The 72,089-nt window shown below is 29.8% G+C and overlaps 4 protein-coding genes and 1 long non-coding RNA gene across 6 annotated transcripts; 1 reads left to right on the top strand and 4 right to left on the bottom strand.

The window, feature by feature from the left end:
• Positions 1-7,315: 7,315 nt before the first annotated feature.
• LOC107940864 (uncharacterized) lies at positions 7,316-8,156 on the bottom strand. Its single transcript, XM_016874327.2, has 2 exons — positions 7,636-8,156; positions 7,316-7,524 (listed from the first exon to the last, which is right to left on the bottom strand). The coding sequence occupies exons 1-2, from the start codon at positions 8,090-8,092 to the stop codon at positions 7,472-7,474; spliced, it is 510 nt and encodes a 169-aa protein (XP_016729816.1). The 5' UTR covers positions 8,093-8,156; the 3' UTR covers positions 7,316-7,471.
• Positions 8,157-21,028: 12,872 nt separating this feature from the next.
• On the bottom strand, positions 21,029-22,827 carry LOC107940865 (multiple organellar RNA editing factor 9, chloroplastic). The gene is made up of 3 exons (XM_016874328.2): positions 22,802-22,827; positions 22,408-22,686; positions 21,029-21,191 (listed from the first exon to the last, which is right to left on the bottom strand). The coding sequence occupies exons 1-3, from the start codon at positions 22,825-22,827 to the stop codon at positions 21,029-21,031; spliced, it is 468 nt and encodes a 155-aa protein (XP_016729817.2).
• Positions 22,828-55,188: 32,361 nt separating this feature from the next.
• Positions 55,189-58,633, top strand: LOC107940862 (transcription factor bHLH123). 2 transcript variants are annotated; one of them, XM_016874324.2, is made up of 7 exons: positions 55,189-55,596; positions 56,083-56,557; positions 57,052-57,138; positions 57,257-57,322; positions 57,783-57,848; positions 58,108-58,164; positions 58,326-58,633. In XM_016874324.2, the coding sequence occupies exons 1-7, from the start codon at positions 55,331-55,333 to the stop codon at positions 58,473-58,475; spliced, it is 1,167 nt and encodes a 388-aa protein (XP_016729813.2). In that variant the 5' UTR covers positions 55,189-55,330; the 3' UTR covers positions 58,476-58,633. The 2 variants fall into 2 exon arrangements, with proteins under 2 accessions (XP_016729813.2, XP_016729812.2); XM_016874323.2 differs by having other exon boundaries at positions 55,194-55,596; positions 57,049-57,138.
• A 5,112-nt stretch (positions 58,634-63,745) lies between these two features.
• On the bottom strand, positions 63,746-65,001 carry LOC107940861 (uncharacterized). The gene is made up of 2 exons (XR_001695508.2): positions 64,427-65,001; positions 63,746-64,129 (listed from the first exon to the last, which is right to left on the bottom strand). It is a non-coding gene; the product is annotated as an uncharacterized lncRNA (long non-coding RNA).
• A 2,538-nt stretch (positions 65,002-67,539) lies between these two features.
• Positions 67,540-70,483, bottom strand: LOC107940870 (probable NAD(P)H dehydrogenase (quinone) FQR1-like 1). Its single transcript, NM_001327443.1, is given in 4 exon segments — positions 67,540-67,771; positions 67,848-68,110; positions 68,497-68,590; positions 70,461-70,483. Coding segments are annotated over 4 exon segments (612 nt in total).
• Between the last annotated feature and the right edge of the window lie 1,606 nt (positions 70,484-72,089).

Below are 72,089 nucleotides of genomic sequence, written 5' to 3' on the forward strand. Positions count from 1 at the left end.
TGGCTGATGCCCTAGCCACTTTGGCTTCAATGTTCAAAGCAAGTAGAGAAGCAGAAATAATGCCCCTCAAAATGAGCATATACGAGGTCCCTGCACACTGTTGTAGCATTGAGAAAGAAGTAGACGGACGGCCTTGGTTCCATGATATCTTAGAATATATCAAGAATCAAAGGTATCCCGAACAAGCGAATGAGAACGATAAAAAAACAATTAGAAGAATGGCAGCGGGATTTGTTCTTGATGGGGATATCCTGTATAAAAGAGGAAAGGATCAAATGCTTTTGAGATGTGTGGATGATGTTGAAACCAGAAAATACTTGAAGAGGTCCATGAGGGAATTTGCGGAACGCATGCCAATGGTTTCAATATGGCCAGAAAGATCATGAGACTCGGTTATTATTGGCTGACAATGGAAAGTGACTGCATCAATTTTGCCAGAAAATGCCACAAATGTCAAATCTACGGCGATAAAATTCATGTAGCCCATTCACCCCTTCATGTCATGACTTCTCCGTGGCCTTTTTCTATGTGGGGCATGGATGTCATAGGGCCAATTTCTCCAAAAGCTTCAAATGGACATCGATTCATTTTTGTGGTTATCGATTACTTCACAAAATGGATTGAAACCGCTTCGTTTGCCAATGTGACGAAGACTACAGTGTGCAAGTTTTTGAAAAAGGAAATCATTTGCTGATATGGTTTGCCTGAAAGAATCATCTCAGATAATGCCACGAATCTGAACAATAAGATGATGAAAGAAGTGTGCGAGCAGTTCCAAATAAAGCATCATAATTCCTCGCCCTATCGCCCAAAGATGAACGGGGCTGTTGAAGCAGCTAACAAGAACATTAAGAGGATCATTGGGAAAATGACTGAGACATATAAAGATTGGCACGAGAAACTTCCATTTGCTTTGTTTGCATATCGCACATCTGTGCGAACATCTACGGGAGCAACTCCTTTCTCTCTAGTCTATGGAATGGAAGCTGTGCTACCTATCGAGGTTGAGATCCCCTCTCTGCGAGTATTGATGGAATCAAAGTTAGAAGAAGCAGAATGGGTTCGAGCTCGATATGATCAGTTGAACCTCATTGAAGAAAAATGTCTAAGGGCAATTTGTCATGGGCAAATGTACCAAAAGAGAATGATCGCAGCCCATGACAAGAAGGTACGACCAAGAGAGTTCCATGAAGGAGAACTCGTTCTGAGAAAGATTCTCCCAATACAAAAAGACCTGCGAGGAAAATGGGCACCAAATTGGGAAGGACCATACGTTGTAAAAAAGGCATTCTTAGGAGGAGCTTTAATCCTTACCGAGATGGATGGGAAGGAGTTACCGAATCCGGTGAATTCGGATGCGGTGAAGAAATATTATGCTTAAGATGAAAACCCGAAAAGGGCATCTTAAAAAAAAAGGGCGAAAACCCGAAAAGGGCGTCTTGATTAGTACAAAAAGATTAGGATGAAAACCCGAGAGGGCGTCCTAATGAAACAAACCTGGCGGTCGAACGATAGGTCAAGTAGTGAGACTACAGTATTTGAAGCACTTCTGAAAGCTCGAAATTTTCTACGCAAGAAGCCATGCTCGAAAAGATTATTGATTGAGGAACGTGGAAGAGTTCATGTGTTGAATATCTAGAGCATTTGTATCCGTTGAATACGACCCTTTCTTTCTTTTTGACATTTTTACTCTCATTGGTTAACTTTCTTTGTTTGCCACACTTGAAATAAAGGAATATGAGATATCCTTTGTGTCCCTACCTGACCATTTTCATGCATATCATTATGTGTTTATTTAATGATAAATAGTGAAATGACATACTCTAAACAAAAGAAATGTCAAGCATTACCTGGATAAGAATTTGATAAGTGCAAGATCTTCAAAGCAAGAACAAAGTTTAACCAAGGGCAAAAAGGGTGATATCTGAGAAACGTCGATTACTCGTAAAGCTCGAAGACAAGTATGAGGCCTGAAGAGAAGGTCGAGAATCAAAGCAATGAACGCAGATCCTCAACAATCATGGTGAAAATGACATACGACCAATATGCTTAAGGAGCACTGCATAATCATGTAGGCATAAAGGCATTTAAGACAAACATGTGCATATCATGATGACATCATGCATGGCATATACAGGTAATCCAGTAAAGCAAGAAATCTTAAATGAGAGTCGCACTGAATCAAAGGAAAAGATACCCGAGTTCTACCAAAGGACTGGTTTTGGTATTTTGATGTTTAATATTCATGCTTTCCAAGGAAAATCAACTCATATTACGAGAAATGAGTTGAGCCTCAAGACACGTTGAGGTATTTTTAAATTTTTTAAAAAAAATCAACTCATATTGCGAGAAGTGAGTTGAGCCTCGGGGCACGCCGAGGTATTTTTAGTTTATGTTTTAAATTGACTCATATTGCGAGAGGTGAGTTAAGCCTTTTAATTTTTGTTTTTTAAAATCAACTCATATTGCGAGAAATGAGTTGAGCCTCAAGACACGTTGAGGTATTTTTAAATTTTTTTTAAAAAAATCAACTCATATTGCGAGAAGTGAGTTGAGCCTCGGGGCACGCCGAGGTATTTTTAGTTTATGTTTTAAATTGACTCATATTGCGAGAGGTGAGTTAAGCCTTTTAATTTTTGTTTTTCAAAAATCAACTCATATTGTGAGAAGTGAGTTGAGCCTCGGGGCACGCCGAGGTATTTTTAGTTTATGTTTTAAATTGACTCATATTGCGAGAGGTGAGTTAAGCCTTTTAATTTTTGTTTTTCAAAATCAACTCATATTGCGAGAAATGAGTTGAGCCTCAAGACACGTTGAGGTATTTTTAAATTTAAAAAAAAAATCAACTCATATTGCGAGAAGTGAGTTGAGCCTCGGGGCACGCCGAGGTATTTTTAGTTTATGTTTTAAATTGACTCATATTGCGAGAGGTGAGTTAAGCCTTTTAATTTTTGTTTTTCAAAAATCAACTCATATTGCAAGAGGTGAGTTGAGCCTCGGCTCACATGCTGAGGTATTTTCAATTTATGTTTTTTTCAATCTATGCTTTTCAAAAATCAACTTATATTGCGAGAGGTGAGTTGAGCCTCAAGGCACGCTGAGGTATTTTCAATTTCTGCTTTACTAATTCTACTTTTCAAATCAACTCATATTGCAAGAGGTGAGTTGAGTCTCAGGCCACACGCTGAGGTCTTTTCAAATTCTGTTTTTAATTTCTGTTTTTTTAATTTCTGTGTTTCAAAAAAAAATCAACTCATATTGGAAGAGGTGAGTTGAGCCTCAGGGCACGCTGAGGTATTTTCAATTTCTACTTTTCAATTTCTGTTTTTCAAAAATCAACTCATATTGCGAGAGGTGAGTTGAGCCTTTTAATTTCTATTTTTCAAAAACCAACTCATATTGCGAGAGGTGAGTTGAGCCTTTTTCTATTTTTCAAAAAATCAACTCATATTGCGAGAGGTGAGTTGAGCCTTTTGCAAATTCTGTTTTCAACTCATATTGCGAGAAGTGAGTTGAGCCTTGGCTCACGTGCTGAGCTATTTTCAATTTCTATTTTTAATGTCTAGTTTTAAAGAGTCAATTCATATTGCGAGAAATGAGTTGAGCTCAGGATCACATGCCGAGTAAAGAATAAAGATTGGACAATTGAACAAAATTTAGTGCTTTTAAGTCTTTGCACTATCCTTGTTTCACAATGATGAGCAAAGAGGGGCAGTTGTAAGCACTAAATTTTTGTCCGACTAGAATTTGTGTTTAATTTTCAAAATTTCAAAAAAAAATTTAAAAAAATAAAAATTGCATTTTGACCCCTAAACTTTTCCTAAATTTCATTTTGACCCTTAAACTTTCATTAAATTTCATTTTAATCCTAAATTTTCTAAAAATTACATTTAGCCCCAGAAGTTTTGCTGCATTTGTGATTTGGTCCTTCAGACAGGTTACGTGATTTGGGGCACCCACTTCCCAGATTTTCAGGCCTCCCCTCTCCGCTGCCACCTGAAAACAAAGAGAAAGAAGACAAAAATCAAGAGATTAAAAAGAAAATGAAAAGAGAGAGGGAGGGGGGATTCCACAACCGAAGAAAAAACAGCAAAGAAACCAAAAAAATCAAAATAGCAGCAATCAAAAGTCACCGCCGTTGCACCAACGCCACCGTGCCCACCGCCGCAACACCACCGTCGTCAACACCTACAACTCAAACAAGCAAAGCAACAAGCAAAAAAGGAGAAAATAAAAACAGCAACTGAAAACAAAAAAAAAAAGAGAAAAGAAGAGAAGAAGAAAGAAGAAGAGAAGAGGAGACGCAGGAGACCGTCGCATCGGGCGGAGGAAGCGGCTACGGCGAGGAAGAGCAAGGTCGAAGGGAAGAAGGAAGAAGAAGGAAAGGAAAAAGAGAGGAACAAAGGAAAGAAGAAAGGGAAAGAAAAAAAGAAAAAAATAAAAAATTACAACAGCTGGGCCAACCCGACCCGACAACCCGGGTCCGACCCGAATAGTAGACCCGATCCGTGCTGCCAGCAGGCCACACCAGCAGCAACAGCAGGCCTGCTCCAAGAAAAAAAACCAAAAAAGAAACAGCAAAAAAACAATAGGCCAGCAACTAGAAAAACAAAGCAGGCCCAAACCAAGCCCAGTGCAGCCCAATCCAGCAGCAAATTCAGCCTAACAAGAAGCAGGCCACCCCAAGCTAGCACCAGCAACCCAGGCCCGCGCGCCAACCCAGCAGAGAGAAAAAAAGAAAAAAAAAGAAAAAAGAAAAAACAAGAAAAAAGGGGTTCAATTTTGCGTTACCCGTTCGGCGAAGCTCGTGTCCCAAGATTTTTCGGTAATTTCGTTTTTTAATTTTAATTTAATGCTTGTATTTTTTTCGTTTTAATATTATTAGTATTTTATGCATTTTTTATACTTTGGCATTTATATTTTTAATTTAATTTAATTTAATTTAATTTAATTTAATTCAATTTTTATTTTATTTTAAATACTTTTAATAAATAAGGCAACGAATCGATTTAACATGAACTCGTTGATTTCATCGCGTGAATATCACCGGTTCGCGTTAAAATCGATACGCCCTTTTAAAAATCGAAAATATTCAAAAAAATTCGTATTTTTAGAAAAAAGATCCTCGCGTTTCGAAATTTTCGTGTCTTCAAAAAAATTTCTCGTGTTTTCAAAAATAAGGTAACGAATCGATTTGACACTAATTCGTTGATTTCATTGCTATATTGAGTGAATATCACCGATTAGTGTTAAATGCGATACGTGCTTAATGAAAAATCAGAAAATTTTTCGTGTTTTCAAAAATTCTCGTGTTTTCAAAAAATTTTATTTTTCAAAATTTTTCGTGTTTTCTAAAAATTTCCATATTTCTAAAATTTTCGTGTCTAAAAAATTTCGTATTTTCAAAAATTTTTTATTTTTTTCAACAATTCTCGAGTTTCACAAATTCTCGTGTTTTAAAATTTTTTATGTTTTAAAAAAATAAATTTCTCGTGTTTCAAAAAAATTGTCATGTTTTAAAAATTTTCATGTTTCTAAAATGTTTGTATTTCAAAAAATCCTCGTGTTTTCAAAAATTCTAATGTTTAAAAAATCTTCGTGTTTTCAAAATTCTAGTGTTTCAAAAATTTTCATGTTTTCAAAAATTTCCCCTGTTTTCAAAAATTCTCGTATTTTGAAAATTTTCTTGTTTTCAAAAAAAAAACTTTCGTGTTTTATAAATGTCCGTGTTTTCAAAAAAATTCTCGTCTTTCAAAAATTTTCGTGTTTTCAAAAAATTGACCTTGTTTCATAAATTTCCGCGTTTCAAAAAAAAATCTTCGTGTTTCATAATTTATCAAAATTTTTGTGTTTTCAAAATAAAATTTTGTGTTTTAAAAAAATTCTAATGTTTCAAAAACTGTCGTGTTTTCAAAAATTCCCGTGTTAAAAAAATTTTGTGTTTTCGTGTTTTCAAAAAATTTTTGTGTTTCAAAAATCTTCGTGTTTTCAAAAATTATTATTTTGTTTCAAAGTTCTCGTGTTTAAAAACAAAAAAGGGTTTTCTCAAGTTTCAATCGGATCACAATTAAATATTAAATTGAACTTGTATTTTTGAAAATCAAGACAACGCGCGTTTTACGAGATACCAATTTTGGGCGTCGCGAGGGTGCTAATACCTTCCTCGCACGTAACCGACTCCCGAACCCTAATTTTCTCTGGATTTTTACGTGGACCTAAAATTGCCTCTTTTTTAGAAAAGTTTAAAAATAAATTTTTCTTCTGAAAAGAGAATTTTGTAGGTGTCCGATCACACCTGAAAAAAAGATCGGTGGCGACTCCTTTTCAAATAAAGTCGAGATTCAATTTTCAAATTTTTAATAATCACTTCAATTAGCGCCCGTACTCCAAATTTTTAGGTCGCTACATTTGTACTTTAACTTTCCAAAAATTTATGATCCATTTTTGGTCCCTAAATAACTTTCTAACTTCATCTCTACCTCGTTGATTATATAAGACGCATTGTTTCAACTTCGAAGAAGTTATCAATATAAACTTAATAAATTCAAAAAAGTTCACGACAATTCTAATGGTAAATTTTACGAAATTGAAAACAAATAAGGCAATTCAAAAGAACAAAAAATCTCTCTAAAAAAAATTATATATTGACCTAACTTAATAAAAAAAATTAAGGAAACTTTCATGATAACTCTTTAGACAATTTTCACGAAATTGAAGTAGTAGGGCAATAGGGAAAACAAAGTTCCAAATCCCTAAGAAAAGGATAAAAGGATCCCAAAGAAGGGTGTAAAGCCAAAAAACAATGAAAATTGGTGTAGGAAAAATGCTTAATGTACCCTACATTTAGGTGCTAGTGGGTCCATTTAATAATAAAAAAACATTAACATTTTTACTTTTCTCTCTTAAAATAAGGATATGATTGGTGGGAAATATATAAATCTTCATTATGAAATAAGTTTTTTTAACAATAATTTCAGCTTAAAATTACTCATATACAGTCTTTAATTTATAAATAGAATGATAATATATTTCAACGCATTTGAACTCACTTCCTCATATATTAACAACAATGTCGATGTCAATTAAATTAAGACTCAATCTACTGAAATAAGTATTTAACTCTTAACAACCTTTTTCTTATTTTAGCGTAATAAAATATAACTTAATTACTTGAGATAAATCTATGGTTTATGAATTTCTTAAAACTTGAATAATTTTGATTATTTGGTCGTTGGAAAATATTTTTATGACAAAATCATGAAATTAAAATTTTACTATGAATAATTACGAATTTAGATTATTTAAAAAAATTAAATCTTTTAATGTGATTAGAGATTAGATTTCAACAAATCACACTTCTTTACATCTCCTAAACATTACTTATATTTAATTATATATAATTATATATATAACCTACTTAATTATTACATTTTCAAAAAAAAAAAAACATAGTTGAGACAGCTTGGTGTCTTTATCTCAAAGCCTCAAACCCTTTCTGCTTCCTCACTTGATTCCTCAATATTCCTGCAAAAATCCAATAAAATGTAATTAAATTCTTAATATAAGGATTTTTATGGTATTTTTACAGATAAATTTATATATTTTTATAAGAGAAAAGAAACGCCATTGATGTACCTTGAGGTTTACAGTTAGGAGGTTCTTCAAAGAGAGACAAAGAAAGCTGTTTATAAGCAAGACCAATGTCAAACAAAATGAGACCAGATTTAGGGTCATCAACGATGATGTCTTTGACAGGCAACCAAAGGAATAACTCTTCTTGGCTTAAACCAACCACACCAATGAGACTACCATAGCTAAGGTTAGCCCTCACAACACTGTCGAAAAAAACCCTATTCTCATACTTGGTCAAGCAAGGCTCGTCGAGGAACACCTCGAGTGTTCCATTATCGGAAAGTGTGTACGATTTCACTTCCTTTGGGAGTAACCCTTTGGGCAAGCCTCTAGAAAGGAGGAGATCATGGATTGAAGGCGGTGGCGGTGAAGACGAAAGTAAGGGTGAAATCAAAGAAACTAAGGTGAGGAAAACATGAAGGAATTTTATGGGTTTTTGGGTGGTAATGAAATGTGCCATGGATGATGTTAATCTTGTTTCAAATGCATAGAAAAGATGTGAACAAAAATGAAATTAAAAGGAAAAGGAAAGGTTTTAAGAGGAAAATTGGGTGTTTTAAGAAAAAAAAAGTTTAGAAAATGGGAAATGACTAATTTGTCCTCGTTTGGTGAATGGGGTCCAATTTACAAATAAAGGGTGTGTGGTTTGATTAAGGTTTAATTAATTTTCTTGTAATTTATCACCTAATGAACATTAATTGAATATCTTACTTTTGGTTTATTTTTATATATACATACATTATATTTTTTTCCCTAATTTGGGTTTACTTTTATATTATGAATTTACAAGTGTAATGAAAAATTATTAATCCGTATATATTAAATCAAAAAATAAACTGATCCTTTTTATTAAAAATTGACGTAACTAATAGAATAATTAGACAGTTACACATAGTGTGCCACATGTACCTCATTCTGATGTATAAGGCCTAGTTTTTAATAGTAAAAATAGATAGAATTTTTAATAAAAAGAATAATTTACTTGTTAATCAAATATATAAATACTAATTTATCTAGTTTTAAGTAAAAGAAACAAAATACAATCTAAAATCTTAATACAAAAATTTTCATAGTATTTTTACCTCAAAATTTCAATTAACCATTGTTGTAGAGGTCAATGACTTGTGTTGCTCAACATTAGGTCCCACATTCAGACGTCAGTGACTGCTTTTCCTTCTCCATTGATAAAAAAAATTCAAGTATATAATGTATAAAAAATGAAAATCAAACCTTGATAAACTTTTAAAGATGACCGTTCATTTGAGTATGATGCAACCTTAAACTATTTTGCATTATGTTATCTTGTTGTTATGTGCATGATTATTGAGTGTTTCGCCGTAATAAAATTGATTTGTTTGTTAAGGTTATAAAAAAAATTATATCAAGATATTTTTTATATCTATAGAGAGTTTAAAATTATCCAAAATCCCTCATTGACTTATAAATAAGAGGATAATATGCTTCAGCGTATTCGAATCTACGTCTTCCTGTATTAACAATAATCTACATACCAATGAAATTAAAGACTTATTTAACGATTTAGGCCAAGATTTAATAGTCTCTAAAAATTTTTCTTACTATTATGAATCTTATACAAGCTTAAAGAATGAATCCCAATTTACCATTGCAATTTGCAGACTTGAGATAGATCATTAAAAAATTTTAAAAAATACTTTTTTTCATAAATGAAAAAAAATAATTTAATTATTATCATATCACAAGTAAAAGATTTAATTATAATCATAAAATGATATAATATTTTTCCCCAAAATCTTAATACAAAATTTATTCATTATAAGAAAATCTCTACTATTTTGGAATTATAACTTTTCTTTTCTCACAAGCAAAACTCAAATAATTAAAAAAAAAAGGTCCCCTACCAAATTGTTTTCAATCTCAATCTTTTCTTGTTGAGATCTTCAAGGCAAGCAAAAATTATTATTTTAAAAAAATCCCTAACCCTAATTATAATTATAATTATTATCATGAATTAAGGTTAATTAGCTCATGAAAGGGTAGTTTCGTCAAATCACATTAAACAGGTAAGCATGATATGTCTGGAACTCTCTTACAGTCCCCATTTGTCAGTTTTGTAAATGAAGGACAAAAACGTCATTTCAGTCTCAAAAGATCAGATTTTTATTTTTATCATATTTTATTGTAATAGGCTTCAGATTCAGGTTTGTAATAAGTGGGAATATTTTTTTTTTGACATATATTATATGGAATAAATTGTCAGAGGAAAAATGAAGAAAAATTGTTTCTGACAAAAAGGACAAAATAGATTCTTTATTTACCTTTTTACCACTTTCGGAAAGGACATAATAAATTATATTAATATGAAGAGGTTTTTATATTAAATTAATAAAATAAATTTTTTAATTAAATTAATATAACGAGTTAATTAAAAATTTAATAAATATTTTTTTCATTTATATCACGAGTGTGCTATAATATTATTATATTATAAATTTATTTAAAATATTTATATTAAATAATTTTTTATAAATTGATAATTTAGGTTAAAACTAATTGAAGGAAGATATTTTATATTTTTGTTTGAAATTTTTATTGTTGTTTGAGGTGGGTAATGAGTGCGTTACGGCTAGGGGACCTAGGGTAGGTGACCCAGCCAAAGTGATTTGACACACGTGGACCAAGGGTGACTGGCAGCTTGGCAATCTGATTGGTCAGATTGGTCACGAGCGTTGGATTGTGTTGGGGGATGGGAGAGGGCAAAAGCAGGTTTCCGGTTATCAATTGGCCCACGTGTGGGTCATGCATGTCCCAAAGGCGTGATATTTGCTTTGGAATCTACTGTCCAAAAGATCCATCACTTTTTTCTTTTAATAATTTAATTTCAGTTTTTATTTTCCCATATTTTAAAAAATATATAATTTAATTACTTGTATGTTAAATTTGATTTTCTTACTAATTAATGTGAGCTACTTACTAATTCCGATTTGAGTTTTTTTTAAGTCTTAATTGGGAAAACTATATTCATGGTCATTCTAAAATAGAGTTTATGTCATTTTGGTAGAGGTGTGCATGGGCTGGACCGGGCCGGGTTCGGGCCCACCAAAAATTTCAGGCCCATTTTCTAGGCCCAGTCCTAGGCCCGGCCCGAAATATGGGCCTAAAAATTTATTCAAGCCCGGCCCAAAATAAAATTGTTAAGCCCGAGCCCGGCCCGGCCCATATTAAATTTTTTTAACTTATTTTATTAAATAAAAAATTTTAAAATATATTAAATAATCAAATACATTTAAAACAAATATTAAAACAAGAAACAAATAAAAAATATATTAAAACAATTCTTAAAACAATACACAAATTGAAAATATATAATAAAAATTGATTATATTAAAATTAAAATTAAAATATAAATATAATTAAAAATAAAAAATATATATATTTATTATATAATTCGGGCCGGGCCGGGTCGGGTCCGGGCCAAAAAAATTTTACTCGAGCCTGGCCCATTTTCTAAACGGGCCTCATTTTTGTGCCCAAACCCATATTTCGGGCCTATATTTTTACCCAAACCCTCCCATTTTTCGGGCGGGCTTTCGGGCCGGGCCAGGTAGCCCGGCCCATGCACACCTCTACATTTTGGTCACTTCAAATTTTTTTCTCAATTTAATTACTCTAATTAAAATAATTGTACAAATTAGATTGCCATTAAATTTTCCGTTTTCCTCTAACAGATTGTCGACATAGCATATTATCCTATTGAATGAGTGACTGACAAGTGGTAAATTTTTTTTTGTTAACTTTTGATTGAAGCTTAGTAACCTCTTTATAATTAGTCCAAAATATTTTCCCCTTCTTTATAATTAGTTCAATCATGATACTTTAGTGGAATGACTCCATGATTAAATAATGTTGTAATTAATAGGTGAAGAGTCAAAACTTAATTATTTGAGCACTAATTATATTGTCCAATTAATCTCTTTGGTAGCTCGAAATACCCCAAAATGGATTGCATGTAGAATCGATAATATGGAATGAATGGATGAAAATGACTAAGAAAACTAGAACACATGTATCACTATCTGTAGTGAATATGGTTTCTTGCTAAGTACAAAAGGTGACTTAGAAATTAAATTAATTTCTTTAGATTACTATTTAATTAATTATAATTAAATAATGAAAGTTCAAAGTGAGAATTAAATTAATTAGTCATTGTAATTTTATTGAATGGAAAAATTTAATATATTTTCCCATAGATTCTAATACATTAAAATTGTCATTACTTTAGCGAAATTAGAATTGGGTTGAGAAAAATATTTAATTGCATTAATTTAATTAATAATATTTTGGGAAAATAAATAAAATAGCTATCAATTGGATAAATTATAAGTGCTGAATGAAAGTCTAGATAACACATATAATTGTACCCAATCCATGAGATGGGCTCGAGAACCCATCCTATATAATGAGAGGCAACAAACCTTAATCTCCCTTAGGGTTGTCGCAGCCCTTTCCATTCCACTGTAATTTTCTATTAAATTACTATTATCTGATTAGCCCTTATTCACGTAAAACTCTTATACTATTTTCTTATAAAAGAAGTGACCTAATTACATAAGTAATTGAGTGTCGTTACTGTGTAAGAAAATAGTGGTAATTTATTTACAAGAATAAATTATATTTTCTGGAAAGCTTAAAGTTTTCAATTCCCATAGAAAGAACTTAACTTTCCCATTGAAGGTTAATAAAAATTTATAATTTGTGCATTTAGTTTGTTTTGTTTAAGTCTACACTCAAATTAATTTGGGGTTCGAGGATAACAGAAAAGATTGTTTGGTAGAAAGTTGGAAAATGACTTAGACCACCTCACACAAAGCATAGGTAATAATTTAGTTTAGAGTTTATTACTATACCACAAGCCTTGATTTTAAGAAAAAATTTAAACTTTATTATGCCTAAAAAATATTGTTTTCTAAATCGATTTTTCCAACATCACCTTCATACTGGTAAAGCTTGTGATATCCTTCCTAAGCTTTGCGGTCTTTGTCAGAGGAAAGTATTTCTAAAACCTACTAGCCAACTCATCTCAAGTAGTGATAGAATCGGAGGGCTATGCATCTTACCACAATATAGTTCAACCACTAAGTGAAAAAAAGAAAAGATGAAGCTTAACTACCTCATCCAAAACACTAGTGAACTTAAAAGTATCACACATCTCTAAAACTTTCTTGAAATGATAGTTTAGGTCCTCAGATAGTGTACCTTTAAATTGGTTAGTTGATTGGATCATTTGACCACCTCACACAAAGCATAGGTAATAATTTAGTTTAGAGTTTATGACTATACCACAAGCCTTAATTTTAAGAAAAAATTTAAACTTCTTGTAACACTCCAAACCCAGCCTGGACGTTATTGCCAAGTTTGAAGGAGTTGCATATGTTTGTTTAAGAAAACCCAAAAGTTTAATCCTAGCTTTCAGAATCGTGCAATCTGAAAACATCATATTTAACAAAAACACTCGTTATTTTGGAAATTACATACATAACTTATATATTTCACAGAGAAAATCTTTAGTTTGAACTCGTTTAAAAACTTTTGCTTCCAGAATGTGTTTTGAAAACATAAGTGTGGCAAAACCCTTACGTATTTTGGTCAAATATTTTGCTCAAAAACACGTAACTTACAATAAAATCACTTAATAACTTATTTCGTTTCGAAATGAGAATTTCAAAGATTTAATTGATAAAAAAAATGATCTCGATAACTGAAAACATATAGTTCACCAATTGACATATTTTGAAACATTCGTTAGAGATTTTCATAAAACCATTTCGAATTTGCAACAAAAATCCTTAGATTATTTTTTTTTGAAAATCGAAATCAATTTTGATTTGGTGGTTTTATGTAAAAAAACCCAAAAACCGACGAACAAAACAAAAACCAAAAATAAATTTTAAAAACAAATTATAGTCCCAAAAGTCCAGAAAGATTAATAACGTAACTATCATACTTAGTTAACCGAGAAACCAATCCGAGCTCTTGTAAACAAAATTTTCTTATGAGTTTTACAAATACAATAATCAGATTGAAATTTCATATCATATTACATATTAGAGTATATCTTGTAATGTATCGGAGCTTATCATATCACATAATTTCAGAAACATATATCTAAACGAAATTTTTATAATGTCATATTTCAGAAACACGTATATCATATCAGAATGTCATGTCAGACCGGAACAAATGCAGACACAAATCCTACCCCTATCCGCTGCAAGCCAACTCCGACTAGCCACTTACACCAAATAAGACTACAAGAGTCCATCCATGCAATCGTACCAACATGTGGCGATGTCCCACTCATAAATATGTAGCTGAGCTGCCATATAGAAATTTGCGTCTAACCGCCATATATTTGCAGTAAAAACTGCCATATAATACTTCCTCCATCATATTATAATTTATCCTAATGCACATGCAAAATAAGAATAACATATGTTCATATTACAAAGTTAAATTGGAAAGCTTATCAAAACAGATAGCAGATTACGTATAACACACATGGTTTACAAGATAGTCATGTTTAATTCACGTACCTACTTATAGCAAATCATAACGCATTATTATACTTATCAGAACTTATTTAACATACCTACTACACTTACCCATGTTTGTTTACTGAATCTTACCTTTTTTAGGGCCCATATAATACCCATGGATCCAATTTTTGAGTCCCTCAATCTTCCCCTAATTGGGTTTCAAAATTGCCTAAAAGGCCAACACAGCCTAAAAATCTAGCCTTGTAGTCCACACGGCCTACTCACACGGGCTACAAAATCACAAGTCGTGTGCCCCAAACAGCCTACCCAAATGGTCGTGTGGCACACACAGTTTACCACACGGTATTATGGTGCTGGATAGTTTTAAAAATAACCCTTGTTTCGCATTTTTCTCCAGTTTCAAGTGATAAATCGGGCTAGTTTCACACACCATATGGCAGATTTGATCAACCACACTACAGGATCACATGAATCTTACAATCGTTCATCAAACCACACTAATTAATCCTCAAAAACCCATCCAAAATAACATACTTTTACCAAAGTTCAAATCGATTATTCTCTGCAAAAGTTAGCAAACTTATACATCTCTGAGATAGTGAGACTCCATGGAGTTCTTGTGTCAATTATCTCAGGTCGAAACCCTTGATTTATATCTTGGTTCTGGAAGAAACTGCATGAGGCTTTGGATACTCGGTTGGACTTCAGTACTACATTCCATCCACAAACAGATAGACGGCTCGAGAGGGTGATTCAGGTATTGGATGATATGTTACGGAGTTGCATTATTAACTTCCGTTGTAGTTGGGATTAGTTTCTGTCACTGGCTGAATTTGCTTATAATAAGAGCTTTCAGTCCAGTATTCAAATGACACCATATGATGCTCTATATGGTCGTAAGTGTTGTACTCTGTTATGTTGGACCACGTTGGGTGAGAGGAGGATTATGGGTCCAGGCATGGTTTCTGAGATTGAGAGTAAGGTCAGATTGATTTGGGATCATCTTAAAGCAGCTTCTGATAGATAGAAGTCTTATACAGGTATGAAGAGGGAAGATAGAGAGTTCGTTATGGGAGATAAGATTTTCCTTAAGGTATCTTTGTGGAAGAAAGTTCGTAGGTTTGGTCATAAAGACGAGTTGGGCCCTAGGTTCATTGGGCCTTATCGAATTCTAAAATGAGTAGGGCCAATCACCTATCAATTAAAGTTACCTCCGGAATTAGACTGTATACATAATATTTTCCATGTCTCTATGTTAAAACTGTACCGATTTGATCTATCCTATATTGTGCCTGTAAAAGAGATTGATGTGAGGCTTGATATAACTTTTGAGGAGGAGTCAATACAGATTCTTGATTGAGAGGTTAAGGTCTTGAGAAAGAAAACTATTTTGTTAGTTAAGGTTCTCTAGCGGAATCATGTACAAGGGAAGCCACATGGGAGCCAGAGGACTCGATTCGATAATAATACCCACATCTATTTGAGTCAAGTAAATTTTGAAGCCGAAATTTATTTAAGGTGGGGAGAGTTGTAACGCCCCAAAATTATAGTTTTTGAATTGTTAAAACTTGTCAAATGAATTGATCTGATCTAGTGGTTATGTGTTGTGCTTGTGTGTAAAAGGTTCTGGGTTCAAATCATCTCCCTTTAATTTTTGCTATTTTTGTCTCAACCTCTATCTTTGAACATCTGACTTAAATTTAATTTTTTTCAGTTGATGAAAAGAATGAGCCTGCTAGTTTAGTAGTAAGGCTTCAGCTTACCCAGAAGTTACGTGTTCGAGTCCCTGAGTGTACAAAGTGGAAAATATTTTTGCTAATTCCCTAGTTTGTATTACCCATGTGGTAGAGTTTGGGTTAAGTTTGAATTCGAGAAATCTGGTGGGCGGTTAGCTAGTGGGATTGTATTTTTGAAAATTATCCCAAAAAATCTCTCCTACTCTTTCACTCTCTCTCCTGTCACAATTCCTCTCTTTCTTCCACTTTTCCAAAAATTTTCTCCTTGTTCCAATTGTCATCCTTCCTCATTCCTTCCTCTTTTCTATTGAATTTGTTTCCTTGTTTACAACTTTTCTTCTTTATTTTTTTATTGTTTTCAAATCCTGTGCTAGTATGGCGGGATTTCCATTGTTCCAGTTTTTTTTTAGCCGTTCCAGTTTTTGTATTGTTGTGTGCATGATTGTGTTGTTGGGTAAGATTAAGAATTCCTGTGGGTGATGTAGTATTTTTGGTTATTAAAGTTTTATGTTGACGAAGTAGTCATTCAAGTGTTTCTTCGTATTTAATTTAATTGTTTGATGTGCTATTAGGAAAAGATCTTGAGGCGTTCGATGTTCCTCCAGCGAATTAGGTGCTTTATGCTGCTCTTTCCTTCAAGGGTAAGTGATTAATGCCATCGATTTGGGGGTTCTTTCGTTTTGTTAAGGTTAATTGTTAATGGTTGTGGCCGAGTTTGTGGCTTATGTTTAGTGAATTGTCCCTAAATTATTCATTATGAATGTCGTCTTTAGGTTCTAAAACCTAGCTGTAGTGTTAGCATCAAAATGACAAGGTGTGTAACGAAAATCTTGAAAAATAGCGAAAGACGCTATACCAAAAAGCCCACTGTTGACATCACGTGGGCGTGTGTTAGGCTGTTTGGGCAACACGAGCTGGGCTAGTTAGACCGTGTGGGCCACACAAATGTGTGGTCCCATTTTCCATAAGACTTCGTTAGGGTTATATTTGAAGTGTGATTCGAAATTAGTCACTTCATAGGTTCTAAAATGTGATATTTATGTGTTAAGAATATGAAATCTGGCAATCTACCTTCGTTTATGTAATATCTAAAAGCATGATATTATTATTTGATGTGTATAGCATATATGACATATGTGCATTTGATATTTATTTAGTACTGCATGTGCATTGAGGTGGGATAATGATATGACGAAGGAAGTGTTGTCAGTTTAATGGTTTGTTTTACCTGGTGGTGTAAACCACATATCTATTCTAATGGCATTGCCACACTTATCTGATTCTGGCAGACTACCGCATTATTTCTAGCAGCTTGATTGCACTATTCTAAAAAGTGAAATATGCTCACTTATAAGTGTGTAGGGTTGGATGGATATTTATTACCCTAATTGATATATAAGGATGAACAGAGATGGTGTGTAGCGAATAAGGGTAGGATTTGAACATGAATCTGAAATTAGATTTGATTTTATATTTGAACCGTAATTGAATACATATTTGTGTTTTTATATATGTTTGATCTGTCTGTATGGGTTGAGTTATACACTGGGCTCGTAAGCCTATCATTTGTTTTATCTTCTCTGGTAATCAACAAACCTAGGATTGGACGGTGTGCGGGAACTCAGAATTAGATTCTTTCATTAAAATGATTTAAATGAATTTTATGTTTAATTTGGACTTTTCGAACTTTTGGACTTTAAATTATTTTGGACTTACTTTTCATTTTGATTTGCTTTTCCGGATTAAGTAGTATTATAATTCTATATGCAAAATGATTTGTTGCAAATTAAACCTCGATTTTCAAACCTTAGAACTTAGTAAATTCCGCTGCAAAACGATATTTTATCAAAGTTAACAATAGTTTTACCACACAATTTCAAAGTCAATTTTTGAGCTTTTAAACAAGTTAGTGTAATTCCTCGAGATTCAGCCGTAACGTCCAAGCCGGATGTGAGGTGTTAAATCTATATTTTACCCTATGGTCATTGAGAAAAAATGCCAAGCTCAATGGTAATGTTCCACTGTGGTGACTTTCTCCACTATTTTGCAACACTTCATCTCCTTGGCATGTATCTGAACATCAAAAGTCAATAGGCAACTTCGTGGCGTCCTCCCTTGAAAGTTACAGCGCTCACTGCTGCCATGTCCTCCAACGTTGCTTTCAAGCCTTCTTCAACCTATACAATAAGATCCAAACATGTTAAATGACAAAAAAACATATAATAATCATATACCTATCAATCGGCCGACTTTTCGGGTTGGTGATGATGTTGGGCAAGTTGGGCGAGATAGGTGGGAGTGGGGAAGGGTGGTGGTTGATTCTACCTTTGCAAAACATATTTTGCAAATCTTGGGGGCCAAATGGACTTGCCATATTTAGACCCAAATTTTGATACAAACTCAAATTTGAAAGCCCTTAATTGACCCAATATATTTGAAGAAACCACAATGATATAATAAAAATTAAAAATGGCTTGAATATTTTTCTTTTAAATCGAGCCACAGCACAACTTAATCTCACTTGCAACAAAATATTTATTTCTTTAAAGACAATAATTTCAATTAATTTCAACCTACTTTTTTAACTTCCAAATCAAGTAAATTGAAATAAATACTAATAAATCCATCTGTATGGATGTTTCCAACAAAATTCTAGATTAAAAGGAATGAAACTTAGAAGTATTGAGATGTCTTTTCTAAGCAACTTGAATTTTATTTACACAAGCATTATTTCATTACTTATAAGTTACAAATACCCACAATTATTAATAACCTATAAATGAAGGCTCTCTTCATGGAGCTTCTTAGTAGCAGTGATATCCATGCTGAAATCTACTTGGTTTAGATTGGATCTATGAATGGTATAAAATTCAAAAGTTACTATGATTTTCAGTCCATAAACTTTTTAATAATTAGGTCTATTTTGATAGCTAAATTTAGCAAATATAAAAGTTTGATGATGTAACACTCTAAATACTTTAAAATAGCACAACATCACTAGAAAGTTTTAAAAATAAAATCCAAAGTACCACGTCATCAGAATTCGATGAAATCCAAGTTTTAAGATCAAATTGGACCAAAAAAGTAGAGATATCAAAATAAATATAATTACTAAGTTCAAGTACTAAAAGTTATATTAAGTCAAAATTATACATCATTATCTAAATTAACTCTGCCCAAAATATAAATTTCAAATATTGTTCGGATCTATCTATATTTATAAAATGACTAGTTCCTAAGGCACAAACATTGCATGTAATTTCAAGTATTTAATTCTTAATTAGTTTTTAAATAATGTATTTTTAATTAGTCACCTATCATTGATCATTATAATTAATTGGGAACAGTGGCGAATCTAGATGGGGGCTGGCATGGGCCTCGGCCCCCCTAAAATGTAAAATTGTTATTTAAACCCTTAAATTTTTTAAAAATTTTAAATTAGTAAATGTAAAATTATACTTTGCCCCTCTAAAATTATAAAAATTTGATTTAATCAATTAAAAATTATAAAAATATAGACTATAAAAATTTAAAATTTCATTTGACTCCCCTAAAATATTGTTCTGACTTCGCTCTTGATTGGAAATCATTATATCTATATTTAATTGTTGATACACAGTATTAACATAGATTTAGGAGGAGGGACGTTGTCATGATCAAGGAGTAGAAAGAAGCATATAATTATAAGTTAAAAAAACTCCTATTTTGAGTGGGATTTCTCGTGTTTTCATTTATTTTTCTTTTTTCATGCAAATTAACTCCCTATTTATAATGCAAAACTTAAGAATCTTACATTAATCTAACACAATGATTTCATCAATTTACAAGATAAAAATTGAAAAATAAATAAATAAAAACTATTTATCTAAAATTAATCTAAATTATCCTAATAAAATATAATTTATGTAAATAAATAATATTAATTCATCTAACTCCTAATTATCATAATTGATTAATAATATTAATAAAAACTATAAGTAATCATCCTATTCTAATAATTATTGTAAGAAAATTTAATAACATAAAATCTTGTTCTAAATAAACTATAATATTAACATAAGAAAATAAATCACCAACACAATTTTTTTATTATAATATGTTTCTTTTTCCAAATAATAAATTTAAATCTATTATGATTATCACAACATTTATTTTAATAAAATTACTATGATATATTTTTTCAATTTTTTAAATTAGTTATAATTATTTTTAAATATTAATTTAATAATATTATAAAAAAATAAAAAATATTTTTATGGGTCCAAAAGTTTTTCAAACTCGTACTTTCATATATATTATAGATTAACTAAACGTGTCTAAAACCATGTGTATTCTTATTCAACATTTCATAATTTTATATATTATTCTTTTGTTAAAATTTTTAATATGATCAAAGTAACATAATTTTTTTAATCTTTTACAATATAATATTAAATATTAATTTTTATAATATATTATAAAAATGGAAAACAAATCAAACCAAATTGTTTGTAGGCCTCAATGTTGGCCTAATACTCATATAGACAAAGTTCCAAAAGGACCAAAACTAGAGTAAGCACATGTATAAGCCAAAATCTATCTCATTGCTGAAAGTTCAACCACATCCATAGTGTTCCAATTAAGAGGATTCATAGTGACTTTCTCAGGAACAAGTGTTCCGATAACATGTCGACATTAGTTAGCCGCGGTACCGTCGGTGAACTCTCAACAAAAGACAATAAGTTGTGTGATGAAAATTGAACTTTAGACGGCATTTTCTTGTACCTTGTTAAGATGATGATTCCGATGTACTCGCTGCTTGCTTTGGTCTGTATTGTCCAGCAGGTGGACCGTCTTTTCGTCTCTCGTATCGTTTGCTCACGGATCTTGATTCTTTTCTAGGTTTTGGTTGGTAAGTAGGGTATTTGCAGGGAATTATTTCTCCGTTGATATATTGATCACCTACAAAAACACGAAACCAAAGCCGAAATCAGAAGCAAGATCATAATCTAGCTGTCTCGTGAGAAACAAAGATATTTGTATGCATGGCAAACCAACCTCCGTAATCTTTATTTTTGACGTCTATGTAGGAATCCGGCAGCACCCAAAGAACTACGGGAAATCCTACGTGTGGAAGAACAAAGTTCATCCCAAAGTCATGGATAAGTAACAACAAAGTTTAAACAAACAGGGTCGATGATAAATCTTCTTACCTTTGAACTTTTCCGAGGTTTCTTCCAATACCGTGCATTGGAATCCAGTATATGTAGTGGTGCTAAACGCGTTCATGTTCTTCGCTTCTTCCATGCTGAATAACAAGAAAATAAAGTCCAGCTAGCATTTATTCATTACAATAACTAGATACACAATACTCATCGGAACAATGATTACCGTATTAGTAACAATGACTAAATACACGCATAATGACCTCCATAGTCATCTCAACTAAGTTTTAACATATTACGTCGCAATGAGCATCAACTTAACATTAGATTCGGAACCTCGTGAGAAGAAGTCAGATTCGACAACCGGCTGCCATCACGAAAGTTCCTTCTAAACCATCTAATAGTAGAGACCTAAACACGGAGAAGCAAAAACACAATGCTAAGAAGACCTTTTCTTCTTCTTTTCATTTATATATAAAAGATTAGCCATTGAAAACTCATTCTCCAGATAGTAGACACTGATAACTTGATGACCGAATTTCCGACCATGGGTCTCATGTTGATAACTAAGAAAGGCTCATTTAAGATACATGTCCTTGGAAAGACTGCAAATGACCTAAAAGAAAGCTTACTATAAAGCTATAAGTGACATATGAGTTGCAAGCTTCACTTATGTGAACCTATCGAGATCAAAGTAAATAGTTAAGATCTTAAGGAGTTCTTCCCGATAACTTATGATCGAGCTATGTTCAAGTATCTTAATACTCAATTTAGTTAGTTCAAAAGCTAATTGAGTTTTTTTTATTATAAATGTATTTTTAATATATTGAAATCAAATTACTACGTTATCACAAAAGAAAGTTTGACTCGAGCTTTTGAGTACATAAATTGTGTAAATAAGCTCCATCAATCTAAATTCGAGTAGTTGAATATTATTTCAAGCAAAGTTTAAAATATTTGATTAAGCTTGAGTCGAGCAGCGAGCAATAAATTTCTATTTGAGTTCAATTTTAATTTTTTCATCATTTGAAGAGCAACTCAATTATGTAAGTATCATATATGAATATGCATAAAATATTATTATAATTAAATTTTTTCAAAAATTTTAAATGTGTTAGAATGTGAGGAATAAAAAATAATAATCTATATATATATATAAAAGAAGAAGAAGCAAAACCAACAAAAAAAATCTCATCAAAACTTGACATTACCCAGCAAGGCAGCAAAAGAAAACAACCCCTTTCATAAAAAAACCAAGAAATATCCCGAAGAGAAAAAAGAAACATACAAAAAAACTCCATATTCTTTCATATTTTCAACTAAAGAAAAGAAAACCCGGAAAGCTTCAAGTCATCTCACCTGCCAAGAACAGTGGCAAGAGTGTTGAGGTAATTGTCAATCATTTGTTCTCTAGTAGGAGCAGGGTCTTTAGGGAACTCCATAACAATAAGCCAATGATTATAATCACAGCCGGATAACATTATCGTTTCCCTGGGTTCATTCCTGCTGCTTCTCTTGGGTGAATAGTCACTGTCAAGTACTGCAGCTTTGATAGTACGAGGAGGAGGAGGAGGAGGAGTTGGTGCAGTCAGTGAGTTGAGTCCCAGAGTAGAAGGGGGAGTGAGTTGGAAGAAAGGGCTTTGTGGGTAAAAGGAAAGAGGGAGGGTTTAACAGAATTGCCATTGGAAATTTGTGTAAGGGTCTAAGAGATTAGATGAATTGAAGTGAAATTATTATGGTTATTTTCGGTTACTTTGAAGATGGTGTTGGCAATGGCATGCTGATATTTTTGATATTTTGGGTTTTCTTAATAAATTTGGGACATTGGGCTGAAAGCCCCAAATTAATGGATCTGAGTTTTTTTTTACAAAAAAATTATTACGATTTCGTAACTATCCTCTCAATAATATCGTTTTTAGATTCGATTGTGTGCTTTGTGTTTTCCAATAATGTTGTTTGTAATGTTCGACTTTATGTTCTTTTTTTAAGTAGAGACATTATTGAGGAAAATCGGATCTATGATTGATATCATTAGTATACATGTTAATTAACTCTAGTCCGAGCTAAAATATTAGTTTAAAATTTTACTTAAATTTATATATAGATTATTTTTTATTTAAGCATGAATTTTTAAATTTATACCTAAAAATAGATTTATGTTTTAAAATTTTAAATTTATTTTGACAAAACGAGATTTGTTTTATTATTTTTTAACATTATTTGATATAGTTTCAAAGTCTTTTTTATACATATTTCTAAAACATAATAATTTTTCAAGTAAATAAAAATATTTAATAACACTTATACTGTATTTTTTAAAAAAATTTACATAAAAATTTTAAGTTATTCTCACTATTTTAAACATAAAATATTTGTTTTTACATCATATTATACTTGTCTCTTCAAAAAAAAAAGGTGTCTTGACTTGTATGGAACAGTGGCTAAAGTTTTTATCAAATACCCATTTGGCACAAAGTTTGAGTCGTATTAACCTTGTTTCCCACCTTAATATTGTATAAAAAAAATAGGTGAATACACTTGAGAGATCTCTCTATTTTTGGGACCTAACCAAATTAGTCCCTTTACAATAAAACGGATCAATTTAATCTTTATACTATTTAAAAGAATTAACTAAGGCCAAATTGAAATAGAGTTAACATTTACTATTAAAAACATATCAATTACTATTTAGCGAGATTGAAAGTTTAGGACATTATTTATACAATAAATGTTAACTTTGTTACAATTCAAACTTGATTCTTTTTAATAATATAAAGATTAAATTGAGAGGGATTAATTTGACCTCATCCCTATAGTATAGGGATCTATTAGGAATTTAACCAAAACAATTATGTTATTTCAATTTTGTGAAAAATTCATTTGTAATTTTTGTGAAGTTGACACTATCCCTATAAACGAGTATTCATAAATGGGCCTAAAATTGCAACCATTGTGGGCCATTTACCATACACAAATGGGCCTAAGGGTGGTGATTTCAACTCCATAGCATTGCTAAAGGAACCTATAATTGTGGATTTGTAGGCATATGTTCTATATTATTTATCTTTCCCTACCAAAAAGGGTTTGGTTGAAAATTTACAATATAATTTTTGGAAAATGAAAATATAAATATGTGAAAATTTAAAAAAAAATTCTTTACAAAATTAAAAATAATAAAAATGATTTTTAATTTTAAATAACTTGGTCGTAATTTAAATTCATATAAATGCATAAAAATGTTCCTCTTTTAAAATATTAAATCTGAGATCTTAATTTAAATTTCTAGAAAAATAGTAACCGATTGTGTTTTCATTTTTTTATTGAAAATATTGTTTTCAATTTTTTTTGGTTCAAGAAATTTTATTTATCAAACTTGTCTTTCAATTTTTAAAAAATAGAAAATATTTTCAAAAATTATTATTTTTATCTCAACAAACATGAAAATCGAACGAGTTATTAGTATAATTAAGTAACGTTGAGAAAACCTTAATTCATTTTTCTTTCTTGTATAATCACAGATATCCTCATTTATTTTACGGACTGAATATTGGTTTTTTTGAATTATTTTTTTTTAATAAAATATGAATTGGTGATGGCTCTCAACATAAATGATGACAAAGGAAGAAAAATGTAGGAAGTAGGTTCTACCAATTACTCTTCATATTTCCATCATGAAACCCTTTAAAATAAATCCTAACTTTTCCAAGGCCCCCCCATGGTCATACTATCTTAAAACTCTCCATATATATATAACTGTAATAATGTTAGCAGCCTCTTTATTATATATAAAGAAAAAATAGAAAAAATTAAATAGAGATATCCTCTTATTATTGATGCAAAAATGTGTCAAGCTATTGGCCTAGGAACTGACCCATGTGCCTTAACCCCACAAAATACCTTCTAGGACTTGATATTCTTTCAAGCAATTTTGCATATAAATAAGTGGCCAATGATGGAGTTTTGGTTAAGGTATTCAAAGTTTGGAGTATTGTGTTTGGAGAAGACAATCTCAATAATTGAATACTTTTTTTTCATTTTAGTAAACTGGATGTGAAAGATGTTTACAAACAAATTGGATGTGAGAGATAAATTAAGAAAATAATATAATACTGAAGGTAAAAAATAAGGTGATAGTATTTGAATCTGTGTTAAATAAGTGTCTAATAAAAATTTAATCACCGCTTTATATACCCTCAATGTTTTAAAAAAATTAAATATTTTATTTGAAAATATATTTGTCCAAGGATTGTATTGTTCAAATTTGAAAAAATTTAAACAAAAATATTAGACTTGAAATACAAAAACTATAAAAAACCCCATTTTTAAAAATGAAAATTGCAAGCGTGAGTCTAATTTAATTCAGAATTGAATAAAAATACAAATTTAATATTATTATATTTTTTACATTTTTAAAAAAATGCTTAAACCTTAAACTTAAATATCAACTTTTGAAGTCATTTAGAATATATAATAATTATTTATTTAACCACTAAAAGATTTTATCTTCTAACTGAAAAAAATGGGCAAATTAAACTAACTTGATAAAAAAATTAAACACGTATTAAAAATCAAGACTTGAGTAGCAACAGAAACTATTAATTTTTTTAATTAAACACCTCATAATTTTTTTTAAAATTAATACACTTCCTATTATTAATTATAATTTTTAAAGTCTTAAATCAGAGAAAAATATACACTTAAATGCGTTCCAATATCATGAATTTTCAAGTAAACTAAAGCTTAATTAGGACATTTAAAGTCAAAGGATTACAACTATTCCCAAAAACATTATAACCTCAAGGAAACGAAGCACAATGAGGAAAAAAAAAAGGAAATCGACCAAGAATAATGATTATATGTATACATATAAGAAGGTTTGTGATAGGTGGAGGACAATGTTATTGACTAAAACAAAATTCAATTCCCTCAAAACAAAGTAATTATTTAATAGAGGAATGTTGAATAAAAGAGGGTCAAGATTCATGTCAAACCCCATTAAGGTGGGATGGCTAATAAGGTGACAAGACACATGTCCACTAGTCAATTTGTTTATTTACTCATCATCTTTGTATTCATCATCATTGAGACCTTAAATATTTTAATATTTTCAATGGTTGAAATTGGAGCTTCAATTTTCCCCATGGGAATGAGTTTCTAACAGAGTCAATGAAAAGAGAGAGATGGTCATTTAAGGCACACCTCTCTTTTCATCTTATTATTATTTTTCATTAAAATGAGATTTTTTTAATATATAATTTTTTAAGTGATTATTAGTAAAAATTAAGTATATTTTTATAATAATAAATCTTATATATTTTAATCCTATTAACCTAATATCTTATATATTTTGTATAGTTTTAAATAAAAGTTAAATACAATAATTTGAATATTTCATAATTTTAAAGTGAATTTATTTCAAATGTAAAGTTTTTAAAAATAAAATTCACTTAACATTCTCCAGATACTTATTCACTTAAAATTTTTTAAAGAAAAACTTTATATTAAGTTAAAAATTAATATAATTATAAAAAAAATAATGAAAATTTTCAATATTTTATTAAACATACCCTTAATACTTTTTCAAAAGTAAACTATGAGGAGTAGTTTTGTGGTAACTGATATTCTATAAATATCTGAAATTAATAGTGTGGTGTGATAAGTGATATAAATACACTTATTGGTACTGTACTCCTTATAAACCATTACAACCTCACTAGTGCATCATCTAGTGAACTCACCAAAGGAACATCGATACACTTACTGGTACACTACTCCTTATTAACCGTTACAACCTCACTATTGCATCATCTAGTAAACTCACTAAAGAAACATCCACTTTACCTAATGAAGGTATAAGAATATCACACAAAGGTGAAAGATAAAAGGCACATAAAATGTTTCTAAAATGATCTCAGTTGTGCTGTAAAAATCTCTACTATTCCATCAGTACAATTCTTATTTATAGGCTTACAAAACTTGAGGTTTAAGCAAAATTATCAACTTTAACTTGTTGATGTTCACCAAGTCTCATTATAAACAAGAATGATCTCTAATTATCTTCAATTTTTCTTTGGTGAATTACAAGAGGAGAATAAAGCATTAACTACAACGTAATTAGCATGACTCGAACTCAGGTAACACTTGAGACGGTGAACACCTTAACCATCAGACCAACACAGGGTTCCCAATTATCTTCAATTAAACTTCAAATGAAAAATCTTACTCTTAGTCAACCATACTATTTCCTTAGTTATTTCAAAGTCTAATTTTATTCTATTTAATGTCTGAGGATTATTAATGTAATTTTTCTGGCGAATTAAAACAAATCAAAACTACCAATGTTACAAAGCATGCAATATTTGTTTCACAAAAATTCGAATTTTATTTATCCGATAAATTTCATATTCTAGCTATTGATTGTATTCTCATTGAAAACATTTAGGTTTGGTGATCATTTTAATATTCGAAGAATACTTTGATCCTTGAATAACTATTTGCATTTTTATAAATTTGATTATTGTGACTAAACAATGAGATTATAGCTTTAGGGAGTTGGTGAGGATTCTTAGAATTTGGACGTGTTACAAAGGTGGGATTTACACATACACATGTGGTTATTAAACAATATGTTTGCTTCTAACTTATAATATATATATTTATATCAAAACCCTAATTTTTATATTAAAATTATCTTCTATAAGAATGTGCTACTTAATAATATAATAAACTATGTTTCCATTAATTTAAATACAAATTAATACATATTACTAGGGAAAAAGGCTTGGGATCTTCTTCATGTACTTTTTTCCATGATAATATATAGTCAAATTGGTTGAATTATTTTGTAATTTTTAAACTATGTTTCTTTCCATAATTCCTCTTTATGTTTTTTTTTTGGTTTGGAGAGAGACAGAGCCAATAATAACTTGATAAAGTTGGCAAATGGTATTTTGGCTATTGTATAAAAAAATGGTGCAATCCTGACGTTTATCAAAGTGGAAATATGATTCATGAGTCGGTTGTAATGGCGATATTTTAAAATTTTATAACAATCCCAATGCCTAAGTTATTAAGGTTAAGGAATAGTGATTGAATTTTGGTTTAATTGATATTGATATTGTTGTTAATATAATAAGAAGTATATTTAACTTTGTATTTAAGTGTTGAGCGAGGTTATGGGTATTTTAGGCTTTGTTTATATATATATAATTCACTCATAATATTTACGTATTATAAAATTTGAATCTAAGATATCAAAATTTTCAATACCTCAATTTTCTCAGTTCAACCAAGACCTTGTTGATGCATTCATATATATATATATATATATAACATTTTGGTTATAATCAAATTAATAACCTTACTATAATTTCAAATTAATCGATTACAAATTTTGGCACTAAATATTTATAAATTATTATGATAAGAAAGATGACAAAGGGAGGGGTAATGTCACACCTTGATATAGATAAGGTTAGTTGAGGTAATTAAATAAGAAATGAATTATAGGTTTGATGGTTACAAGTTAGTGCCCCTCCCTAAGAGGTTTTAGGTTTGAGTTCTCTCATTCCCCTCTCATTTTTATTATTTTCAACAATCCTAGGGTAAATTGCATGTGACGCCCCTAGGGTTTACAAACCCTAGTTATTTAATCATTCTTTTTCTATTTTGATTGGGATTGCCTCCTTTCAAAATTCTAGTAAAATTGCTCTCTACTTTTCTTTTCTTTTTCTCTTCTTTTCTCTCATTCTTGCACCATATTTTTCAGTCTTTGGGTTGTTAGTTATTTTTATATCAAATCGTTCCCCGTTCGTTGATTTTATCCGTGCTTCTATTTTTCGTAGTTATAATCCATTATCTTTACTAAAGGTTGGTAAGTACACCTCATCCCAATGGTTAGATTTTTGTATTTTCGTTCAAAAATCCGATTAATCAATTTTTTTTCGAATCTTGTCAATCTTTGACGATCTTGCCCAAATCTTGATACCAATCTTTAATTGTGTGTATTTTTCGTTAAAAGACTGGATTTACATTAATCAAATCAAAATCGATCATGAGGAACGCCAATGGACCCATGGTGAATGGTGTGTGTCTTTTTCAAGAGAATTGGTGGTGACGGTGTGTAAGATTACGGCCACACGGTCTCTCACACGGGCGGGTAAACCACATAGGTGGACCACACGACCAAGTGCACATGTAAATTGTAGGGTAGTTCATCTTCCACACGGCCTTAGCCTACCACATAGGCTGCTACACGGTTGTCTCCTTCCTGTAAGTTAATTCATCGTTTTCCACATGGTCTCAGGCTGTTACAAGACCGTGTAACCCTTTCACACGGCTTCAAGACCCTCACACGGTCGTGTGACCCTTATTTTATAGTTTTACTCCAAATTCTGTGAATTGTTCAGTTTAGTCCTTATATAGTTTCTGAATTGTTTTTAAAGTTTTTATTCACTAATTGAGTCCCTCATATTATGTCATTATGGAATCTATGATTTAATAACTGAATTGATGCTGTCATATTGAATTATATATGAATTTTACATGTCTACTTTCACAGTAATTTTGATAAACTGTTACTGTTATTATTGCCTTTGCCCTACTGAGTTCAAGTTAAGCAGGCCCACTACTACTGTTGAACTAGATACGTGTTAAGCATATCTATTGTTTTTGCACTGTTTTGTTACAAGTATGTTATATTGAATTGCATGGGGTAGTACGATATGAATGGAGGAAGTACTGGCAGTTTAATAATTTGTAAACACTAGTGGCTCATTAACAACTTACTGCTAGTTTATCTACAAACTTTTTATTTGAAAATACTGGCAGTTTACCCATAGTTTTTACTAGCAGTTTATCTGTAAATCAATTGTGGTTTATTGACAACACAGTGTGTAGGGATGGATGAGTTCTGGGGAACTATTATTTTAGCGTATAACGAATTTAGGTAGGATATTTTCTGATAAACTGAAATTGCATTGTCATTCATAAGTATGTACATGCAAAACTATGAATTCTAAAATATTATACTGATATGTTGATCTGAAAAACTGATACTCTGAATTGCTATACGATTGTGATTATTCTAAGAAGTGTTATTTCGTATGTCTCGTCTACTGTATGACACTGATTTTCTTATGATTGGACTCACACTTAGCTCTTTAAGTTCACCCCCGTTTTTTATTTCCATCTTCACAGATAATCCCTCAAGGTTAGGATGCAGACTTGACATTTGGAGGGCTCAACTCGGATAGTTTTTTTAAATAAAAGTATTTTAGAATTATTATTTTCAATTTCTTTTACTTGGAAAAATTGTATTGTTTTATTTGAATTGTGGCATGAGATTTATATTTTGGGTTATTTTGGCATGCATGGCATTGTAGTTGTTTAGATTTTTGAAACTTGGATAATAAATTTAGGATGCATGAAATTTGGTTTTTAATTAGAACTATGTTAAATATCACTTTCTGCTGCATTGTTATGTAAATAAGATCTGAAAAACATGTAAATTTGGTAATCAACTTTTGTAAAGTAATAATTAAAACCAACTGATTTTTGAAAGAAACTATGCCTTTTGGAAACACACTAAGTTTTTCTATTAAAGTAAGCAATTTTAAAAAAAAACTGTTTTATGAATCCCGATAGTTGTACTAGGCCATTTTTGTGACCAATGTAATCTTCCAAATCCAGTCATAACCCCCATGTGAACCCATGTATGTGAACCCTATGTATATGAACCCTCATATATATGAGAACCCTTTATATGCAAACCCCTATGTGTGAACCTTGTATGTGCGAACACCCTATATATGCAAACCCTACATGTAAACTTGTTATGTATGTGTCAGCCGAACTAAGCATGTTAATATCCCAATGTTAATTCACATGAAGAAACTATATATGTGAAATTGATTTAGTTCGCATAAAGTAATTGTATATGTGAATTTGATATGAATTAATTGCATAAATACATGCCAATGATTTTTAGTATGAAATTCATACACCGTATTGAAAGGTAAATGTGCTTGATAAGCATAGTAATCGATTATTGACTGATAAATAGCATGACATGTTGAATATATGTGCACAATTACATAAAATCGAGAATAAAAGATGGAGGAGTTTCGTAGGATAAAGTGTCAATTTACCAAAAGTCTGTACTGTACGAAGTAGGCAACAATGTCATCAAAATTGAGCAAACCAGGGTGATAATTTAAAAGCCATCAAAATCAAACAACTGGGATGGTAAGTTATTGTAGTAAAAGTGTAACACCCCGAATTTTGGGGTTAGAAGTTTTGAGCTTTATGGTTAGGGTTAATGAATAAAATGAGCTATTGTATGTAGTTGTGCGTTTTGATGTTAGAATGGGCTTGCTGGTCTGGTGGTTAGTTGTGTTTTAATGTATCTCTGGGTCATGTGTTCGAGCCCTTTATTTTTTTTCCTTTTTCCTTTTCTTTTTTTCTTCTTTTGGAAAATAATTTTATTTGTGGTTTTCAGAGAGTTTCAGTTTCTTTATCGTTGAGTTGGTGTCTAGATGTCTTTGATCGCGAATTAGGTGTAGGTTCAAACTCTTCAACTCTATTTGCGATTTGTTGTTTCGATTATATGGAATTTGATATATTATAAGTGGTTTGGTGAATGTGTAGAAGGTTTCTCACTTAAGTTGCATAAAACTTGGTTTTCTATGACATGTTTCTGAACTGTTAGAGTTTAGAAGGCATTTGGTGTATAAATTCACGATTTGCAAGATGTTTCGAGGTGGTTTCAGGACCACATGAGTGGCCACATGGGCGTGTGTCTGTTCACACGGCCGTATAGAATTAAAAATTAAGGGTTTCGGGCAGGATTAGGTGCCACACGGCTTGGCCACACAGCCATATGGCTGATTTGGGGAAATTAGTCGATTTTCACATGGCCGTGTCCTTTGGACACAATGGCGTGTGCGTTTGGGAACTAGGGTTGGCTGATTTGGTGCTATACGGTTGTGTGGCCAATTTGGGGATTTAGGGATCCTACACGGGCATGTGCTTTGGATACACAACTGTGTCTGGTGGGCACACGGACGTGTGAGATCCTCACACGATCATGTCTGCCCTGTACCCTATTTTAGCACAAACAAACAGATAGTTACATTGCCGGATCACACAGCCATAACCCTAGGTCACACGGGTGTGTGCCTCCTTCCACACAGACGTGTGCCTCTCCACATAGGCATGTTGACTCCCTACACGGCCTAGGCATTTCCACATGGCTATGTGGCCCTTTTTCACCGATTTTTTATCTGTGTCAATTTCAAGCTTGATTGTGTGTCTATATGGTCCGACTCTTAGCTAAGTCTTAGTAAGGGTGGTCGAAACTTATGTTTCGGCTTAGACTTGTGTATTTTTCATAATTATAGCTTTATGTAGGTAACTCGTTTGAGTGTTATTCAATGTTATTATAAAATTGATTCTGAATCCGAGTCAGTGAGTGTACGCATTTATGATTCTGTTTGATTAGTGTGGGGGTGTTTGTATGTGGTGCGCATTTAGTGACTGCACGAGAATTTTGTGATTAATTGACTGGATGTGAGCTTCTCTATCCGTATGACTATTTGGAAGTTGTGTATTTTGATTTTGTACGCCTGTCTGCACATGTACATTTGCATAAAATATTTGGGGTTTGGTTGTGAAGAGAAAAAAGACTGATTCTGATATGATATGGTAGTTTAATTGCAACATATTTGTACAAGCAGTTTACCGTAATGCATTATACTGCATATATGTCAGCTTTGCTGCGTATTATTATCTGAGTAGCCTAGTCCACACACATGGTGTGTAAGGATGGATGGGCCTTTTGAGGTCCTATATGGTGTGTTTGGTTGGGTTAGCTTAATTAGCTCTTTTGGGGTGTGATTGGGGGATGGAAAGGCATTTGGCTAGATGGGTGTTTACATTGATGCATTTTTTCCCACATTCTGTCTGATTGTGGGATTAATTGTTTATAGGCCATTGTGTTTCAGTACTGATACGTTTGATTTTTTTGTGATGATAAGTGTTTTGGTATCAATCCGTTGACGGGTTTACTGATTAAATGTTCTGGTAGTATGATATGGTGTGCTTGATTGTTATATAATTAAGAGGTTGATACTATTTTTACCTTCTGGTTCTGTATTTCTCTGTAAGTGCATTTCGCTTTTGAACTGCTATATGGATTTCTATTCTATAACTCTGATGTTGTCATGTTTCGAACTCACACTGAGCTCGTGTAGCTCACTCTCTTAGTGTTTTCCCTTTCAGGTAAACTTCCATTTTCTGTAGTTGGACTTGGTATGCGGAGGTCTCGGATAGTTACGGTCAAAAACAGGCTTTAATAGTATTTTTTATAATTTTCGAGCTTCTAATTAAACAGTTTTGAATTTTAAATACTGTTTTGAAAACTGTGTTACGAAATTCGGTGTTTTACACACGTAAGTGACATTGGGATTAATATTTTTTTGAAATATCAGGATTTTATAACTGAGAGTTTTATGTAACTTAAATACTGTTTTGTTTCTAGCTTGTTAAACTAAAATTTTCCTATAATCACTTCGGTGATCAATGTGACCTCCGGGATTCGGTCTAAACTTTTAGGCAGAGTTTTGGGGCGTTACAAAAAGTTATCGTCATAGATGACAAGTGAATGACCATTATCACCGGGAAAATCAGGACGGTTAGTTTTTGACATGTGTTTTGGTGTGTCAAGCAATGCTCGAGGGTGGATAGGATGGATGGGTGAGAATTTAAAATTCATAATTGCATTACATCATTAACATAATTTATACATGCATTGATTTACTGAATGTTCCTTTCATTATGCTTAATTTGCTAATATGCTATAAATTGAATGTTTTACTGTTTGAACAATTATATATATAATGGTTTAAAAATTAGCCTCACACTAAGCTGTTATAAGCTCACTCCCTTTTTTTCCTTACCTCTCACGTAATATAGAAAACTAGGACTCGAAATGGCATCGGAAGAACTCCGGACTAACAGCTCGTTTATTATTATTATAAAGTTCCATTAAATTTTTCTTTAATTGTTTTTAGGGTTGTAATTATTAATTATTTATTGCTTTTATATCTTAGGTTTGGGATTGTTTTAACTTATTAATTTTAAGCGTGATAATTAGTTAATACTATGATGATTGCATGTTATTTGGTTTAAAAAACAACTATTCTTAATATTGTTTTCCTCTGCTTTACAAAAACTTTAAGTTTTGAAAAGTCTTACTAACTTTAAGCGTTTTTCAAAACTTCGCATCATTAATATTGTAATTGAATTGCTAAGTAAAGTCGGTTTAATTAATGGATGTTTTCCCTAAAAACAGAAGAACGATTTTTATACAACCGAACTTAAAGCAAAAGAATGGCTTTACAGGATCACTTCAGTGATCAATGTAATGCCTTCGACTTAGCCAAAACTCTTAAGCTGGGTCGGGGGTGTTACAAACTTGTATAATGGCTTTACAGGATCACTTTAGTGATCAATGTAATGCCTTTAACTTAGCCAAAACTCCTAAGCTGGGTCGGGGGTGTTACAAACCTGCATAGGTCGGTACACGCTGATATTGACCAGAACACATTGAAATTTGACTGGAACAAAACCTAGATTACCTGATATTAGTTGAAGACCAAAGCGGTACGACTAGTATCAGTACAATACCAACTACTATGATTATTTAGGGTTGTCGATCAAGAATTTATTAAAATATTTTAATATTTTATTTTATTTTGTGCATTAATAATACTTTATATTTTATATATTAAATTAATAAAACTTTATTTTATTAACTAAATAATAATTAAAATTGAATAAACTAATTTAAAAATACATGAAAATTTTAGTTTATATAGGCTTATGAAAAGATCTAATTTACTTTTGGTTTTATAGCTTTGTGTATAATCACACTTTTAAAAATGAAAATAATAATAATCACACTTTAAATACGAGTGATTAATAAGATTAAGACCCCCACTAAATGACACCATTGTAGGTCAAACTCTTAATTTAGGCTTTTATTTCTCTCTCTTGCAAGGGATCACTACTTTTATATGTCAAATTTATAGGTCAAAAATCTTTTCATTTTGTCTCTTATCACAACCTCATCTTTCACCTATATGACATCATATTAGTCAATTATATTTTGTTAAATTATGTTCCAGACATTGTATTCTTTCTACATTTGAAATTTAGTCCATTTACTTTTATTTCTAGAAATTTAGTCCCTCTACTTTTAGGATTTAAAATTTCAAGTCCACTTGCTAATACCACTAAATTTCTTCTGTTATATCTATTGGTCTGACATTTTAAATTTAAACTGTGTAATAATAAATAGGGGTGAGAAAATTTTGATTCGATTCAAAAAAATGTGAAATTCAAATAATTCAAATCGAGTTAATCGAGTCAACTCAACTTTTTTTTTGAATTTCGAGTTTGAATCGAGTTGAGTTTTCGAATTCGAATAACTCAAATAAGCTGAATTGAGTTGAGTTGCTTTTATTTGTTCACTTCAATTTTTCTTTGTATAGTCATGTTTAAAAACTTAAAAAAAAAGATTACATAAAAATAAAAAAACACCAAAATTATTTTTTAATCTAACTCGAACAAATATATTTGATTCTATTTGATTCGAATTTCATCTCACTTTACTCGATTCAAGAAAATTTTAAATCGAGTTAGGATGATAAAATATGATTCGTCAACTGGAAAATTTTTCTTTCAATTCGATCGAACACTCACCCCTAATAATAAAGATTAGTACAAGATTATAATATTTTAAATTTGTTTGTTTTGTTGATTTTATTTTATTTTCCATAATTAGATTTTAAAAAATACCATCATTAAATTAATTCATTGAACTTAATTAATATTATAAAATTTATATCTATATAAAAATATATTTATATGTTTGGTATATAATATATTTTTTTTATTACATTTAACACATTGGTATCACTTGATTAAAAGAAAATGGGTGTATATAAATATATAATAAATTTCAAAGTAATTAGTTCAACTTTCTTTTATCATAGAAATGTAATTACATATATATTATTTTGTTAATATTCTCAGCATATCCTCTTTTCTTTGTAGTTGGTAAAATCGCATTAAAAAAAGGGGGGGGGAGGGGAGTGTGAAAGCAACAGCATCCAAAAAAAAAACCAAGATTGAGGTATGAAATTTAGTCAAATTTGACACATTGTGCAATTTAATGGCAAACACAAACTGAGTATTTGAAAATGACCGTTTTCGTATGGATGTTGAAATATTGCATTTACTCCCATTATTATGAATATAGATTATATGTTAAAATGTGTTATAGATCTCCATAGTTTTTATACATTTGTAATTTAGTTCCTATATTTTTATTTCTAGAGATTTAGTCCCTCTATTTTTTAGATTTCAAAATTTAAGTCCAATTGTTAGCATTGTTATTTTTGTTAATTTGTTGGTGTGACATATTGAAATAAATAATAATAATTCACTTGGTCGCAATTAGACCTGTCCATAGGTCAGGCTGTGAAGGCCCACTCGAAATGTGGGAGGGTTTAATATAGGCTCAAAAAATGGGTTTAAGATTAAGAGTGAGGCTCGTTTAAAAACGAGTAGGGTTTGGGCAAGATTATTTTAGCTCGAGCCTGAGCTAATTTTATTAACCTAAATTTTTTACCCCTATTCCCAGCAAACCTAGTCCCTCATATTGTCATTCCTGTTCTTGATCCTCAATCCCTAATTCCTCTTCCTCTTCCCCTTCCCTTTCCCAATCCCTAATTCCCCTTCCGTATCAGTTCGTAAAAAAGAAAACCCCTAGCCCTAAGTGTCGCTCACCACTTCCACCAATGCCCGTCCATCCGTCTGCCCGTCAGTATTGCTTTTTACGTCGTCCATCTTCCTGTTGCTTCATTTGTCATCTTATCCACTTCAGCCTTCAGCCTTCAGTCATCATCGTCGCCATCCCACTGGTTTGCTCGATATAATTGTACCGTACTTCCACTGCTGCTTCCATACTTCATTTTGTATTTTCTTGTCAACTTTGGCATCTAAAATTGACAATTATTTCTTTCCTTCCATTATTACTCTCTACTTACTTCAACTTTATATGGTTTATCCCCATTTTTTAATCATAAATAAACATTACTATTTATATTTTTTTCATCGTTAATAAAGTGTAATTAGAAAGGTTTTAAGCAGCAATGGAGTATAAAAAATTAGTAATATTAACGATGAAATAATAAGATAGTGAACTTGAAATGAGATAATGAAAAAAACAAAGTTGAAAAAAGTCACACTCCAAATATAGGGTTAGAGGAAATAAATAACCAAGAAATGACATTGGTCTAGTGATTAAGTAGTTAGCACACTCCCTAGAGGTCCTAGGTTTTGTCCACTCCACTTCTATTTCCTTTTATTTTTAAATTTTTAGTAAATTAGAATGAAAATCACTCTAGAAGATATATTAATTGGTGTCAAACCTTACTAAGTATGGGCAACATCCCAATGGTTAAGCACTCTTTCTCCCTTACTTGTAAATCACCCCATCCTCACCACTATTTCTTTATTCCTCCCCTCAACTTCAGCCCAAATGTTGGGTTAATTGCCAAACCGATCATAGGGTTTCAAACTCTAACTATTTAATCAATTTATCAACTAATTTTTTTATAAATAATCATGAAATTAAATTTAAAACAATTGTTTAAGGTTAGCCATGAATCTTAAATGGATTGGTGAGTAAAAATATAAACACATCAATGTGCAAGTAAATAAGTAAGCATTTTTGAATACATAATTTAAAACTAAACAAAAAATTTTATAAAATAACATACGAACGAATATATCAAAATTTTTAAAAAAAGCATTTATAAAATAATTTACAAATTGAACTACTTAAATTTAATTTAAAATTAAATTAAGAATTGAATCGTATAAGGAAATACCCATTGAATGATTAAAAATGGGTCAACAAATGGTAATCATCCTAAATAAGTGAAATGAATAAATTAAAATGAATCATAGTTGAGTGTTTGAGTCTTAGTGAAGAATTATTAAGTGGTCTAATTGAAACTAGACTTTATGTTTATAAAATACGCTAATTTGGGAAAAGGTAAGGTAGGAAATCATAGTGTATTTACTAAGCTCTTTGAGCTTAACCCATTTGTTGTTTAAATGCATATCTTGGGAGGATTACATCACTGTACAAGGCTTGAAGAGTGTAGAGTGTAAAACCTTTGATATTGTATTAACTTATGATAGTGTATTGGCATGTACATAAACGTTTAGGTTAGCATATGTGTTTGTAAATTCATTGGCTAGTGTTGTCTTGTGTTAATTGAGATTATTTCAATACTTTAAAATTGATTTTTGATGCTTAAAGTGATTTGAACATGAACATGAGCATGACTTGAACTTGTGTTTAAGTGAGTTTTGAAGTGATTTTAAAAGGATTTGGAACTTATTGGTTCAATATGATGATGTTTGGGGATGATATGAAGTTTTTTTTGTCACAACCCAAAAATCGGGTTAGAAGAAATTAGGTTCGTGAAACTAGAGTAGTTAAACCTTGATTTTTGAGTTAAGATTGTGAAAATTTTATCAAGTGGATTGATTTAGTTCAATGGTTAAGAGATGTGAGTACTGTGTGAGAGGTTTCGAGTTTGAATCTTTTTCCTTGATTTTTTGTATCTTTGAACTTGTAGCTTATATATTATTTTTGCTCAAGTGATGTCAAGAATGAGTCTGCTGATTCTGTGGTAAGGCTTCAGCTTACCTAGAGGTTTCGTGTTTGAATTTTGTGTGTGTAAAGTGAAAATTATTTTTAGGTTTTAAACTGTGAGGGAAGTCTGATAGTAAACTAATCAGTTTTTAGTGGGGGTTGTGGGTAGTTTTTAAATTAATTAAAATATTTTTTTAATTCTCCTAAAAAATCTTCCCATTCCTCAAGTCCATTACTTCACTCTCTCTCTACTCTTCCAATTGGGTATCATGTGAGACTATTGTAAAACGTTCTTCCGGGATTCTTTTATTTTTGTTTCCTTTTTCTGAAAATTTTCCTTTTCTTTCTACTATTGTTTCTATTTGTTTATCCTTTGCCATCTCTGTTTTGGTATTGTATTTTCAGGTTTTTGTTCCTATTTTGACTGCTTGTTAATCTATTGTTATCCGTTTGGATCATGGGCATTTGGAAGTTTCACTACTGCAATATCAAATTTTGAAGTAAGTGAAATCTATTTGTGTGGTTTTTAAGGGTGAGTGCAAACTTTCGTTTTGTGGTGTGGATGGATTTTTGTGGGGTTTATTTCTTTTGTGTTTTGTTAGGTGTGTATCAAGAGATGCAAAACTATTCTCCAACGATTTGGATTTGGTTGGAAATTGTTTTTCATTCGGGGGTAAGTAATCGAACACCAAACTGGGGGCAGTTGTAGTTGTAAGGGTTGAATGTTCTATTGTTTTGACAAAGAATCTTAAGAAAAAAGGACATTTCCTCTTATTGGATATTCATTTCGTTTGCTAATTCATTTAATGAAATGTCGTTTTAGGTTTGGAACTGTGTCGTGGTGTCGCGTATTAGAAACAACCAAATGTGTAATAGAAAACTCGAAAAACAGCAAACAACGCAAAGTTGAAAACTGCACAGTCGGTGTCATATGGCCGTGTGCCAAACCATGTGAGTCACATGGCCGTGTGTGTCATAGAGGCTAGGATATTTGGGTCGTGTGGGTCAGGCCCATTTGACTTTGAAATTTGTAATTAGACCTTTCGTAGGTTCCGTTTGGCTTAAAAATGACTCTGAAATGTGAAATCTGATATTTTCCTATTGTATGTGATAGGGATATTGTTTGCATTTCAATTACAAGAATGTCTAAAATGTGAAATTCGTATATGGCCTATGATTTAATAATTTTGTTAGCATGTTCTGATATGAAAAATATGTATGGCATATGTGCACCTAATGTCTGATAATATTTGCATGTGCATTGGGGTGGGATAATATATGTGATGGAGGAAGTGTGATTCTGGCAGTATTACTATGCCTTCTGGCGGTGTATCCTCAATTTTTGTTCTGGAACTTGACTGCAATTATAGTGACTCAACCACATATATATGATTCTGGCGGTTTACCGCAACATTTCTGTTTGGCAACTCAGCTGCACTTATATGAGTGACATACCACCATGACCAAGTGTGATGGGATGGATGGACTTTTGTAGTCCTAATTGATGTGATTGGTTAGAAAGAGTTGGTGTGTAGCGAATGGCGGTAGGATCTGTGTTCGCATCTATATCTGAATTTGTATATGCATCTGCATTTGATTATGAGAATACATCTGATTCCGTATTTGAGAATATGTCTAAATCTGTAATCTGTATATGAAAATGTATTTGTTTGTGTATGTGTTTCTATTTTGTTGCTTAGATGTGTTACATACTGGGCTTCTAGCTCACTCGTTTGTTTAATACGTTTCAGGTGGCCTATAAACTTAGGACTAGACGACGTGTGAAAGCTCGAATTCATTTTCTGGTTAAGTAAATAAATCGGTTTATGATTAGTTTATTTCTGATATTTTGGTTTGTAAATTTGTTTTATGGTTTCTGTTCATGTCTGTCGAATTTTGGTATTTTTAACGTAAAACGACGATAACGTACGATTTATCAGATTCAAAATTGCTTTTCAAAATTAAAATTGTTAAAAAGAAAAATCTACTGGTACATGACTTGATGGTTTTACTGTGATAGAAAAGTATTTAAGTATAAGTTTTCCTAAAATATGTAAGAGCTGCCATATTTATATTTTCGAAACACGCAATGAAATCAAGAGTTTTCAAACGAGATCAGGTTAGGAGTTTTTTTGTAAAATAAATATGTTCTGTGTGTAATTTCCAAAAAAATAATGTATAAGTGTTTTGCTTAAAGTTAATATTTTCAGAACTTATGGTTTCTAAAGTTGGGATTAAAACTTCTAAGATTTTAAGCAAACTAATGTAATTTCTCCATATTCGACTGTAACGTCTAGGCTAGGTTTGGGGTGTTACATTTTTAATCAATTTTGAAGTCCCTTGCATCAAGTCTTGAGTCTAGAGGTATTGAGATTTGCAAATCAGTAGCTAAAATGCTACAGTTAAATACCTAAGTGTCAAGACTTATGGCCTAGGTATTGAGACGTACAAGCCTAGTCTCGAGACTGGCCATTCAAGTTTCTAGACTTATTCCACTGCATTTGCTCAACATGTATTTTTTATCGTTTTAAGTTCCCAGGATCTCGATTTATGTTTTGGGCATGTCCAAATACCTAGGAAATGATTCAAAAATGATTTTAAAAATGTGTTCAAAGCTTTGTAAAGATTTAAACTTTTATTAAATGATGAAATTGATGTTTTATGAAAAGAAATTTTTGTAAAAACAAAGAAAGTGTTAGCACGATATCACTTATCCGTGTCAATTTTCGAATCAAGTAAGGGATTTTACATGGTTGCTTAGGGTTCTAGTATATTGCTATAATTGTAAATTGACTCATTGCTCTATTCTATTAAAGTTAATCCCAATCTATTCAATCTAGACCTAAACCTTAATGTTCTTTTCTAAGGCTATCAAATTAATGCAACTCGATGATTAAACAAATACATTAAATAAACAAAACACAACATAAATAATTAAATATAGAATAAAATAATTGAAGAGAAAATGATCAATTGAAAATAAATAAGATCAATCATCATTCTAAGAACAATAAAGTTAACTTCTTTCTAAGTTTAGGAAACAATATCAATACCTTTGAATAATCTTACATCAAATACAAATTAAAGAAAAAAAAAAGAGATAAAAACAAAAATGATTTTAAGACTCTCTTCCAATGAGTTCTTCCTTTTTTGTATTCTGTTAATTACTAATGTTTAAGGTTTTATTTATGGTAAAACTCTCATCCAAATGTGTAAAGATCAAGTTGTCCTTAGTGAAATGACATAGTTTCAACAATTGCAGATCAATGAATTAGCACTAAGGCGCTAGACCCAGCACGCCGAAGGAAATTGCCTCCTTCTATTCTTTCATTTCTTCATTCATTTTTGGCTCAAAAATTCAATCATTAATCCTAATTATTCATTGTAAAGCTCATAACATCTATAAAAAGAACTCAAATCACAATGCAAATGTATCTTTTGCTTAAGGGAAAATGAGTATAATTGTGTGGTTTGATGGTAAAACTTAATGAGTATAATAAAACCCAAACCTTCAATTTTTCAAACTTTACCAAATGATATTATTCCATATAAGGAATACAAAAAAAGAAAAAAATAAAGAAAAGAGGGGAAAAGACTCATGTCCAACGTGGCAAGTTAATTGGTCATATCAGTTAATTAACTAACCACGTCAGCTAACCCATTAGGCATGTAACCGAAAATGTTAATGGATGACTTATTTGTCACTTTTCGATAATGTTAGTGATTGATTTTTTATTTTTTGAAAGTTGAGTAACTGAATTGAAAGTTGAGTGATTGTTTTGTCATTGAGATCAAAGTTGAGTGACTGTTGGTGTAATTTACTCATAAATGAAATAGGATCTAAATTAACATGATTATGAGCATGACTTGAAATTGTGTATAAGTGAGCTTTGAAATGGTTTTAAAATGATTTGGAACTTATTGGTACAATATGATGATGTTAGGAGATGATTTGAAGTATTTTTTTAACCAATTTTGAGATTCCTTGCATCAAGTCTTGAGACTAGAGGTATTTAGATTTGCAAGTCGGTAGCTAAAATGCTACAGTGAACCACCTAAGTTTCGAGACATATGGCCTAGGTATCAAGACTTACAGGCAGAGTCTCAAGACTTGCCATTCAAGTCTCCAGACTTGATCCACTACACCTGCTCAACCTGTATTTTTGGTCGTTTTAAGTTTTCAAGACCTCGATTTATGTTTTGGACATGTTCAAATACCTAGAAAATTATTCAAAAATGATTTTAAAAATGTGTTCAAAGCTCTGTAAAGATTCAAAATTTTATTAAAGGATTTTAGCAAGTGATGAAAGTAATGTTTTATGAAAATAAATTTTTGTAAAAGCAAAGAAAGTGTCAACACGATATCATTTAAACACGATATCATTTATCCGTGTCAATTTTCGGACCGGATAAAGAGTGTTACATGATTGAATGAATTAGCGCTAAGGTGCTAGACCCAGCGCGCCAGAAGAAATTGCCTCCTCCTATTCTTTCTTTTCTTCATTCTTTTTTGGCTGTGCAATTCAGTCCTTAATCCAAATTTTTCATTATAAAACTCATAACCTCTATAAAAAGACCTCCAATCACATTTGATTAATTAAAAACATGCAAATGTCATAATCTATTAACTAAAATGAGAAAATGCAATATTCTAAAACTTAACAATAGCTCTTAACTTACTCAAAGAATTATTCCAAAATAAATGAAATAGGATCTAAATTAACATGATTACGATGACTCATTAATATAAATATATTTATATCTATGCGATTGAGATATATTAATATATATGTTATATATGAAAGTTATTTTAAGAATATAATAAATAAAATATATATAACAAAATACATCAATACCAATATTGAGATGTATTAATATCAAAACAAAATTAATATATATCTCTTATACTATACGTCAATAATGGCAGTAGGAATAATCGCAAAATAATAAGAAAGAAAAATAAGAACACACAAATTTTACATGGAAAACCTTATCGGGAAAAACCACGAGCAGAGGAGGAGAAATTCACTAACGTTGAAAAACAAAAATACAAGAAGTTTTCGGTTATACGCAATTTTAAGGGTTAAAACGACCTTTTTTTAATCAATGTCTAATACAAGAAGTATAATCTTATACGAATTCAACTTGTGTGACAAGATCCATACCGCGAGGACTTTTGGCCCTCGGACCTTCGCCCTCATAGATCACCAATTTTACTTCTCTATTTTATTTCTTTAACAAATGAGTTGCATCTCAAAATTTTCAAACTGAATCAAAAAAGATTTACGTCACACAACTTTAACATTATCTGGATGATATTAACTGCAACTAAATTGATGATTTTGAATATTGTATACAGGGGCGAAGCTAGAACAATTTTTTAGGTGGGCAGAATGAAATTTTAATTTTTTATAGTCTATATCTTTATAATTTTTAAAGTATTAAATTAAATTTTTATAATTTTAGGAGGCCAAAGTATAATTTTACTATTACTAATTTAAAATTTAAAAAAAATAGAATGCCTAAATGACAATTTTTCATTTTAGGAAGGCCGGGGCCATGCTAGCCGCCTAGAACCGCCTCTTATTGTTTATGTGTTTTGACTAAGATTAATGAAGAAAAAAATAACAAGTGCTAATGGAAACCACTTGATATTTTTTGAGTGTTGAAATTGGTTTCTACATATTAATAATTTCTTAAAATATTTTTATTATACTTTCAACAATATAACAAGTTTTCAAATCCAATCCAATTCCAATTCAATTTGAACTTTAACTTAGCACATTTTTTATTTCTTAAAAGTAAGTATAATGAGTGAAATTTATTAAGAAAAATAAGTATTTAGTGCACCAACTTGCAAATATTGTGGGACCTATTAGGAATATTATAAATACTAGGTATGGCACATGCACAATATGGACCAAAAAAAATTATTATTAAATTTTAAAAAATTAAATATGATTTTAGATAAAATAATAAAAATTAAAGAATAAACAGAGTAAAGTCTGAATAATCAAAGCGATTAACACACCTTGAACCTAGACTACATCTAAAATAGTGAACACCCTTAATCATCGTGCTATCTCATAAGGTTCATTATAATTATTATTATCTTTTAATTTATTTATTTAGTGAATTTTATTCATATAAATCAAAAGAATATCCACCATTGGTTTTAAATTTTAAACCAAACTAGTATTGAATCCCCACTACACTGGGGGTTTCAAGGTTTTTTTTTTATGATTCATTTATTTAATTGATAATAAATTAAATTTATCAAATAATTTTTTTTTGTTAATCATGAAATTAAATTTAAAGTAAACTATTAAAATAGTCACTTTTATTTACCTCAAGTTATATTTTAGTTACTTGCGTTATTGTGTTGTAATATTTTAGTTACTAAGCCATTAATTGCCCGTCAATAGTGTAACGGTAAGTTGACGTGGCACGTTAAATCATCATTTCAAATAAAAAAATTTAGATTAATTTATACAATTAGTCCCCATATTTTTTCATTTTAAGCAATTTAATTTTTTTCTTTATTTTCTATTCTCTTTTGCTTCTCTTTATGTTTCTCTCCATTCTCCATTTCTTTTAATGTAGTTTTTCTATATTTGTCATTTGTTAAAACTAGTCCCAATATTTTTATTTTTTAATAAATTAATTGTTAAAACTACATGGATAAGTACATCTATAGTACAACCTATAATTTATCTTTAACTCTTAAATAAAATAATAAACGCGCTTCAATATACTTGAAACTATATCCTCTTACATTGATAACAATGTTAATATCAACCGAGTTAAGACATAATCAGTAAAAAAAATATTATAATAATATGATTATATATTTAATATAAAATCTTGAAATAAAAAAAATACTTTAAATAAACCAAAAATCACTTCACCTAAAATTTTACTAATTTTAATATGTTTTACCGAAATAATGAATGTGACATAAATTAGGTAATGGGTACGTGCAATGTAAAGGAGGAGACAAAGGGGCAAAGGTGGTGGAAATCATTAAGGAGGAGAACAGGAAATAATAGAAATAAAAAAAATGGTAATTTTTGGGGCTCTGAATTTGAGACTGTGGGGTCCAACTGTCTTTGCACGCTCGCACGCCGCGTGGACCCCACTCGTTGACTTTTCCTAAATTTCAAAGGCTTTTCCAAAATGGAATTACTAGTTGAGTTTGTATTTAGTCTTGTCTTTGTTGCCGCCACTCACCTACCCCTTTTGTTTTTATGGAAATTTTGACTTTTTAAATCACACACTCTCTCTAGTTTAAAGTCAAAATCCTTTTTTCTTGTTCTTTAAATAAAAAAACAAAATCACCTCTCATTTTTTTTTACTCTCTCTCTAAATTATATAAATATTATTTTGGTATTATTCATCTCTGTTTTAACTTAGTACTCCTCTCAACAATATCGTCTTTAATGTTTAAATTTACGTTCTATCTTTTGAAGTATAATGTATCTTATTACTATACCCAACACTTATTAGTTGATGAGAAGATTAAATTTATATTTTTAAATATAATAAATTAATAACTAAACTATAATGATTTTTTATTATTTTAATATCAAATATTTTGTAATTACATTAACTTTTTCAATTCATTAATAATTTAAAAAAAATTAATTTTATAAAAAATATTATCAATGATCGATCTGTGCATCATACGAGAATATAAACTAATTATATGTATTAGCATTTCATTAGATAAAATGAGTTATTACCGATATATGTGATAATAACAAAGTTAATATAATTGTGCATGTAAATATCTACTTTTATGTTTTCTTGCAAACAAATATAATAAAAATTAGGTTTAATGGTAAAAATGCCCTTAGAAAAAAATTTAAAAAATAATTAATTTTTCATGAAAAATTTACACTCAATTGAACCCTTGCAGCTAAAAAATTAATCAATCAAGTCCCTGACTAACACTAACCATGTTTGACATCAAATTTTGCTAACGTGGTTAACGACCCAACCAGATAGTGACAAGTGCCATGCACCATGTACCTAATACTAGTGTGGTAAATTTTTGTTGACGTTATCAAATATTTAAAAATTTTAAAAAGATAAATAATTTTTAATAATTATTTAGAAAACTACATCTAAAATGAACATGGACAAATGATTGTTCAGATGTATTTGAACCTGGACAAGAAGTTGTCTAGGTTCATCCTAGAATGGTCTTTTAGATAATTATAAAAAAAATTATAGAAAATTACTTAAATAATTATTAAGAATTATAAAAATTATAAAAAATATTAATTTTATTAAAAATAAATTTTAAAATGTTTTAAATGATTAAAAACTACGTCCTATGTAAACTTGGGCAAATGGTTATTCAACTGCATTTGAACTTAGAAAACCGTTAGTCTAAGTTCATTCTAGACTTTGTTTTTAGATCATTATTAAATAGCTAAACATGTGGCTACATTTTTTATTTTAAACAATTATTAGAAATTTTTTAATGACTATTTAAAAACCCACATTCAGAATGAATTTAGACAAATAGTTGTTCGGGTTCATTCAAGACATGATTTTTAATATTTTTTGAAACAATTTATTAATTTATTCTTTTTTTCATAGTTTTTAAGAGAGCATTCAACTCAATCAGCTTTTAATCCTATATCTATTACTAAACCATTAAACTATGAACCTCCCAATCACACAATCAATTTAGTTCTTTGTAGATTTGCAAGCAACATAAATTATATGAAAATAAAGCATAACGAAAGAGAAATAAATAAAAATAAGTAAGACTTAATATTAAATACATCTCCAACAAGTTGCTGCAATTCATCAAAAATTGGTAAGCAACTCATTGTTTTACTATATACGATGGAAGCAGAGTTTGTGGCATGTTTTGAGGTTATAGTTGCAAAACTTTATAAGGACTTGGGGGTAGCCGACAATATTATCAAACTGCTAAAAATTCCTTGTGATAATGCCATAACAATATTTTTCTCCAAGAATGACAAACATCCCAAAGGTGCAAAACATATGGGATAAAATATTTTTTTGTTAAGGAAAAAGTTTAAAAACAAAGAGTATCTTTAGAGCACATTAAAATTAATCTTATCATTGTAAATTTGTCAACTGAAGGCCTACAATCAAATATATTCAAAAAGCATGTACATAAAAAGGCTCTTTATATATTAATGGATAATATTTGATAATAATGTGATATTTTGAACCCAATTACCATGTTTCTGATTTGCACATAATTTATTTGAAATTATGTGCAAAATAAAAAGATATTTCTAAGATATTGTTGTGACCATGATGTGTTATAGATATTAATCAAGGATTTATTATATTGAGCTGTAATGTTGTCATATGTGAAAGAGATTATGAAACTTAAACTATATACAACTATTGTAACTTACATTTGTAATTCTCTACAATATGATAATAATGATGGATATTATATTTTGTTATATACGCTCAACATTTGTGCTATTAAAGTTTATTTTTATCATCTTGGACCAAGTGAAAAAAACATAAGATTTTAACCCATATTGTGTACCAATTAAGGCTAAAATTAAGTGTCCTAGTTTAAGATGATTGATGTTATTTACTTAAAATTAAGTGCCCTAGTTTAAGTGCTCTAGGGACACACAAGAGACAAAAAAACATATAGAGATTAGAGAATAAAAGAAGAGAAAGGGAAACACTTTCTTAAAATTTGATAGCAACAAGTAGGCAAAACTTGAGAGCATTTTAGATAATAGTGATGCCTAGGAAAGGAGGAGAGCCATCGTGAGAAGCAAGCAAAAAATAGTTGTCACACCATACCTCCCATTTCTTTTCTTTTAATTTTCAGCAACCTAGCATAAAGGCCACAATAAAACAAATAATATTTGAAGTAAAAACTAAATAAGAAGTAGGCTTTAGACCTAATGGTTAAACATGCTTGTTCCTACCTTTTTTACCCAAGTTTGAGCACCCTCTTTCCCTTTTTATTTTGAGATTTTAGCAAAAACAAGATATATACTATTGAGATTGGAAACTAGATAAGAAATGGGCAATAGCGTAATGGTTAAGAGTTAACGTTCTTTCCTTGTGTTCCTAAGTTCTAATTATGTTCTTCCTTACCATTTTCTTTTGAAAATTTGGCCAAAAATAAGGAAATTTGAAAATTGCCCCCCTTTGCTCCTAATTTGGGGAAATTTACATGTGCAGGCCCTAAGGTTTACAAACCCTAGGATTGACCCAACTCTTTCCTAACTAGATTTCATGTCTTGCCCTTCCTCAAAATCCCAATAGAATTAGAATTCCACCATCCTTTTCCTAATTGGATTTTTATATTGCCCTTTTTTAAAGCCTAAAAGAATTTGCTCTTCATCCTTCTATTTATTCTCTTTGTATTTTTTCCTTTTTCTTTACACTATATTTTCATCCTAATTGTTATTAATTAATTTGCTTTCCCGAATCAAATAATCCACCATACAACCATTATTTTTCTACATGTTTCGTAATTGTCATCAATAATGTTCTAATCTTTGCCACGAAATAGTAAATACATCTCAATTTGATCAAACGATCCATTTAAAATCTTGATAAATCTTTTACAAATCTTGTCGAATCTTGAATTCAACCATTAATTCTTGTGTAAATTCCATTTGAAGGACCTAATTTAGGTGCGTCGAACCTGAATCAATCGTAAGGAACATCAATTATACTCTCGACGAAAGGTGTGTATTCTTTTACAATTGAATCGGGACAAACCGTGCTTAGGATTAGGGGCACACGGTTTGCCACGAAGGCATGTAAACCACATGGGTAGACCACATAGCCTTTCACACGACCCATGCACCCTAGAAACCCTAGTGTAGTTCGTGAACTACACGGCCTACACCCTTCCACACAGCTTACCACATGATCGCAACCTATTACACGGCCTGGCCATATGACTATGTAACCCCTCTACATGGCCTATAGCTTCCCACACGGCCAAGTGTCCCTTATTGTACAATTTTACCCAAGATTTTATGATTTATTCAATTTAGTCCCTAAATGGTTCTCGAGCTATTTTAGTGTTTTATTTTATTTAACTAAGTCCCGGTTAATATGAATAATATTCAAATATATGATCTGATTGACTAAATTATTATTACTTATGCTTGATATGAGAATATTATTGGTTTACGATCACTATGATTTTGATGAACTAATAATGTTTTCTATGATTACTTATGTTCAATTGTGTTACTGATTGTATGACATACTTGCCTTCTACTATCGTTAAACTAAATACACGTTAAGCAAATTTATCACTACTGTTATGATCTATTATAAGCATGATAATCGCTATTGTATATACTTGTTGTAGGCATGCTAATGCTACCGTACTAATCTGTTATAGCATGTCATGTTGCATTGCATGGGTTGGACGGTGTGAACAGAGGAAGTATTAGCAGCTTGTTTGCACCAATTAGTGGTTTATCCACACCATACTATCAAACTTAATATGCAAGTATGTTGTGCACCCACAACCTACTAGCAGTTTGTCTACAAAAACTTTTTATCAAAAACTCTGATGATTCATTCACCCTATTTATTTCAAGTGGTTCATCCACAACAACGAGTGAGTTATCCACATAGCATTAACAGTTTTTTCTATACCAAATAGTGGTTTATCCATACTATACTAGCAATTCATCTACAACGTTTAGTGGTTCATCCACACGATGGTGTAAAGGTAGAGGAGTTATGAGGAACTCCTATTGTGGAGTGTAGTGGAGTTGGGTAGGACGTTTTTTGTTAGATTGAAACTGCATTGCATTCATCAGCATGTACAAATAAAGTTAAGAATTTTGTGATGATATTGTGTTCAATTTATCTGAAATAACCATACTTTGAATTATTTCTCGATGATGATTAATTTATGCCTTATTATTCAGTATATAATATCTGTTGTTTGCACTGTTTTTATTGTGATTGAACTTACACTGAGCTTCATAGCTCACTCTCCTTGTATTTCCATCTCTACAGATAACCCATTAGGTTAGGATGTGGTCTCGTCATCCGGGGGGTCTCATTTCGGTTTTGTTTATTAAAATATTTTAAAATTATTATTTGGTATTTTTATTATTCAAAGACTGTATTACTTTATCCTAAACTGTGGCATGGGACTTAGGATTTGTTTTCTTTTAGCATGTATGACATTTAATTTGATTTTAGGACATTAACATATGATTAATGAACTTCGGTTTTGATTAAAAATATAAACTAGTATCACTTTTTCGCTGCTAAATTTTATTTAAGATTTTGAGTAACAAATAAATAGGAAATTAACTAAGTTTTCTTAAAAGAAAAGTAGACATCGTTACATAGTTAATCTAAACTGGTTCCTTGATAACTCGTGAGCTTTTATAAAAATAGACTACGCTTTCTTTTGAAAATAAACTCCAATAGCTTACCAGGTCATCTTGGTAGCTAATCTAATATCCCGAATTCGGGTCTAACGTCTAGGCCAGGTTGGGTAGATTACAACAGTTGCAAAACACCACTCCATTCGGTTGTTATCTCTTCTTATTGTGCATTGGCCATGGATAACTCCCTCAACATTTCTACTTTCTTCTCTCTTATTTATTCTTTTGTTATTGTGTTGATAAACATGAAAACAAATTATTTTTATGTTCTTAATTTAATGATTATGGCTTAAGTCTATTTTTGCTAGAATAATTATGCATCTTTGACATGTGATTCTTGATTTATTATTTAGAATGTTCTGTGCAAATGTTTATTCATTCATTCAAGTAGAATTTATGTTAACACTTAAAAATGTATGGCCAACATTGGTAAGTAATTGAGTTAACTATTTAATCTAAAAAGAGGTAATAGTTAACGAACAAAAGACTTAAATGATGCATGTCATGTCGATTTCAAAAGATGATTACTGCTTGCATAAACTATTTGTTAGGCCTAAGAAGGTGGTCTTAAGGATAGTTTGACATAGATATATGCAAAATAACTAAAAGACATAAGTAAGACTTTGAGAAAAGCCTATGAATTAAAGAGTTGGTTTAATGAATTTGCATATTGCCACGATATATCGTAATATTCTATAACATAATTGTCGATAATTTGTTAAAGAAAGTAATTGCTTAGCATATTCATATCATTATTGTTAAATCTTGTGTTAAAATTTATTGTTGCTATCTTCTTTTGCATTGTGTTTAATTTACTTTATTTGCACACTTAGGATAACTAGTTACATTTTATTTTATCTTACACCAATATTTTTTTATTGTCACACACTAAGTTGTTAATAATTAATTTTGCAAATAATTCATATTACAATCTCTGTGGATATGATAACTCATATGCTTACTACTTATTACTTGTCGTGATTGTGTACACTTGCACATAATTCGAAAATTGCTTTACATTTACCCTAAATTACATAATTATCAGAAATCATTTCAGTTGAAAATAACTAAGAAGTCATTATGTGTACAAAGTATATTATATTATTATGAGAGTGTTATTGTCTTTTTATATTTTTATATAGAATAAAAACTTTCATGTAGTGGAATTTCAACCTATAAAATATTATAATTTTTTAAAAATTTAACCTTATCATTTCAATTAATTTTTTTTTAAAAATGCATTTTAAAAACACATATATATATACACACAGATATATAAGGTAAAAATCACTTATCCCTTTTGGTTTAGTATAAAATACACTTTCCCCTATGATTTTAAGAATACCCAATAGCCCCATAAGTTTGGAGAAAATCTCATAAGCAACTATTTACTAAACAACAATTAAATAAAAAGACAACTATTCTCTTATTATTTATCTATGTATTATTTATTTATTTTATTCATTTCTTCATTTTTAATTACAAAATAATAACAATTTCATTACATATTTAAATAATATAAATTTAAATATATTTTATTTTAATTAAAATTAAGTGTTTTAAATTTAAATTTAATTTAATTGCATATTAATCTTGACATCAATTTTTTAATTATTTTTATGAAAAATTAATTCATTGCCATTTTTATAAGATTTTAATGAAAAATTTGATTAAAAATTATATAAAAGTGAAAACATAAATGAAAAAAAAGGGTGAATTCATCTCAAAGTTAATATATAACTAAATTAAAATTAAGCTTGAAATATTTTACATTTTGTTTAAAAATTGTTAAGAGGGAAGAAAAATACAAATCCAAACTATAATTCTTGGCTTGATGCTCACATTGGCCCCTAAACTATACCTATTTTCTCACTTTGGTACTTAAATTTTTTTTCATGTGAGTATTTAAACTATCCTCTATTATCTAAATTGGCCCACGACGTTAAAAAAGAAGACTGGCATGTAGCACTATTAGAGTGCACCACCTCAGTCTTATTTTAAAATTTAATATTATCTATAGAATAATTCAAAAAATAATAAAAAATTATTAAAAGTAAAACTCTAAAATCTATAAATATATCTTTTAAAAGCTAGAATAATATATAAAAATGAAAAATTTTATAAAAAAATTAAATTTTAAAAAATTGAAAAAAGAATTTTTCAAAAATATACATTCTAAAAAAATTTTCATATTTTTTTAAATTCTAAAATTCAAAACAATGAATTAAAAATTTTAAAAATAGAAATAAATTAATTAAAAAAATATAAAGTCTAGGAATTGAAAATTTGAAAAAGGTTAACTTAAAAATTGGAATTTTTAAAAAATATATATATAAATATAAATTTTAAAAATTGCAATAAATTATATGTTTTTAAAATAATTATAAAATAATTTGAAATATTTAAATTTAAAGGAAATGCTAGTCACCGATGAACTGATGATTAATGACTGGCCAAATCAAAGGTATTTTAAAAGTATTTAATTTTCTAATTTTTTTTCCATTTTTGAATTTAAGTTTAAAATTTTTTTTAATTTTAATACATAATATCACATTACACACTCTAATTGGTTGGATGCGTCATGTGGCACTTTAATTGGCGTCACATGTCAACCAATTTTTTTAACGTCATTATAAAAATAAGATTAAATTGAATAACAAAAAGATAGTTTAAGTATGAAAGTGAGACGAAAAAATATTTAAATATCAAAATTAAAAACATATATAATTTAGGAGTCAAAGTGAGCATTAAGCCATAACCTTTTAAAAATAAATTCACAAAGCCAACGAGGCCTTAACTTAATTCACGACCTTAAAAATTTTAAGATACCAAATTTGAGTCTCAAACATATATATAAATCATGTCTTGTGATTTATAATAATTAATTATGAGTATAGTTTTTACATTTACAATTATGATTATACTTACAATTTTTCAAAAAAAAACTTACATATATTAATTGAAAAATATATTATATTTACTATATGAGTTTATTATAATATAATACAATTTTTTTCTAAAAATTAAATTTTTATTATTTTTAATTAAAAATTATTATTGGATGTGAGTTCGAATGTGCTGAAGTGTATTATCCTTCAATTTACATATTAGAGAGGGACTATAAATAAATCTATACATTGTGTTACAACTAATTTGACGAAAATAGACTCTAAATATATATTTTTTCAATAATAGTTATAAATTTATATTCCTAAATCAAAAGATTATATAGATTAACGAAATACATATTAAGAAAAAGAAAACCAAAAATTATATTAAAAATAGAAGACTGAAATATATATATATAAATTTAAATATATATATATTATTTTAAATTTAACATAAATTTAAAAAGCATCTAAAATATCAAAATCCAAAACTAAAATAGAAAGAGAAAAAGAAATTCAATTTCAATATGATTTTTCCACTTGTCTTTATCACCCCCTGAAATGTCAAACCATGTTCCGCTTACTTCTTCTCCTTACCATTTTCATTAATCCAATCTTATTTTATTTGTGTATTATTAAAAAATATTTTTATTAATATTAAAAATATTTTTGCTTTTTAATATAAAATTAAAAAAAAACTTACATATGATAAAATTTAAACACAAAATATTACAATATAAAGATGATATCAGTTCGGCCGGTCGAGCTTTTTTTTTATTTTTTTAAACCTTTTATCATAATTCGATTCGGTTTAATTCAATTCTCAATTTTTTAACTTTTTCATATTATTTTTTTTAAAAAAATAAATTTTCAAAAACGTTTAAATTATTTTTACTAATTTAAATTTATAATATATTTTTTATATAAATAAATAATCAAAATTAATTATATTTGAAAAAAAAAAGAATTTGAATCGTTTTCGAATAATCGTGATTCCCAAACTTACATTCTATTAACTGTCCAAATATATTGATTCGAGTAAATATTTTACTTTTCAATTTTTCTTAATTAAACTTAATATATATATATATATGAGAGATGCAGCAACTCGATTTCCATCATTTGATGCAACCATAAAAACCCAACAAACAAACCTTCCCCAAACACCCAAAAAGAAAAACCTCAAAATCAAAATCCATATCAAACAAGTAGCATTCACAGTCATCATATCAAACTTTCTAAGGCAGAATCAAGGTGTTTCAGCCATGGCAGATGAATTCAATCCAGGACCAAACTGGTGGGATAGAACAGCTGCACCTTCTTCTTCTTCTTCTTCTTCTTCCTCATCTTCTGTTCTAAACAATAGCTTAGGAACCTTTGGTGGTTGGAACCCAGAAATGGCTGATATCAAAGCAAGATCTCCCATGGATTCCATCTCATCATCATCATCGTCATCAGTTTCAGCTCCTGATTTACATATGATGGGACTTGGACTTTCTTCTCAAGCCATGGATTGGAACCAAGCTTTTATGTAAGTACTCAAATGCACTCGTGTTTATTATTGTTTAATTTGTTGATTTTTAGTCTCTATAATTTTTAAATTTTTAAATTTCGATACTCACCAAATGGTATCTATTAAATTCACTAAGTTTTGTTACTATCATATTAGTTTATTATTTTCATATATTATACTCATTAAAAATTCAGGATTAACAAGTTCTGTTTGTATCAAAATTGAAATTTCAAAATACGGAAAGTATAAAAAATGGAAATGGTCAAATTAGAAAATAATGAGTAAATGTGCAATTGTACACATAGTTAGGACTAGTAATTGAATTTAAACAAATGTATTTAACTATTACAATTTGAGATTCTAGACTAAAATTTCAAATTTCAAAACCATATAGGAACTAAACTTAACCGTTTCGAAAAGTACAGAGACTAAAATTTTAAATTTCAAAAAGTACAAGAACTAATTATAGAATTTATCATTATTTTTTTGTGTGTGTTTTCACAGGCGTGGGGATCATAAAAGTAAGACTAGTTTCAAATCCATGCTTGAAGAACATAATTTAAATGCTTCAAATCCAAATTATCACCAAGAAATGATGGGGTTTAAGCATCAGTCATCATCACAATTTAGTCCTTGTTCAAGTGATAGCTCTATTATCAACAACATGGATTCAACATCTTTATATGGAAGTCCCTCAACCATTTTACAAGGATTATTAGGGACTGAAAATCAAACCTACGAGAATCGTTCAATCAATTACCAATATGGGATGAACAACAACGATCCATTGTTGCCAAATTCATGGTCTAAAGTCCCTCAATTCTTGAAAAATTCACCACCAAAAAATGGTCAATTACATTTCTCAAACAATGCTCCTTTTTGGAATCCATCAGCAGCAACAACAGCTCCCATGGTTGATCATAGGCCACCTGGGTTTTTCCCATCATTTCCAACACTAAATTTTGATGAAAAACCAAAGGTAAATAAATTATTTTTTGGGGGTTTGAAGAATATTTTTATTTTCTAAATTAGGGTTTGGTATATTTTGGGTAAAAGTATCATAGATGTCCTTCTACTAGAAGTTAAATTGCATTTTGCCCCCTCTACTCAAGAAATAGGCAAATTAGTCCTTATACATTAGATCAAAGAATAAATTGATCATTTCTATTAAAATTTTCATCCATTTGTACTGTTAAAAACTGGTGTAACTGACAATATAACCAGATAATGACATGTGATGTGTCACGTATATCTCATGCTAACATATATGGACCAGTTTTTATCAGTAAAAACGATGAAAATTTTAACAAAATGACTAGTTTGATCTTTGATCTAACACACATGGACTGATTTACACATTTTTTTAGAAGAGAGGTCAAAATGCAATCCAACTTTTAGTACAACAACCTCCATGATACTTTTACCAATATTTTGTATATTAAAATTCTTTATTTTATCTTCAAATGTCAGCAGAATAATATATCTGAAGTAAAGAAAAATGGAAACGAAACATCATCTAGAAGGCCTCGAAATGAAATGCCATCTTTGCCAGCTTTTAAGGTACAATGCAATCACTTTTATTCAACTTTCTCTTTTTTAGTTTCTTGGAAAATTGGGATTTTCCCTTTTTATTTTCTTTGGTAACTTTTTTTTTTGTTTGGGTTCCTTGAAAATATAGGTGAGAAAAGAGAAGATGGGAGATAGAATCAGTGCACTCCAACAATTGGTTTCACCTTTTGGAAAAGTGAGTTTTCTTTATCATCTTAATTTATTGGTTAAATTCTTATGTTAGTCTCTGTATTTTATAAAAGTTGTTAATTTAGTCTTTGTATTTTTTATAGTTTTCGAATTTTAAAATTTCAATTTTGAGGCAAATATCAATCATTAATCTATTAATTAGAATTTTAGTAAGTAAAATGCAGGAATAAAAAGTTGATATGGCGTTACATATATGATAATATGATTATCACATCATATTTTGAAAATAAAAAAACCTAACTTAATGATTTTAACAGTTATTGTTTGGTAACGATAAAAATTTTAAAATATAAAAAATACGAAGACTAAAAACAACCAAATTAAAGTATAGAGACTGATTCTTTTTCCCTTATATGGTGTTCATAAAAAAATTTCATATTTTGATTCAAATTTCGTGGAAGTTTATACTTATTTTTTTATTTATTTTACTTTTTCATTATTTGTAGACTGATACAGCATCGGTGTTGTCTGAAGTCATTGAATACATTAAATTTCTCCATGAACAAATCAATGTAAGTTCCTTTTAATACATACTCTTGGAATTAAGCAAGAAAATTCGAAAATTGATTTAAATTAAAGTTTTTATTCTATTCAGATTTAGTTTGGTTTTATTTAATTCATTTAGGATATTATCTAAATATATTTTGTTTTGTTTGCTATTCACAAATTAAGAAATCGCAATTATTCGATTTGAACAAAATTAAATTATATTTTTTTATTTAATATATAATTAATTTTTAAAATTTTCTCTTCTTTTTTGGATTTTTTCAGGTTTTAAGTACCCCATACAAGAAAACTGGAGCTACCACTCAACAGCAACAACAACAGGTAATAATAATTCATATCAATCATTTTTCGACTCATGTTAATGTTGTTATTCATCGTAATTGATTGTGATAGATGTGATATGATCGAAAATATATCTGTGATTGCAATTATAATTCTTGGTACGTAATTGATTATGGTTTTATTTTTCAATATTTATGTAGAATTGTGAGAAGTCCAAGGACTTTGAAGGATTTAAGCATGATCTAAGAAGTCGTGGACTATGCCTTGTACCGGTCTCGAGCACGTTCCCGATGACACTTGAGTCGACAGTTGATTTTTGGACACCAACATTTGGAGGAACATTTAGGTAGAAAGGAAGAGAAATGGTGGGGAAAAGGGGCATAGATATGGAAATGGAAGAGATATTGTTTATAAATATTTATTAGGAAGGAATCTTCGACAAGTTGTTCGAAGATGATTAGGATACCTGAAGCTAGAAATTCGATCTGATTTGATTTGATTATCAAAAGTTAACAACCCAGACCTTAACCTCAATTGATCGAAACCTAAAATTAATTCAAGCCTAAAACAATTCGAACCCAAAATGATTAGAACTAATGACTCGAAGTGATATAATTGAAGTGATCAAAACCCGAAATGATCCAAACCTATAATGAGCCGACTAGATAAAACCTAAACCTTAAATCTAAATGATCCAAATTCAAAAATAATCCAAACTCGAAATTGATCCAAATCAAAATAAACAGATAATTTAAAATTCGAATGGACCTAATTCAAATTTATCATACTCAAAATTAATCCAACCCACCTTTGAACCAGTCGAATTGAAAGGAAAAGGAAAAAAACCTAGATTTCAATGTTGAATCCAAGATGGAAAATGAAGGAAAAAACTGTGAAGACCATCGTAGAATTGAGAGAAAGGGAAGGAAACGAAAAGGAAAAGAAGAAAAAGGCTAAGAAGAGGTAATATTATGCAAAGATTTAGGCACTATAGGAGACCATTAGGAAACATAGTAATCTGTTTGTAATAATTTAAGAATAGTTATTATGAGCATAGTTATACTGGATTAGGAATACTGTGAATTAAAGAAACAGTACTTGCTGAGTTTAGGAAAAGAAATTCAAGATTAATTTATAAAGAAAAAAAAAGTTTTTGTGTTACCTAGAGCAGGGTCACTCAGTCTGACCCGAAAGTCTACCTGAAAAGTGGGAGAGTTTGAGTAAAAATATAAACTTAAAAAATGGTCTTGGGCAAAAAAAAAAAGTCCGTTTAAAAAACGGATCAAGTCTCGGGTAAAGATTTTTTGTCCAAACTTGACCCGACCCAGCTTGAATTAGCAAAAAGACAAAAAAAAATGTTGTTTTCTTGTTCTGTTGCATTTTCTTGTTGTTTTCTCACTATTTTGCTACTATTTCACTATCATGTTACTACTATTTTGTTGTTATTGTTAGGATATTATATAGCTCATGTTTTATTATTAATTTTGTTATTATTTTAGAAGCATTTGCTCGCTAAGTTACATCTATCTTAGTGTTATTTTAGTATAAATATATTTTTAATTTACTGGGAAACATTTATTTTAGTATTTTTGATGTATTATATTTTTAAAAAAATTATATAAAAATAATAATTTAGGCAGGTTAGGTCGGGATCGAATTTTAACATTTTTATTCGGGTTAAGTTTAGGTAAACTTTTAGGCCTATTTTTCAAGCCTAGGCTTGTGCTTAACAAGCAGACCTAAATTTTTTACAAAACCCGATTCGAACTCGACTCGACCCAACCCATGAACAGTTCTAGTGTTAGCTTAGGGCTTTAATTTAAGAGAAAAAAAAGAAAAGAAAAATTGAATTGAGAAAAAAGTGAGGGTTGGGTTATGGCATTTGATTTTGGAAATCTAGCTTTTAATTCGGTTATTATTTTTGGAATGTACAAGTTAGTGGAAGTCACAAGGTGACCCACACCAACTCCTCCTTTTAGGCCTTTTCTTTTTTTAATTTTATAACATTATTACTATTATATGATAATACATACAGAGTTGGAGGAATCAATCATGCTTTTATGCTTTTCCAATTCAGTGGACACATTGAGGAGCTTCTATTGGAAGGTAAAGATGAAGAGAAAAATATCTATTAAATATCTCAAAATAACAAATAAATAAGAAAATAATGAAGAAATAAAAATAAAAAAGTGCCACATTTCATATTTTGATTCACTCTAATTTCTATAGCTTGAGTATAAAGTTTGGGTTACCTCATGTTTAACAAAATTAATTAATTAATTGAAAATTTGCAAGAAACCCCACTATTTAATCTAAAAAGAAAAGAAAAGCTTGACATATAGAGTAATCATGAAGTGCTTTATGAGATTCTATGGTCTAATAAATCTCCTTTTCTTTCTTTTACTTCAAAGTAAAGAATAAAATACATAAATAAATAAATAAAATAAAAGAATCTTTAATCTCACAGAGTAGTTGAATTGGTAGATATTTATTTATTTAGGCTTATTAGTGAAATTGTTTTTTTGTGGAGTTCAAAATAATGACACAATAAAATTAATTACTATAGTAGTGAAATCAACAGTGAGATGTGTGTTCGAATTTAAGTGCAGTTATAGTAGTGAGATAAAAATAAAAAAAAAACTATTAAGAACATTATATAATTAAAATTTAGGTAAACTATCAAAATAGTCACTTTTGTTTCCCTTAAGTTACATTTTGGTCACTTACGATAACGTGTTATGACATTTTAGTCACTAAGTTGTTAATTTCCATTAACGGTGTAATAGTAAGCTAATGTGATATGTTAAATCGTCATTTCAAACAAAAAAATTAGGTTAAATTATACAATTGGTCCCTATATTTTTTTTGTTTTGAGCATTTCTTTCTTTTATGTTCTTTTAGTTTTTCCTCTTTTTTTTCTTTATTTTCCATTCTCTTCTCATTCTCCCTCTATTTTCCTCCATTCTCCATCTCTTTTAATGTAAAAAACAAAATTAATTTGCTCAAAACGAAAAAAAAATATAGGAACCAATTGTATAATTAAACCTAAAATTTTCATTTGAAATGATGATTTAACGTGCCACGTCAACTTACTATTACACCGTTAACGGAAATTAACGCTTAGTGACTAAAATGTTACAACACGATAACGTAAATGACTAAAACGTATCATTTTAAACATAAGTGACTAAAACGTAACTTGAGGGAAACAAAAGTGACTATTTTAGTAGTTTACCTTTAAAATTTTGAATTATTTGTTATTTATAATTTTTTTTAAAATTGTTAAAATATAATTTAATGAATAAAATTCTATAAAAATTAAAATTTTATCAATAAAATAATATATAATATTTTTGTCATTATTTTATTGATGTAATTATTTATTGTTTATTTTAATTTTTATAATTTTAAATATTTTATTAACTTTTATTAGGTTCAGGAATACGATTACACGAGAGAAAAGTTTTAGTACACTAATGATACCTATTTTTCGAAACGATGTCATTTAATCATATATTATCCTTATCTTAAAACAACAAATTTAAATTTAATATCTAAAATTAATCCACACATGATAAAACTATATTACAATATTAAGATTATATGAACTAAATAAATAAATAAATGGGTAAAACTATTAATAATTTGACTAAATTTATTTTGAACTTAAAAAATTTCAAAACAATCATTCTTAATAAATGGGATATTTGCAACATTTACTAATTTACAATTTTCTAACTTAATTTCTCCTTACATTTTATATTAAGAAGAAGAATCATCTACATTATATTCAAGGTATTTTATAATCTTAACTTTTACATTCTTGTATTTAAAGGAACTACAAAAGGGTTATTTGCAACATAAGTCTTTTCGAGTTTATATTTTTAAAGTATTTCGCTTTTTAATATTACATAATTAGTCCTTATATATTATATTGGTAAATTCATTAAAACTTAAGAATTACTCCCCTTTTAAATAGGAGGATAATGTGTTTAAGCATACTCGAACTTACATCCTCCTACACGGATAACAATGTCAATACCAATCGAGCTAAGACTCAATCAACGTATATAAAATATTGGGTGAATATTTGAATCAAATATTTCTATTTTCTTCACTTTAATTACCTTTATAAATTATAATAAACCATTCAGCATCAAAATAATTTTGGTAGCAGCTTGAATTTTTCCTTTATATGTGTGAGAACATTCAATCAAATTCCAAGATAGTAATGAAATAAGCAAGAGATACTCTTTAATACGCTATCTCTGCATTTCAAAAAGATTCTAGATAACAATTAGCCCACTCATAAGGAGGTATAGTCTTCCTCCTCAAGTTCCCTTCTAATGAAAATGTTTGGATGGATGCAATATTTTTCTCATGCAAGGATCATCTCCTCCTCATATTCGTCATCTCGGGAACAGTTATAACAAAACTCATTGAAGGATGAATTAACTCGTGTTGCATTTGGAGTAAAAATAAGTATATCAGTTGATTGAATTTTAACTCGATTGACATAAATTTTAAGTTTGAGTGCGTTGAAACACATTATCTTCTTATTTATGGGTGGCTAGTACTTCAACAACTAGCACCATATGCTTCCACTTTGGTTGGTGTTACGTTTCTTTTAATGTATGTTAATGTTGTAAATTATATTCCTAATTTTTTTTTATGTTTCATTTTTATTCAATTTTTTATTATTGTAAATTACTTTGTAAACTATTTGAAAAAGGAAAATATGTTCAATAAATCCTTTTGTGTTTTTAAATTTATTATTAAGGACTTTTAATTGATCAATTAATGTAACCCAATTGGTAATACATTTATGATTACCACCTATATCATAATCATAAATCTTTTTTATTTACAAATTCGAAATGGAAATAAGAATGATTTCAAACTATTAATTAATCAAATAATATGAGAAATACGTTGAATATTTGGTGGAAAACATGAAAGAAAAAGGAATTAAATTAAAAAAAAAAAGAAGAAGAAGTGAAATCATAGCAAAAAGATGTGGTATTGGGTCATTTGCCTTATATGCGTAAATCAGTATTATGTAGATCTTTACTTGGAGTAGAGCATAAACCTTAAAAAAATGAATAAAAAAATTTAATGAAAGCAAGAAAATGACATTGTGATTTGATACAATGCCTAGCCTAAACCCTAAACCCATAATCTCTTCCCACCTCTTAAATAAGAGGATAATGCGCATTCGAACTCACGTCTTCTTGCACTGACAATAATACGAAGGCCAACTGAGTCAAAACTTAATCAGCACAATAATTAATTTCTAATTGATGATGAATTGATTATAAATTAAAGTTAATGTGAAAAGGTTATATATTAAAATTATAATCCCTAAAATTATACATATGTAACTTCTTTTTCTATTTTCTAGCATGACTATAATCGATTAATTGTTCGCATCTCGAATAAACACCATGTTAATACCACCCCTATAATGCTTGACATGTATATGGTACCTAAACTAAGTACCATGATAAATTATTTAAATCGATTTATAGTATAAATAAAAAAATATATTTAATTCATAAGATCGGCCTCATTCTTGGATATGTTGTTCTACTTGCTGGAGGTTAGTGTTTCACCGTTTGAATTGGGCAAAAGCTCGTCGAAACCCTTGATTTCTAAATGGCTTAAAGATAAGCCTTGATTTTAACAGTAACTAACAGGAGGATGACTAAAAAAAAACCAAATTTCAATAAGTTTAGTGTGGGTACCAATTTTTGCCCGGGCCCATTTACCATTAAAGCCCAAATTTTTAAAACAAAAACAAACCCCAAAGACCAAAAACAGACCCAATTTTGAAGCCCAAATACTTAACCCTAACCCACAAACCCCAAAAACATTTTTCAGCCAAGACCCTAGCCTCGAACTGCCTCCATGCTTCCACTACCCACGTTCTCCACCACCACGCACTCCACCTCGCATCTCCGGCCAACGAGCGTGAAGCACGACCCACGCCCCACGTCCATTATACCTGCGACTTGAGCAAAGAGATAAGAAGAAACTATTTGTATTTTGGCTATAAAGCCTTCATTTTTTTCATTGTAAAAGGGAGGTTTCTTTTCTTTCTTTTTTTTTTCCAGAGAAATAGAACACGAAATACAAAATTACACAAAATCAATTACAAAGAAATAAGTGCAAAGGAAATTTAAAAGGTGATCCTTTAATTTTGATCTTCTATTACTTCAGTTCATTCTCTTTTTTTTTCCTTTCTTTCCATACATACAAAAATATAAAAAAGGAAGAGGAGAAAGATCATAGCTGAACCCACCGTCGCGGCGTCGGAGAAGCCCTCTCTGAAATCGAAGCTTGGCTCAAAATGGCGGTTGAGCTGCTTCTCTTGGATTTGTCGAAGAAGAGCAGGAGAGGGCGGGTTTCAAAGATGGAATATCCTTTGTTTTAAGCAGTAAATGAGTTTTAATAATTTTTTTTTTTGGTTAAAAAAGAGACAAGTCAAACGGCGCTCTAAATGGGTGAATTTGTGCATTTTTACCCCAAATGGGTAAATTTCACATCTGGTTCCTCGCTTTTGTGTCCTCATTTGATTTTTGCCCTTTTTGCATGCCTTTTGTTTTAAATTTTTTCCCTGGGATTTATGCGCTATTACAGTTTGGTCCACGTTGAAATGCTGCATTCAGGGGCAGGGGATAATTTACGTTTTCAATCCTTATACATTCACACGCATTACGTTTTGGTCCTCAATTCTATTTTAATGATTTGTTTTGTATATAAACTGTCCCTTTGATTTTGTTTTTCTTTCAATTAAGTCTTAATTGTTATTTTTAAAGAATAAACATTTTTTTGTTGATTTCACACTGCTCTTTGTTTATTTTAAACACTTTCATGTATTATGGTACTTTAATATATATATTATTTATGTTAGGCTTTTTCCATTTCATATATTATACATGTATATATTTTTACTATGTATATTACTCCTATGTATTATTCATTTATGCATTATTATATAATCTATTTTTTTTTTACATTTCTAATTCCATGTAAATTATTTATTTTATGGCATTGATTTTAAAATTCATTCGTATGATACTGTTTTAATATATTACTTATTTATGTTTTTTTAAGTTTTATATCCATTATTTGTTTAAAAGTTTTAGTGTTACCCCTATAGTAGTGTCTAATGTTTTAAAAAATTTCCTATCTTCCCTATTGTTCATTTTATTTTAAAGCTTGATATTTTATTTGGGTATTTTGCTTGGAACATCTTTCAAGTTGGCGGTTAACTCATTAATTTATTATATTATTTTTATCATTTTTTTACTACTATTGTACATTATTATGATTTTGGGTTACTTTTTTTTTAAATTATCTTTATATGATATTCATTTTTTTATCTATTTTATTAAAAGTTAATTATTTTAAATATAATTTATTATACTTATTATTATTTATTATTTATCATTATTGTTAGCTTAGCATCATATTATTTTAATTTTACTATTATTATATTGAGTAATACTATTGATATATTGCTATTATTGTCATGTTTATTAGATTATCATATTTATGACTATTGTTGTTTCCATTTTTTATTATTTATTAAAAACTTTTTTTTATATTAATATAGGGTTAGCATGATTCGCATATTGTCATTTCTATGTCATCCATCATTATTTATCGTTTTTTCCTCCCCAAATTTTAATCGTTTTAGTTCTTTTATTCCATAATGTATTCTCAACTTGTTTTAACATAAAAACAATTTTCTATACTTAATCGTTTTAAAAAAAAAACGTGCATTACCGTATTGGGTGTCTTTTTTTTATTCGATTTAAGTATTTTATTCAACATTTTGTTCCCAAATAGTTTTTAATAAAGGCAATTTTCTATACTTAATCGTTTTAAAAAACGTGCCCTACCGTACTGGGTTTCATTTTTTATTCGATTTAAGTATTCGAATATCCTTCTTAATCAATTTATTCTTTAAATTTTCTCTTAAACAATGACAATTTTCGATATATGGAAGCTCGGAAAATTGTACCCTACCGTATTGGGTCTCGGTTTTTGTTCGATTCAAACATTCGAATATCCTTCTTATTGAATTTCTCCAAGTTTTGAAAAGTGGAGGCAGTGTTCTGTATTTAAAAAATTCGAAAAATCATGCCCTGCCATACTGGGCTATGGCTTTACGTTTAATTTACTCAAATGTTTCAAAAAGGATGATCGTACTTTAAAATATTTTCAAATTTTTAATTTTCGACATTAAGACATAAATTAATCAATGAAGTATTGATTTTGGGCGTATTGGGGGTGTTAATCCTTCCTCATACGTAACTGACTCCCAAGCCTATTTTCTCAAAATTCGTAGACCAAAATGTTTTATAAGGTGACCCAATCACATCACAAAAAGGATTGGTGGCGACTCCGTATCTTCGTTTTCAAAAGTCGATTCCCCGTTTTTTAAAAAATGGTTTTGACATTTAGTAATAAAAAAATATTATAATTAGGTGACTAAATTAAAACCGTTATCAGAGTTAGGTGATTATTTTTGAATTAGCCCATTTTTTTTCTCTTAATTAAGTACTCAGGCGGTAAAAATGTATCAATTAACTACTTTTTTTTTGTAATTTTAAGAGTATTTTTCTATTCAGCCAAGATTCATTCAAGATCTAGTTTTCTGAATCGAAATCACTTTGTCTGGTAAAGAGTGGGGCATATAAAAGTTGGGAAGTATTATTGCAATTTCCCCATCCCTAGACTTAAATTTCGATAGCAAAAAATTCATATACTTTTGTTCTTATATTTTTTCAAATTTTAAAAGTTTTAATCCTTACTTAAAATGTAGCAGTTAAATCCATTTTGATAAAATCAATTATTAGTCCTACTCTATACGTAGATTTAATCCATATTCTCTAATTGCATCATTGTAACTCCTTGTACTTATTGAATTTTAAAATTTCAATCTTGACTCAAGTAACTGTCTTTAATCCATTAACTGATTTTTTAGCGAGTAATATATGAAAATAACAAGTTGACATAGCATTATACATGATAATATGTTTGTCACAGTTATAAATTTAAAAAGTAAAATGACTAAAAACAACCAAATTAAAGTAAAGGGACTAAATTCAGAACTTTCACAAAGTATATGAACTAATAGGAGAATTTAACCAAAGAAATACTAAAGGAAAAAAAAAATCCACATTACATTCAAGAACTGTCGTACCAGAGTCCGGACGAGTAATAATACAAAATATATGAGCAAACTTGGCATTAATCGAAACCAATGTATGGTTAAAAGGTGTAACACACATACATGCAATACATGCAATACATGAAGAATTTATTGTTTTCAAACTTGTACAATATATGTAAAAAATAAAATAAAATGAAAAGACAAATTGTGGTTTTTATAGTAAATCCAAATCAGGCAGCTGCCTTGAGTTTCTTTGTGATGCCAGCTATGTACTTACCTTGGTGGAAAGCTTGTGCCAACTCAAGTTCCGACGGCATTCTTGATCCGTCCCCGGCATATGTTCCAGCACCATATGGACTTCCACCTTTCACTTGCTCCATCTCAAACATGCCAGCACCGAAGGTGTATCCGATGGGAACAAATATCATCCCATGGTGAACGAGTTGAGTGATTGCAGTCAACCTGTGGTTAAAATCCAAAAATAGATTCAGATACTAGTTATGTTTTCGTTGTTCCATTTCGATATAAGAAAACTTACGCTGTAGTCTCTTGTCCACCGCCTTGTGATCCGGTGCTATAGAAGATCCCAGCAGGTTTTCCTGCAAGTTGCTGAGTTCTCCATAGACCTCCGGTTGCATCCAGAAAAGCTTTGAATTGTGCGGACATCATTCCGAATCTTGTTGGGAAACCAAAAACAAACCCATCGGCCTCAGCAAGATCGTTCGGTGTAATAACTGGTACATCACTTTTTGGAGGTGCACTCATCTTTCCAAGAACTTCTTCCGATAGAGTCTCAGAGACCTATACCACATAAATGATGTTTAACAGATGATCAAACATAATCACTTATCTAACTGAATTTGCAACAGCCGAGCTTTATAAAACTCGGTTAAACAAATTAAATGCAACGACTCGAATCAAGGAGGGCCGTGCAAAACCTAAAGCATATTTGCAATGATTTCATCTACAAAAACAAGCAAACCAAGTGAACCACAAGTTCTAATAACTAATGGACGGTACCATATACAAGTAACAAGACTGCTGACAAAGATTTCTTACAGGGAATGAGTTCAATGATTTTTTTTAAAAACTAACTAAATGAGAAATATCTCGATCGAGATGAAACAGTTGAGACCATGTTTATGTAATGAATTGTAACCAGAGCAGCATATGGGCACCATTATTACCTGCCATAATTTGGCTTCAACACCTTCAACAGATGCAGCCCCTTTCCTTATTTCCTCTGCAAGTTTTTCTACGTGTCCGTACATGGAATAGTATCTGTAACAGCAATGAGAAGATTTTATCAAAATTTATCCAAATCTGCTGCAATAGGTAGGCAATACAATTGAAATCTCTCCTAATAGCTTTGTCCTCTCAACACCTACTTCATTTTCTAACACAGGCAACCAACGTGGTGCAACTATACTATATATTCCTAATATCGGATAACATCTCACATTACTACTCTCCTATAACAGATAAAGCCAGTACCACTCACCCAGCTTAACTTACACCACTATTCAACTATAAAAAAATACAGGGCAGAGGACTGTAGGGTGAATGCTGTCATAAACTACTAGTTGATAGCAAAGCAAAATCAAACCAGAAGATTTAGTGTTTGATAATAGTTGCATAGGGTGGACCTAATCATTAAATTAAAGAACAAGCTATGCCTTGCATAATAGCTTATTATAACGATTAGACGCCAAATATTGAATGCAAATGATGGTATGAAATTTATCTCAAGTTAATTGCAAAGGAAAAGTACAAATGCCATTGCTTGTAAGCTCTGACAGAACAGATGGACACAAAGTAAACATATAACGAAAGCATCCACAGGTCCACAAGTATATACAATCTACATTCTACAGTAATATAGTAATTCTATAAGCATACCAAATGTAAGTCCAACATTTGGTACTTTCTAAGACATGGCAAACCACATAAAATGTAATTCTATAAGCATATAACGAAAGCATCCACAGGTCTACAAGTATATACAATCTACATTGCATGATTTTACATATAGGGAATAGCTGTGACTTGGGAGGTGGCCTATATGTTTTAGTTATCAAATCACCTCAGATAGTTGGACACAAATCCCTTGTTAATGCAAATACAGTTTCATGTTTAATACAAGTACCATCATGCATTTAAAGATTAAAGAACAACGGACAACTTGTCGGTGAGTAAACAAAAGGATCCATTCAAAACCGACAACTACCTGACTACCTCCATATTATTGTTCAACAAATAAAAGTTCTTTACAAGGGTTATATGGTTTAGTTATCAAACCATATCAGACAGTTGAACACAAATCCCTTGTTAATGGACATAAAATTTCATTTTTAATAAGGTAACTAACGCACAATTAATGATTACAAGAAAAACCCAGAAAACACAAGGATTTTAAAGGTAAAATCTCCAAACCAGAACAAAATATATTGCTTTTGTTAACAACTCAAATCTATATGCAACACAGATTTTCAAGAAAGAAGGAACAAAACTGATTAAAGAAAAGCTGGATCCGGTTAATAAATCATGGTTTCCTGACTAAAAGCTGTCCTAACGTATCAAATTGAGCATAATGAGAATCGATTTGAACACTACGATTTAATCTAAGACTTGACCTTATTGATCATAAAATAGCTACATTGATCACATTCCCAAAACAAATTAGATTGAAAAATACATTGAAACTACTAGCATCTGTCACTTCAAAGGCTATTTCTCAATATGACTACAAAAATCAACGGACGGGAAGAACAAAAAAATTAAAAGAACCCCTAAATTGACACTGCATTTCCCGGCATCAAACTGGAAATTAATTTCTAACTCAGAAAATTAAACATCGAATTTTTCCAGATTATCAAATCCCAACTATACGATCGAAAATTAATTTGTAAAACTAATTGAAAATCCTAGCTTTCTGTTAAATTATATGCTAAAAAAGTATAGAAAAATACAGTTGCAGAGTGAAAAAAAAAAAGAAACTAAGAAACTTATATAAAAAATTCAAAGAAAATATCAGAAAAAAAAAAGAAAATAATCACGAATCAAACTCTACCAAAGTAGAAATCAGTCAAAGATCAAACCCAAAAGTTAATCACACCTAAAAAGATAGAACGAAAGAGAATATAATACATACACAATATACACTTTGGTTGCCATGGATGAATTCCTCTGAAAATCTCCACCAAAAATATACTCTTTTTAAAAAAAATATTTTTTCTTTCTTTTTTTATTTAATCTAAAAAAATTTGTTGGCGAATAAGGCAAAATGGGAAAGCCGAAAAGCTGTATTTATAGTTGCACACGGTTGGTTTGATATATATATATATATATATATATATTAAAATTGATTTCTATTATTTAATTATTTATTTGACTTCTAGGGTTTGGATTTTATATTATTATGAATTATTAAATTTAAAATGAAATTTGTTTGATTTTAAATTTGAAAGAGATCTGTGGTCGAATCAATTAGACTATTTGTTCATAATTTGACTGGTTTGTTCGGTTAAATTGAATAAATTATTAAAAAAATAAAAATTAAAAAATAGAGAAAATTAGCTCAATCAATTGAATCTTTTTTTTAACTTGATTCATGGGTTTACCAATCCAACCTCTTATTCCGTATCAATACCTCGACTTATTCTCAATCTAACCAAACCGATCTATGGGTTTGGTTCAATTTGAAAACAATGATTTTAAGTAAATGGAGTTTCGGTTTAATAAACTTCGGTTAAAGTGCAGATCTGCTGGATACTATAGGTGAATATCGGAATTTGCCACTGTATTTTGTTTTCATTGATATTTGTCATTATATTTTGAAACTATAAGTTAACTCTTACGTAATTAAATTTTATCACTAAAAACTTTGAATTTTATTAAATTTTACCATCATCTTCAATTTTTAATTAAATTTTACCACTCAATATTAATTTTGATGATTTCTTTCAAATATTTTATTTTATTAGTTAACAATAATTTACTTATAAATATTAAAAATCAGCAAATTAAATTAAAATTTCTATTTAATGAAATAAAATTCCAAAATGAAAAATACATATATAGTAAAAGAAAAAAAATATTTTTTTACAAAAATAACAATTTTTATTTACTTTTAATATTATATTAATTAAATTATTATTGTTAAACATCAAAGTAAAATATAAAAATAATATTTTTATTAATTTTTTTCTTCAAATATTTTAAATACAATCCAATCAAATAAAAATAATTACACTAAATTTAATATAGAATTAAGTATAGTGGTAAATTTTCAATTTTCACTTAAAGTATAACGATAAATTTGCATATTAATCCAATAGATTTTTTTACTATTCGAATAAGTTAATAACTTTAATTATGAATTATTTAAAGGATTAAGAAATAATATTAATTTAATTTAATTTAATGATGACATGTTGTCACGCTCATCATTATTTGTCGTTGATAAAATAAATACAACAACACTACTACTTATCTAGAAGATTTCATAATTTACTTTTTTTTTGATCTTTTACTTTAATTTATTAAAATTTGTTGGTCAATTAAATTTCTTTTATTTTATAAGGTTGGGTTTGATTGTTATAGGTGTACCCAATTTTAATTTTCATTAATTGTATGATAGTTGAGCTTTTAAATATTCTTATGACAATGATACATTGATACATTGTCGATAAAAGTATTCAAGAGATCCCTTATTTTTAGGAATCAGATTGTATTTTGCTTTCTTTATTTTAAAAATTTGTAAATTAATGTATGTATCTAT

This window comes from Gossypium hirsutum, chromosome A04 (assembly GCF_007990345.1).
Source record: "Gossypium hirsutum isolate 1008001.06 chromosome A04, Gossypium_hirsutum_v2.1, whole genome shotgun sequence".
NCBI classification, from domain to species: Eukaryota; Viridiplantae; Streptophyta; class Magnoliopsida; order Malvales; family Malvaceae; genus Gossypium; species Gossypium hirsutum.

What these genes read in the sequence shown, in the direction of transcription:
- LOC107940864 (XM_016874327.2), bottom strand. Translation starts at nt 8,092, where the DNA reads ATGGCACATTTCATTACCACCCAAAAACCCATAAAATTCCTTCATGTT. An exon ending in TCCTAACTGTAAACCTCAAG is followed by an intron (nt 7,525 to 7,635) that starts GTACATCAATGG and finishes GGATTTTTGCAG; the next exon opens with GAATATTGAGGAATCAAGTG.
- LOC107940865 (XM_016874328.2), bottom strand. Translation starts at nt 22,827, where the DNA reads ATGCCATTGCCAACACCATCTTCAAA. An exon ending in TTGCCAACACCATCTTCAAA is followed by an intron (nt 22,687 to 22,801) that starts GTAACCGAAAAT and finishes TTACCCACAAAG; the next exon opens with CCCTTTCTTCCAACTCACTC. An exon ending in CTTGCCACTGTTCTTGGCAG is followed by an intron (nt 21,192 to 22,407) that starts GTGAGATGACTT and finishes CTTGTTATTCAG; the next exon opens with CATGGAAGAAGCGAAGAACA.
- LOC107940862 (XM_016874323.2), top strand. Translation starts at nt 55,331, where the DNA reads ATGGCAGATGAATTCAATCCAGGACCAAACTGGTGGGATAGAACAGCT. An exon ending in ATTTTGATGAAAAACCAAAG is followed by an intron (nt 56,558 to 57,048) that starts GTAAATAAATTA and finishes TTCAAATGTCAG; the next exon opens with CAGAATAATATATCTGAAGT. An exon ending in TTCTCCATGAACAAATCAAT is followed by an intron (nt 57,849 to 58,107) that starts GTAAGTTCCTTT and finishes GGATTTTTTCAG; the next exon opens with GTTTTAAGTACCCCATACAA.